At 39.2% G+C, this 71,842-nt stretch overlaps 5 protein-coding genes across 5 annotated transcripts; 1 reads left to right on the forward strand and 4 right to left on the reverse strand.

The window, feature by feature from the left end:
• Positions 1–3,089: 3,089 nt before the first annotated feature.
• On the reverse strand, positions 3,090–21,490 carry LOC149288532 (vitamin D3 hydroxylase-associated protein-like). The gene is made up of 15 exons (XM_089491690.1): positions 21,302–21,490; positions 18,489–18,602; positions 17,448–17,591; positions 15,872–16,005; positions 14,948–15,154; positions 13,299–13,339; positions 12,248–12,372; positions 11,159–11,284; positions 10,486–10,583; positions 10,298–10,397; positions 10,054–10,097; positions 7,808–7,847; positions 7,173–7,281; positions 4,377–4,522; positions 3,090–3,215 (listed from the first exon to the last, which is right to left on the reverse strand). The coding sequence occupies exons 1-15, from the start codon at positions 21,488–21,490 to the stop codon at positions 3,090–3,092; spliced, it is 1,743 nt and encodes a 580-aa protein (XP_089347816.1).
• A 3,623-nt stretch (positions 21,491–25,113) lies between these two features.
• Positions 25,114–32,759, reverse strand: LOC149288533 (5-cytosine rRNA methyltransferase NSUN4-like). Its single transcript, XM_089491734.1, has 6 exons — positions 32,670–32,759; positions 28,108–28,535; positions 27,301–27,455; positions 26,576–26,736; positions 25,938–26,062; positions 25,114–25,390 (listed from the first exon to the last, which is right to left on the reverse strand). Exons 1-6 carry the CDS (start codon positions 32,757–32,759, stop codon positions 25,114–25,116), a joined length of 1,236 nt encoding a protein of 411 aa, XP_089347860.1.
• A 2,406-nt stretch (positions 32,760–35,165) lies between these two features.
• LOC149288534 (cytochrome b-c1 complex subunit 6, mitochondrial-like) lies at positions 35,166–37,597 on the reverse strand. Its single transcript, XM_089491777.1, has 4 exons — positions 37,553–37,597; positions 36,970–37,002; positions 35,546–35,707; positions 35,166–35,198 (listed from the first exon to the last, which is right to left on the reverse strand). The coding sequence occupies exons 1-4, from the start codon at positions 37,595–37,597 to the stop codon at positions 35,166–35,168; spliced, it is 273 nt and encodes a 90-aa protein (XP_089347903.1).
• A 655-nt stretch (positions 37,598–38,252) lies between these two features.
• Positions 38,253–46,570, forward strand: LOC149288535 (leucine-rich repeat-containing protein 41-like). Its single transcript, XM_089491691.1, has 10 exons — positions 38,253–38,355; positions 39,015–39,101; positions 39,343–39,413; positions 39,903–40,959; positions 41,114–41,347; positions 42,292–42,456; positions 42,805–42,903; positions 43,033–43,155; positions 43,373–43,448; positions 46,351–46,570. Exons 1-10 carry the CDS (start codon positions 38,253–38,255, stop codon positions 46,568–46,570), a joined length of 2,235 nt encoding a protein of 744 aa, XP_089347817.1.
• A 167-nt stretch (positions 46,571–46,737) lies between these two features.
• Positions 46,738–60,580, reverse strand: LOC149288536 (DNA repair and recombination protein RAD54-like). Its single transcript, XM_089491692.1, has 19 exons — positions 60,521–60,580; positions 58,651–58,731; positions 58,227–58,346; positions 56,684–56,744; positions 56,087–56,222; positions 55,740–55,809; positions 55,191–55,479; positions 54,882–55,006; positions 53,800–53,950; positions 53,289–53,415; positions 53,113–53,187; positions 52,795–52,925; positions 52,449–52,559; positions 52,224–52,347; positions 51,983–52,061; positions 51,286–51,465; positions 51,004–51,167; positions 50,642–50,839; positions 46,738–46,900 (listed from the first exon to the last, which is right to left on the reverse strand). The coding sequence occupies exons 1-19, from the start codon at positions 60,578–60,580 to the stop codon at positions 46,738–46,740; spliced, it is 2,445 nt and encodes an 814-aa protein (XP_089347818.1).
• Positions 60,581–71,842: the final 11,262 nt, after the last annotated feature.

Genomic DNA, 71,842 nt, shown 5'->3' on the forward strand with positions numbered 1-71,842 from the left:
AAGGTCTGTGACTCCAATTGGTTTCCTGGGGTCGTCAAATCCAAGTATCCGAAACAAGATCAGGGTATCATAAAAATAGATATGGCAAAAAGAGAAGGGCAGCAGGCCATGAAATTCTTAACCCATTTAGCCTTAAGAGTACAGCACTAAATTATCACTTGTTCACAGATCAGTCTGAGTTATTAATTACTAAAAGGAAAGTTCCATGGAAACAACGTTGTTCCCCCTTTGAGCACACAGTGCTATATACAGTAATGAGATACTGCATTATCATTAAACTGGTTTTATCTCATTTTGTTCCTTAAAACGTATTTTATCCGCACACCTGGAGGCCGCCATTGTTGCCAGTAATGTGATATTTTGAGTGACTTTGCCTTGTGCAGAGAAAGTTCCCCAAAACATTACGAGTTACGGCAATGGCGGCCTCCAGGTCTACAGATAAAATACATTTTGGGGAATACATCCTTATCATCCAGTTGGACCCTCTAATTCTTTGTGGCAATGTTCCTCCTCAGGTTCTCATTAGTCAGAGAGTCCAACTGGGTGATTAAGAGTGAGCCATTCTATTGCTTGATACAGTCAGCATGATAGCACATCAGGGGGTTTGTTTAGTAGATTAGGACAAAATGAGAGAGGAAGCACACGTACAAATAGCTGCCTGAAAACACTGCAAAACTAGAACGGTCTTAAAAAAAGGAAAACAACGCAGTATTTTTGAATATAGATTTTTAATCAAACATTTCCCAAACTTTGGGCCAAACTTTGAGCTTCTTCAGACCAACCAGGCTATTAATGGAGAAGGGACAGACTGACCTACTCCTTATACACCTTGGTGTCTCCTAAAGCACTAATCCCACAATGGAACATGATCTCCGTTGAAAACAAAATTAATTGTGGCCGCATCAAACATTTTGGAACATGAGGTTACTTGGACAAAAGTACTTAAAGGGACACTGCCTCATATTTACTATAAAGTTTAAATTATATACAGATTTTATTCCCGTGATGCTAAATAACATGACAATATATGTTACCAGCACAATGACGCTTTACAACTCTGGAAAGCCTTACAAGAATAAAACTCCTCATATACAATTCCACCTTCATTTTTTTCACACAAAAAACATACCAAGAAGGGATGTGCTGACCTTGCAAATAATAATAATAATAATAATAATAATAATAACAACAATAAATAATAAATAAATGCAAAAAAAAAAAAAAAAAAAAAAAAGGGGTCACTGCGGCTGGAACTTCAAAATGCATTAGTGATGTAAAGGAGATTCAATTCTCCCAAATTTCCCAGTTGTAACAGAAAATTAGACAGGGGAATTAGGGTAGCGGCAGCCAAAAGAGAAATTGAACAATACATGTCCTATGCACAAAAATCAGAAAAAATGATGTGTTTTGGTTGAAAATAAAAAACACGGGAATAAAATTATAAAAAAAAAAAAGTAATATATATGGGTTGTTATTTTTTAACAACCCATATATAAAAAATGTTATTTTCTTGAAAGAAAAAAAAAATACTGCATTAAGTTTGCATCTAGAAACTTGTATTCTAGAATTTTGACATCCAGAAGTTACTGCAAAAGCACAGACACCACATTTGTATTTCTGATGTAGTTTATATAATCTCTCAACATTATGTCCAAAAATGCAACATTAACAAAAATATTTATTGATTTCAATATCTTATTTTTCATAACCACCATGGTGACATCATCACACTTTAATTACAACATTCACAGGTTTTCCATGATGCAATTAAACAAGAAAGATCAGCCAATGCTATGAACATTTTTTTTGGACCATACCTTAGACATATAACGATGTGACATCTTCTCCATTAGTCCAAGACCATTGTCTCTTAATGTTCTCGCTCTCTCTAGCTTCATCTTGGTCCCTTTTTCTCCCATCCATCGTACAATAAGGACAGTACCCACCAAGCCCAGAAGTAAAGTCACAAAGAACAGATCTGCTACGAATTCTGGTAGCAAGTGGCTGAGTATTTGCAGGATCATGGTGGGGAAGCAGAGAATTCGGCAGGAGCTGCAGCTTTGGAGACTCCAAAGTCTTATCTGGTATACCACTTAAGTCATCTGCACAGGAATCTGACTGTCCAAGGAGTAGTAGATAAAACCTGAACTGGATCCCCACAGGAGGGGGAATGTGTACTTTATAAAAGCAACCCATTTCAAACCTGCTTTTAAGTCTAGAATGTAGAATGCTACTTTTTGTTGTTTATTTAGAAAACACTTATATTTAACATTTAAAGGGACATTGCTCATCGAATGTTTACTTAACAGCACCGGTGCCCATAAGGCTGTGATTAACATTGTGTAATGGGCCAAGTCCTACGGTATCTGTGTTACTACTAATACTAATCTTTATGGTGGGTCTTCACAATGTCCATGAGGTCCTACCTTTCCAGCTTTTGTTAATACATTGTATATACGGAATCATGCGCTAAATTGGATGATCAGCGAAGCGTTACATATTAAATGTAGTATTATTTACAGAATAATCCCAGCCCAGCTAAAAACCTTTACACAGATTTCTTATGCTGCACAAACGGGGCGGCACTGACACTTTTTATTTCATGTTTTAATATTGGAAGGAAAGAAAAACTAAATATTTTCTTTCTTGAATATATATAACAGGACAATTTGTTTGAGCTTCAGCTGTTGAGAAACGTCAATACATTGGGACAAAAGGGTAAAGCAAAACATGTTTTATTAGGAGGACAAACGTTAACGTGAATTTTTTTACTTTAGTAGAAAGTCACATTTTGTATCGTTAAAAAATAAATGCGAATAAAAATCTAAATCAAATCACTATTTGGCGGTATGCACAGTACTATATGCAGATCTTCTCTTGCTTTTAACTATTTTAGTGCCAGAGTGGTAGGTTCACATCTTACTGCTCTGGCGGTCCACACCATTGGGTTACTAGAACAGGTAAAGGTCGGTTTTCTACAGAGGGTCTTGAAAACACCATCTTGGCTGCATGTTTATGCCGTGTTTTTTTTTTTTTTCTATTCATGCCCAGTATCACGTGGACTTTTGGGTGTCCTCGGCATTGAGGGTTCACCCTCTGAGGTTTCTCCGAGTCACAGTCTCTACTTCCTTCATCAGCCGGAGGCACTGTTCCTCTTGCCATGGTAAAGCCACGCATTGAACAGCCACGGGAAGACCTACGCCGTCTGACACAGCCTGTGAAAATATTATCCAATGATCACAGAGCTTTGTTGCAGGATTTTTGCCCCAAAAAACACCATACAACCCTGGGTCAGGTCTGGGTTAATATCCGTTTTTATTTTAAATGGAACCATAAATAAAATATTTTTTAAATTGGTTTTCATTGTATAAAATCTTGTTTTCTTTGCAGCAAGACACAAATAGTTGGAAGTGAGTCTAAGGTCCTTCTCAGATAGGAATAAGAAAGACTACTTGGGTCATGATGATCAGGACTTGTTTAAAAGGTCAGCATTTTGGGACTTCATGCCTCACAGAAGACACTGCTATGACAGCTAGATTTTATATGAAATGTGTACACCCTTCACATCATACCGTCCATGTCACAATAGAGGATGGTGGCATTTCAGAAAGAAGAACATTGAGCCCAGAAGTGTGACAATAGAAGAATGATGCAGGGGATGAGCCTAGGTGCAGTATTTCCTCTCGGCCATGACTAACACATGAGTAACTCCAACATTCAGACATCCTAACACTGTACGCTAACACACACACACTCTAAAAGAAGGTCAGACTGGGGACAACAAGGCAGCCCTGACCACCAATAACGGAGGTTTGTCCAAAGCTTGGATTTAAGGCTGCGTGCTACGTTTTTCTTCTTTTGCAGCGTGTGGCAGGGCATATCCAGTCACTCTCCTGCACACCGTAGCCGCCGGATTGGGTGTGTGTGAAATGATGTTGGGCCGGCACTTACACGCTTTCCAACACCTACACACACTCTAACATTATACACCAACACCGACCGTACACCAATACACACACACACATACACTCTCCCTCTAACACTGTACACTTACACACACTCTAACATATACCAGTAAGCACACAAAGGCTTGCATATGCCTCTCTCTTTTACTCTCTGTGTGAGCTGTCCTGCTACAACCTCAGGGTCGTTTAACGTGACGACGTTGGGCACCTATGCCATAGGGCACCATATAATGCCCCTTGTGGAGTTGGCCATGAAGTTAGTTCAAGCGTATATATTTAAAAAGACATGACTAAAGCTCCACAACGCATCTCCTACAGAGTTGGTGACACAGGATCTCTGGAGGCAGTGATCTTTGAGGAAACCTCAACATCAACACTTTAATATAACCCAACCACAAAAACACAGCTCACCTTTTTCAGCAATTTATCCCAGAAGTCCTTATAGTGCCCGCCATAGTTTTTCAAATCTTCCTCGTCTTCTTGTGTCACCGTGGTGACGGGGACTACCCCTACGGGAAAATCTACGACATTGTACAGGATGGTATAGGATACAGCGCCTAAAGGAGGAAAACAGAAAAAAAAAAAAAAGCTGGGATTACAATACAGCACCTTGAATGGCGGTTTAACCAACATAGGGCTCTATCACCATAAAAAGCTTGAGATTCATTTCGAATTTGGCAGCCAGTTGCCCAGTGGCATGTTTACCTAGGCTTTGCCCTAGGCTTGACCCCTCCTGCAGCTACCATTCTCACTTGAGACAGCTGTAATATGAAGTCATATCGCGGCACTGTGTCTTAAAGGCACACATCACCTTTTAACGCATCCTATGGAGACTGTGCCAACTCAGCACGGTCTTCTATAGTGTAAATGGTCCTGTAACTGGCCCATTGAGCAGCATCACACCCGAGAGGGCAATCTGCCCCCCCGGTTTTGCGGGAGGAGGACCGCTGTCCTAGGCCAGAATACATCATTTCAGTTGCATTCTACTAAAAAATAAAATTTACACACACAAAAAACATTTGGCTCCAATGACTATATAACTTCACAGTCTTTGGCGCCATTCTGCTATGTAACAACTTTTTCAAGGTTACCAGCAGACTCTAGCGGGAGTTACCGGTTACTCATTCTTAAAAAAAAAATGACCTTGTCGGAAGATAACTTGCAATATTTACATAAACAATGCTATCATAAGATTCTAATTAAACGGCAAGATCATTGAAATTTTAAAGTGACCCTAAACTTTTAAGTAACTTTGGCTTCTTTTACAAAATGGAATGTTATTTTCACAAAGCGCCAGGAATTTGGAGAAAACAGTCTATTACTTTAGAAGTTACAAGCTGCTTTCTCCGATCAGGTGGGACCTCTAAAGATTCGGTGTAAAATGAGTCTCACATAGCAGGGGCAATCTTACTGCTGGTCGGGTACCTCCAGCCAATCAGCTTTGAAGAAAGCAGGTGGGGGAAATATGGCCGATCTCAGTAGACGCTCAATGTCGTCTTAACATTCTAATGGCGAGTTAAAAAATAACGTTGGCTTCTACCAGAGAGGCCAATATTATTTTAAACGTTAATAGCACTGTTCTGCTCTCCGTGTTCCCCTCTCTGTGTATAATTGCGCAACTCTGCATTGCAAATACCCTGCAAGCTTCAAAAACAAGATAAATGTCAATGCCCAGGTAACGCTTCCCAAATAAATAGTTACGATGGGCTAATCAAAGACAGGACTGGGATAACACTCATTACTGAGATCCTATTAAAAAGTCCAATTACTGGTAGTTGTAGTGCAGGGCTGTGCTTAGAATTTAGAAAGCCTAAGGAAATATGAAAAGTCTTTCTGCCCTTAGGAAGAGGCAAGCAGGGCTCCTCCAGTCCCTCGTTCCTGTGGTCTCTGCAGGACTGAGCAGCGGGATGTGACATTAATTCTCCACTTCACTCAGTCCCGGAGAGACCACAAGCTTTAGAGACAGCGGTAATCATTAAGGGACCCTACTAAGTACAGGACACACGGCGGGATCTCCACTATTACGGGCGGCCCTGTCCCAGGGGCAACAAATCAACCAGCGTCCAATACAAAATCAACACATGCACTAACGTTCAAAGGTTTGGGGTCACTTAGCGGTTTTCATGGAAAACAAGGACATTTCCAGCTGTAACATAATTGCAAAAGGGTTTCTAACCATCAATTAGCCTTTTAAACTTCAACTTGGATCAACGAACCCAATGAGCCATTGGAACACAGGAGTGATGGGAGTGATAAAGGGCCATTGGAACACAGGAGTGATGGGAGTGATAAAGGGGCATTGGAACGCAGGAGTGATGGGAGTGATAAAGGGCCATTGGAACACAGGAGTGATGGGAGTGATAAAGGGCCATTGGAACACAGGAGTGATGGGAGTGATAAAGGGCCATTGGAACGCAGGAGTGATGGTAGTGATAAAGGGCCTCTGTACGCCTATGAAGATATTCCATTAAAAATCAGCTGTTTCCAGCTACAATACACATTTACAGCATTTACCCCGTCTGCGCTGGATTTCTGATCCATTTCATGCTATCTTAACGGACAAAATATGATTTTCTTTCAAAAACAAGGAAATTCCTACGTGACCCCAAACTTTTGAACGGTAGTGTACTGTATATAGATTAAATCATTATGATGGTTTTAGTACCATATAAAAATAAGATTGCTCAATGGCCAGTGGTTGTTTATTACTGCGATGTCGCAATAGCTTTCACGTTTGCTTCATTTGGGAAGATATTGGGAAAACGATGGGTAGTCCACATTCTTGAATGGGCTCCCAGTCTATATCTTCAAAGTTGGGAGTTGAAAAGTTGAAAGTGGAATTATTTATTGGGTCCAACGTAATCCATCATCTGTGCGCCGTCGATAAATGTTGTTTTTCTGGGTTTGTAACTTATCATTACTGTTTATTGTCTAAAAACTTGCATTTTACAGCAAACTTGACTTAAAAAAATCCATGTTATCTATCTTTGTAGGAAACATTCACTGTGATTCAGCATAAACCACGTATCTCCAGACGTGAAACATTTCAGCTGAATACCGAACAGCAATATAAGTTGCAGCTGCCGCGCTGGACAGTATACAGCACTGTACCGAGCAGCTGTCGGTTTGGACTGTACACATTTATACGGCAGCTAGGCGATGGGTTACATATCGGAGCAGGCGGGTGGGAAGAGTAATGCCACATACTTGACAGTTTTCCAGGGTATCCAACGGTTAAAGCAGGACCCAAAATAGGACACAGGACAGCGTCCAGCCCTAGCTTTTTCCACGTTGCTATGAATTCTTGGCGGTATTCCTAAAAAGAAAAAAAAAGAAAAGAAAAACAGACAGTAACAATGCAGCCTTTGTACCCTCGGAGGGGGCAACCTGCAGGGGACTAAACTACCCCGCGGCTTATTTATAAGGTTAGCAATGGAAATTACCAAGGTCCAGCTAAAGGAAGAAGACTGTGTCTGGAAAGGACCATAATAAAACGACAGATTTTATTCTCATTAAAAAAAGTATATAAACCGTGAGTAGGTCCTTAAAATTTCAGCCCCATAAATCAAAAATTGGCATAGATATCGTCATTTGTATTTTGCTCGCCACACAAAAAAATTACTAAGTAAAATTTGTATCAGGCTTAACTAAATCACTTATGTTTCAGGGGAAAATGATGTAAGTAGAAAGAAGGACTACATGGTCTGCTCATCATACTGTCAATGTGATCTAATGGTTTGTCTGCCAGCAATATAGTAGCCATAACGTATATGTTTCTAATTTTACACGTTGTAAGTGTTCATATACGAAATGATACAAAATTGTAAAAAATAGATATTTACCTCTACAGCTGTATGATGTTTCCAAAGGGTTTTAACAGATCTGAAAAAATACAAACCATATATATATATATATATATATATATATATATATATATATGAATTCCCATATAGGTGTAAGAGAAACCATTGTATAAAGTCAGGTTAAATAAAGGAGTATTAAAGAAATAAATGAAACAGACATCCTTCCGCCTATCCCCACAGTGAAGAGCTCTTACGTATTATATTGGTTTGGGATTTGGTATCGTGACAGGGTGAAAGCAGGAGAATGGAAAGGGTCGGTTATCGTGTGACGAATGGGTTAACACGGTTGTCCCAGTTTAAATGGATCCCAGAACGTGTCTCTGTCAGTGGGCAGACACCATCATGGGTGGAAAGTGGAAAGGACAGAGCTGGTATGAGTGACACTTATTGTTGGAGAGACACTCCGGCCATCATATGCACTTTAATGCACACAATCTGAGAGGTCCTCAGGTCCTTGGCTTTTTCCCCAGAGATGTCTGCATCTTCTGTGTCATAATAAGACTTCTGGACCTCATCCAGGAAAAAAAGGAGTGAACAATTTCTGCCCGTTTACCTGGTGGCCAGGCTTCCCGGGTCACTGCATGTTTAAATATTGAGATGCCCCTCCGCATTATCCTCGGGAGTTTTCTGGGGGCATCTGCTTGTCCGTATCCCGATCGCCCTGCCAGCATGTACAGGTATTCCCAGGGAGGTAAGATGATGCATGGACTACCTCTTTAAGCATGATGTATTCTGCATCTTGTGCTTCAACCACTGCCCTTGTTTTTTGTAGCCAGAAGGGGCAAGCTAAGGTGGGTGCAGCGGGTGCACAGCACCGAGCAACCCGATAACCATGGCACGCGGTGGATGTAACACACAGTGATTACAGCAGGTCTCCACGCAAGGTAAGAGGGAGTGGCGGAAGGGCAGCGAAAGAGCTGAATGGACAACGGGAGAGAGTGTGTGAATGTACGGTTTTAGAGTGGCGGTTGGTACATCTTGCCGTATGGTGTTAGTGTAGCCTGTCAGTGGTGATCCTATAGTTAGTGGAGCGAGGGAGAGGAGACAAGGAGTGCGGGTCTATAGCATATTAATAGGGCAAGTTTGCACCGAGGCGACAGTAACCATAGGCAAATCGCTGTGGTTAAAGTCCTGCTGAGCTGCCATCAAGGCCGGCCTGTATCAGAGCCTTTAACATTTCCTCTGTGTCTGTGAGCATTTTTTTACTTTCCAGCGGGTTGTGGACCTTGAGGGCTTTCACCGAAGCAAGAGCAGGAGCAATATGAATCCTTCTAATATCACTTACGGTGCAGCAGCAGCACTTCAGGACATATCTAGGACAGTGATGAGATCTGACAAGGTTTCACACTTAAACATACTTAATCTCTACATGCTGTCCCTTTAAGTAATGACTGGGCAACAAGTGCCACAAAAAATAAAAAACAAAAACGCACTCCTATTTAGGAGGTCTTACTAACGTTAGCTTTTTTTCTAGATTATCACGGACTGGGCAGTCAAAACAAAACAAATACACAAGTATTGTAACAAAAACAGTGTCACCATGTCCCTTCAGCCTTCACCCAGGATCCGGTTTGGAGAGAGAGGGGGTGAGAGAGAGAGAGGGGGTGAGAGAGAGAGAGGGGGTGAGAGAGAGAGAGGGGGTGAGAGAGAGAGAGGGGGTGAGAGAGAGAGAGAGGGGGTGAGAGAGAGAGAGAGAGAGAGAGAGAGGGGGTGAGAGAGAGAGAGAGAGGGGGGTGAGAGAGAGAGAGAGAGAGAGAGAGGGTGAGAGAGAGAGAGAGAGAGAGAGAGAGAGAGAGAATATATATGTCTTCCTCAGCCCTGCAACCGCTCCGATTATATCCATAACTCCCATTTGTTGACTTCATTAAATGCTGCATAGAAGCTTCACAACGGGTTATTAAAGGGTTAAAATTTCAAGAGTACCTGTACTATTTAGTTTAGGCGAATAATTTGGACCAAATGCCATTTTTATTTTATATATTTTTACCAGTATATCGAGTGACTGAATGTGTGGTTTACTGTAAAAACCAATATGTAGGTGTCCCTGGTTAAGGGGTAAGCCGTCTATAGATGCGTTGCCAAAACGTAACTATAGAAAAACTTTGTGGGTTAAAATGTGTCCCAACTCGGGGTTAATGTTAACTCATGAAACGTAATGCTTGGGGATATGGAAAAGAATAGCCTTTGCTCCACATGCAACTAAAATAAGCAAGCAAAATTCTTACCTTGTTTCCTTGGTATTCTCTAGAACTTTTGCTAATCTTGGAAACTGGAAAGAGAGGCAAAGACAAATAAATTATCCTTCTCAGTTACAAATCTGCCATTTAGCGGGACGGCATAAATCCTGCCATCCTCTTATGAGACATAATGTATATTGGAGCGTTACAGTTGTAACATTCATTACACATAGCACATGGTGGGAATAGATCACTTTGGATCTGTAGCGAATTATGGCTAGGCAACACTCACCACGGGCTTCACAATGAATGCCAGTAAGCTCTTTAGACAAGAAGGAAGTGCATATGTTGACACTTGGGTTGTCAGGTTGGGGTCAACAATGTCGCCTTTACTGGAAAGAAAGCAAACAAATTATTTATAGTGTCATGTTAGACAGTAAATTGATGAAATAACACCCCCAATGTATTAAGTCCACTTACAAGTTATCCAGAAAAGTGGAACCTCCGTCCGCTAACAAACCTTTCATGGCGAATTCAAACACAGCCTTCTCTACCGTTGGAGGGGTGAATGGCACCAGCTGGAGAAAATGCGCATGTTGTCAATAGACAGACCCCCACCATTTACCCCACTCCAATACCAATACGTGTACTTCACAGATTGTCACAATAATGTAACTGTCCACACAAAAAACAATTCTCATTCATGTTTTTCTGGGAACTGCGAAAGGTTAATTTTTTTCTCACGGATGATAAACCAGCCGAACGAGTACATTTTATTTTGCTGAATAAAGAACAATTTGAGCTATTGCGTGGATGCAGCGTCCCTGTCTTATTTGGGAAGTTGAATACCTCTGATGAGTCTAGCGATAACCAAAATTGGCAATTCTGCACCCATTTCCATATCTGCCTTAGAGAACGGCTACAAGTTACTACATGAGATTCACGCGTTACTGCGGCGAAGAGAGCGGAAGGAGGTAGTGATATCTGTAAGCGCCTAATGTATATTACAAATGTGGTCATCATGCACATTAGGTATGGGTATTAGGTATTTTAGGTTCATGGGCACGGGTGGCGAAATGAAAAGTAAAATATTTTTTACTATTTTGGAGATGCCTGTTTGAGAATTTATACAAAGATACTGCAGCAAACCCACCTTATGTCCAGCTTTTTCTAGCAGAACCTTAGTTTCCAAAACTGCACGACTCATGGAGCGAGTGGACATTGTAAAGCCATCTGTCTCATAATATCCGATGCGGAGAGGTCGGGAGCTTGAATAAACCTACAGAAAGATTACATTTTATTTATAGAATAAAAGCAGATTCCGGAGCTCTATTACAAAAGGGAGAGAAAACTAACATTACAATTCTCAATATAAAAAGTGACGATATTATTAACACACTTAAAGATATTCTAGCATAGAAACGATAAGACGGCCCTTACCTTGCAAGCTTACAATTTATTCAGGGAATGCGTTAAAAGGATTGTTTCGATAAGGATCATGGACGTTTCAGAAGCATGGATTATTGTTTTCCAAACCCTGGTGGCTGTTATTAGGAGTATTAGATTGTATGCTCCTCCGAACAGGTGAGTATTTCGCAAAAGTTTCAGATTAGAATAAATCGGGGACAGTTTGACAGAAGGAGATATGATATGGAAGCAGAGATATGGGAGTCAAGTTTTGTTAAGGGTTAACTTGATAAAGGCCATGAGTTTAGATTTAACCCTGGAGGGTATGGGGAGATAGTGGAGGAGCTGACACAGCGGGACAGCAGATGAAGAATGAGGGGATAAGAAAATGAATCAGGCAGAGGTGTTTAGAATGGGGAGAGAGGGAGACCAGTTAACAGGGGGGGGGTTTACAATAATCCAGACAGTATAGAACAAGGGAATTCATTAGTATACTGGCAGTGTGTTGTATGAGGAGGCGGCAAATTCAAAATCCTGGATGCAGACTATATGGAGGAAGTTGATAAGGTATCTTAACCCCTTAATGACAAAGCCCGTACATGTACAGGCTCAAAATGCATTGTTTTCAAAGTATTTGAAAGTTAAGTTGATTAAATAAAAGAGGAGTATTACGTAAAACATTTGGTTTCCCAGTTTGTCACCCTCATGCTCCCTCATATGCAAATGAACCTTCAAGCTAAAGTATTTACATATAAGGACATATTGTGTCTTTTTAGCCACCAATCTATACATAAATCCATTATGCGCTCAGTGAACGACATTTTTTAACCAGTACCTCCTCATTGAATGGAAGCGGTGGGACGGTGGGGTCCAGATTAAACATGTCTTCACACAGCACAGCTCTCATAAACAGCGTCAAGCTGTCCACGTCCCGAGCTATGGGTCCGATCATTGCCGTCACTGCAAATAGAAACACAGAGATCGTTTTTATACTCTTTGTATTAGTTTCCAAAACGTGCTTTAATGTTTTCTACACATATTCCAAACATTGCAGAGATGGAGGTTTCTTACTGGTGACATCTGGGCTTTCTGTCCGGGACAGCATCTGGATGGTCCTACATGTACATTCTGAACATTAAATATCCTTTGTGTTGATATAAATATGACAGGCACTACGAGATCATACTCTGACTATATGAAAATATTTCTGGCAGTGATGATTTCTGCATGAAACATGGAGTTATCGGCCTTTACAGAATCACAGTTATGCCCCGTTCCCTCTACTCCCGGTTTTCGGTGTTTCTTAACATTATTGTTTACCGAGTGATATCAGACACATCAGCGCCAGTCCTAGACCAAGTGGCACCCCAGGCGTATCGTCTTGCACCTCTCCTCATTCTTTTACACAGATAGCAATATTTTTAAACAATTAATTATTGTGTATTTATATAGTTTAATTAAAAATAACATTTTCTGTTGTGTCTGCGCATATTACTGTAAAATACTTTCCTGAAGAACACCGTGATAAACTCATATTCAACAAACATTGGGGGGAGAGAGGGACACTTGGGAGGTATGAGTATGGAATTCCCATGTAGCCAACCATCAGCAGCGGCTCATAGGTGGCAGTAACAGGACTGCTTGGCATTTTTACCCAAATAAGACTCATTGACTCATTGGTCATTATTATTCTAGCCCGCAACCCAGGAATCTGAATGTGTATGCCTTGTATTCTTTTTCGGTTGTGCGGTCTCCTTTCTGTATATATATATATATATATATATATATATATATATATATATATATATATATATATATATATATATATATATATATATATATATATATATATATATTAGAATCATATATACGATACATGATCTTACCCGATCTCTGTCCAGGGGAACTGGACACAACACCCACAGTACTGCAAGAGAAATAAACAATGTTAGGGTCTTTCTATAAACTACAGAGGGGATTTTTAAGAGCAACATAAGCACATGGTACTCCTTCGTGCGGCACAATAATATAATATAAAAGTGGAATGATCAGTATTTTTGATGTACTTGTGATTTACCAAATCTGATGCAATGATTTTGGATGTCTTTTTCGTTGCACCTATTTATTCATGGATCCCCTTCTTGGCAGGACTGTCTCAGTACAGACTAATTTGAAGCAAGACCGCTCATACTTTGGCACAATTACAGCGTTGCACATTCTTCTTTGTTTTTGCAGCCACGACACCTTCATGTAACACCCATTTTTTTTCTCAATTTCAGTGGAAAATTCAGATATTACTCTTTTAGCAAGATGAGCCACTACTTAAGCTAAAAGACCTTTGGTGCAGTTAAAAAATGAAAATTAAGAAACATTTCTGAAAAATAGCTATAGAACCAAGACTGTTCACTGTCCTGGGCAATCTTTGAATTGGCTTAGAATGTAAACTAAATCAGAGGGTGGCAAATAACTGGAACAGCCTCCCATCAGAAGTGGTAGAGGCTAATGCAGCGAGGGAATCTTTAACATGCATGGGATCACTCAAATCAAAATTGCTAGTTGCTATAAAATGCAGGACTTTTTTTTTTTTTGCGGTGCTGCCATCTAGTGGCAGGTTTAGGAATTTTGCACATTTTTCTTGGCCATAACAACACTGAAACCGACAATATCTAATGGGACAATAAGATTACCAATAGGTAAGGAAGGTTTATAATCTATTTCAACAGAACAGTTAAAGAAAAAAAAATGATGGATTGAATATTTTAGAATCCAACCACCCGGCTTTAATTTCAGATAACGGTTCACAAGGGTTCTGGGAGCTAAAATAATCTATAATGTTGTTTATAGAAATAGCCACATACATGAATTAAAATGCTCCTTATCCTCCTGCTCCCAGGATCTGTATACGTATTCCTCTACATGATGCTATATTTCCTCTATTGTTAAGCTGCTGATTTTTGATTGGTTTCTGCAGCCTTTGGAAGGCTAGGGAGAAAGAAGAGAACTTCTGGACAGGTAATTGATAACACAAAGCCTTTCTTCACCCTTGGATTTTTTCCATGCAGGAGATGTATTCTGCTGGACGCATCTTCTACCACATTAGATACAGCGCTGTGGAATACGATGGCGCTATATAAAACAAGCTCTGGGTCGGCAGGCGATTCAAAAAGTGTGGGGGGGGGGCATTGGGGCAAAATGTATGTCCATGGAGGAGATGTTCTTTTACCCCCTGAAGGTCAAATATTTTTAATTTCCTTTTAGTTAAAACATTTTGAAGCACTTAGAATCCTGCGTGGGAAATTGGAGTGTTCTTTTGATTGAGATATCTTTTAAGCATTGAAATTAAGTTCCACTTCATCTTCACTAGTAGAAAAAGAATTAGCCAGTTTTTCATAAATGAAAATAAAAGTGATTAGTACATAATTCATTAAAAAGCAAAATCAAATAAATTCAGAGTCATCGATCTAGGTCTTTGCAAAATACGAGAAGGGGTAAAACGATAGAACGAGATTTAGAATGTCATTGTTACAGGACCCACCTGAGTCTGTTGCCGGTGGGTTTAAAGCCACAAAGGCCGCAGAAAGCTGATGGAAACCGGATACTCCCACCAATGTCTGATCCAACACCCAGGATGGACCCTCCTGCTGCGATCAGGGCTCCCTCCCCACCCGAGGACCCTCCTGGGGTCTTTTTGTGGTTGAGAGGATTTAAAGTCCGGCCATAGATAGGGTTACTGCAGTCATAACTGTAATTATTATTTTTTGGGGGAAAAAAGAAATAAAAAACGATGAACACAAAGAACATTAAATCATTTCAACTATGAAAAACAAATTGAAGAATAACTATTAAATATAGGTTTTGTATACAAAAATGTAGTTTAGTTGAGGAAAGGTGAGTCTTCAGACCTGTAAGCAGTCGTATTTTGAGTGACTTTCCCTACTCACACCCCGCACTGAGCTGATTTATGGCAATGCTAATGAAGTCCTTCCTTTCCATATGACTAATGAGCCAGAGGATCCCCCAAGCAGTAAAAGTGAAAACTAGATTAGTTTTAAAATAGAAAAAAACACCATTTATTTTTAATGTGCGGATAGTAATAAAAAAAAAAAATGAACAGGTGCATTACTTACATTTAAGTTAAATTCTACACTTTTATATGGAAAAAAAAAAAATCTCACTGTACTTTTTGGGGTTTGTTTTCAGAATTCTGTAGATGGAGGTAGTTAGATTAAAAAAAAAAAAAAAATGTTTTATTTTTACAAAAAGGTAAAGAACATATAACAATTACAGACAATACTCATACAACATAATTAAAGGTTGATAACAATACAAAAAATATAAACGTAACAAATTTACAATTTTTTTTAAATAAAAATAATAAATAAATAAATAATAAAAAAAAAACACACTTCACTGGAAGCTATTCCGGCCATCACCCAAATATCATAGCGGGGGAACTCACTTTAGCATTGATTGCGGAATGTTTGTTTTCACAAACGGTACGGCCCCTTTCCTTTTTAGAATTTGTACAATCACGCTGTCTGTACATGCCGGCCGGTTCAAGTGATTGATCAAACCCAAAGTGGAATCGTGTCCCTGGAAACAAACAGAAATATACATTCATGTATGAAAGTACTTATTATTGTGCTCAGGATGACTAATTCTCTTCTTTTATGACGATCAGCCAACGAGTATGTATTAGGAGTGGTGGGTGGAATTCATTTTAATAAAACGTACACCCAAACTAATTCAGGGGTGTTATTTCTCTGTTGTATATGGCTACTATATAGCCGTATACAATAGACAGAGTAATCCACCTTTGCATGAGTAATTACTTTGCCATATTCACGGTTTCTGAGGATTATTTTGAATAACTCTGGAATTAAGGCAAAGTCAATTACTAGAAATGTATACAATTCTAGAGGCTGCAAAAGATGGATCCTTACCGAGTCTCATTGACAAAGTAAAATGTTATAATCCACCGGTAACGGCTATCAATACAGGGTGCAGGAAATGCCTGGGCTGGGGAACCATCCACTAAACAGGTTTAACCGAACTTGTTATTTACAAAATAACCTTTTGGATATTCCTATATTTGAAAGAAATGACTTAATATTGACGGAAATAATCAGAGGCTACAATTCGCCTATTAGCACTGATAAATCAGTTAATACACTTTTTAAAAATGGGTCATCAATTATCCACCTAAAGGTTTATCACTATATTCCTCCATTTATGAGAGATGTTGGTGGTTTCCAACTCCTTTTAACAAAAAGAGTTCTTTTGGATTCATCCATTGGACACGTTGGCCTATGTTCTGTTTCTAATGTGAATTTTGTTTTTTTGCCTCAAGAAGCTCTAAAACTATCCATATGTTTGAACTGAATTGGATCCGTTGTAAAGGAACGAGTTACATTTTGGATACGCAGGAACAATGCCATCTAGTGGCTGGAAGTCCCCTTAAAGGGACAGTTTAATGTCACCGACAGCCCTGCTAAAGTATAATGCATATTAAAGTACTCTGGGTGTATTTTAATACGCATTCTTCAAAAACCAAAAAATGTTTAGAACGCACAAAGGTTTCTATGCATTAAAGTGCATATGATGGCTGGATACTTAATACTTTCAACATATATCCGGTAATTCACCGCTAGTGGATACAGCACTTTGTAGTTCACATGAACCAGTCACCTGGTTTTGAGTTCGAATTCTATACGTATGTATTAATGCTTACGTAATTAGTATTATTGCACGTTCACCGAGTTTGAGCACTGTTATTATAAAGCAGGTTTCTTTTATTTTATTTTTAGATTTGATAATATATTTGTACAATCATGGTGATTCCCAGCGATAGGAGTTGTAGTACAGTCTCCAGTCCCTCTTGCACATATGAGGCTCCTGGTATGGGTAAGCACACCTAAAACATAGTCCTGGGAGCGCTCTCTCTGATTTACGAACGTACGTACGTTTCTGTGTCTCTCTAAAGGGAGCCCCAGAACCGGACATACTGTTGGGTAAACACACTTTTTCACGCTTACCTTGCAATTAAAGTTGTCTTTTAAGCTGATGGGGACACCATAAAGAAGGTCTTTTGATTCTCGCTGTTTGAGCTCCGCCAGTTGAGCTTCACACTCTGGTAGGAAATCGGTCACACAGTTCAGCTGCTCGGTCACTGCCAGGGCCTGAGGATTAACAAGAACATTTTACAGGTTATTCTTTTTTTTCTAGAAGTAGTTTTCATTTGCTGTAAATATTGGAGAGGTTACATGTGGTTGATGAACAAGTCAAAGTCACTGCTCCTATGGTATGCAGTATAGCATTTTGATTTTAACTTGTAAACAGCGTTATATGTTTATTATGTACACAGAACTCTAGACTGCAAGCTTGCGAGCAGGACCCTCTTTACCTAATGTTTCGGCTCGTCTTAGTCAGACAGTCCTAAATTTGAATGATCGGACTGTAGGAAGCGCTGTGTAAAATGTTGGAGCTTTATAAATAAATAATAATAAATTATTTAATAATTAAATAAAGTCTAATTTTTTTTTATTATTTAATAATAATAATAATAATAAAAAGACGCACACTAAAAATAAAAGAACAAAAAAAAGATGCAAAATCTGAGATCCCACACGTAACAGGACGACGACGATCCATGAGGTGCACAAAATAAAACAACGTCAGAATAAATCATATTATATTTTATTAAGCCAATGTTTTGAATATAATGGCCTTCTCATCGGGGCAAAAAATAAACATGTTTGTCTATGTTATTTTTGCCCAGATGAAGATCATTCTGTTCCAAACATTGGCTTGATGAAGGCCATCATGGCTGAAACGTCGGCTGTGATTGATTTCCCTATTTTAGAGTTTAGGATTTTAAGATTTTATATTGCAATTAATGTATTATTGCAACCTATTGCAATATCCAACGCTACGGTTCATTCATTACTATAACCTGATCACAATCGGGGGTCATCACTTTTTATTGGCCACTCCTTGGTTTTTGTTCTTTAAAGCAAGCAGATACCCGCAATACAAAAACCCGTCTTGTCTTCTTGAGCCTCCTTATCCTCACTAACCTTTCCCATGTAGCAATGAAGAACCATCTCGGGAGAGAGCGAGCCATCCTTAAGCTTCTGGGACAGTTCGGCCAACGAGAGAGACAAAATCTCCTCGGGATCTGGAACAGGGTGCTGTGCAGGCGAAAACACACAGTTATCCTTAGGCAGGCGAATACATCATCAGAAACATCAAACATCAATACAGGTGAAAGAATAAATGACGTTCGTTTATACAGATTATTGTATCAAACTTTTAACCAATGGAGATATCTGGTCTTCCCAACTGGCCCATTTACAGTATGGAAGAGCATGCCAAGAAGCCACAGCCAACATAGGATGGATTAATAGGCGCTTTGTGCCACTGAGCACTGGGGTATTACTTGACCAAGGAAAGGGTGACTGGGATAGCTGCTCTGAGTCAGGCCTAGGGCAGTTCCTGGGGTAATTATGCCAACGGATGACAGCATCAGTATCCCTGGTGCTATATTTTCGCTATTGAATTTGACATCCCAAGTGCATTATCTTACATTTATCAACATGAAACCGCAGCTGCCGCACTCTCGACCATTATTCTAATTTACTTAAATCACTTGCCGTTAGGCTCATTCCACCAGGAATGTCCACCCCGTTGGAGATCTTTGTATCTTCTGAGAAAACCCATACCTTACCAGTAAGATCTTTTATCACATGGGGTCCAGGTACTGGTCCCTGACTCCCCTGGGCCCTTCTGAAATTTCTTATCAAATTGCCCTAGCTAGTATTTTACTGACAAACCCTTAAAAAAAAATGTCCATTAAGGCCTCATCAAGACACGGAAAATGTAGCTTTTGTATCTATTCCGAAGTATAACGCTTGTCACCTTGGTTGTGTTTGTGACTCATGTCTGCTACAAGGAATATATACATGAATATAAAATGGCTAGTGCATGGGCATAACACCCCTTAATGACAAAGCCTGTACATGTACGGGCTCAAAATGCATTGTTTTCAATGGGTTTAGGGACCGCCCATTGTCCTTAAGGGGTTAAACAAGGGCATGCGCGAAGCGATTATACCGGTAACACGTTGCTTAACAGGACACCACACTTCCTGATTACAAGTTTATGTATTACAAACCTGGGCGAGGGCGCAAATTACTTCACTGATCTGTTTTAAAATGAACATTTCATCTCCCCGCGTTGTATTAAAAAGCATCAACTAAGTTTCTTCTGCGTAATACACAGTTAATGCGATGAGATGAAACTAAATTCCTCGTTTAGTCAATAAACCCCACAACTGAACAAATCCTTAAAAACATAAAATCCCATCGCATCATATGATTCATCGGGGGGGGGGGGGCAGGCTGCACGTTCAATGACCTAAACTGCCCCATGAGCAGCAGCCAGAGCGATAGGGCATTGGGCATTTGACTGGTTTTCTCCGGGCTTGGACATAATAGGACTTGGCCCTCTACCCTAATGGGCAGTGATGAATCCTGGCAGTGGGTTCAGGGGGGAGCAGACCCTCTGCTGCCAAACCAGGGGGCAGATTTGCCCCCCGTATCCCACTGCTCAATGGACCAGTTCCCAACAGGCTCACCTACACTTTGGTCATAACTGGGATCTCTGGGTTTGGCCCCCGCTCCCTACCCATTTCCCCTTTAAACGAGGGTGTTTACTGTGATGTCAGCCGGACCGCCAATCGACGTCAGCAGGCAGTCCTGGCCAAGTCCTGCAAGGGTTGGCTCCGGGTAGCCGGGGCCCACAAGCTCCCAGGTATGAATATGGAGGATCTGCTGCCTATTAATGCGGTGCAGACACCGGCGAGCAGAGGGCGGCTGGGTCGGGCCTACGGGAGCAGATACAGTAAATACGTTCTTCACAATACTGTCAACCCCTATATTACATCATATATCCCAGACATAACACCTAGCCCTGAATATGATGTCATAAACTTGTTACCACCGGATAAGTTTGCCATTTTGTTTCCTGGGGGGAAAAAATTCTGTTCATGCAAACATATCGATAACGTTTTTAGCGGCCATAAGAATTTTTTGCTGGCCTGTAAATTCCGCTACGGACACGAAGCCAGGGTTTCTTTTTCTCTGTGAAGGTATGCGACTCGTTGCCATACTTGAACTTTGTACAGGAGACTAACAGCGATAAAATCTCTCAACAATGGCTAAGAATCACTCTGTGCCTGGAGCCAAGAAACCAGAAATCTCTTTACGGATAATAAATTGTTGGTGCGCTGCCAGAAATTCATATACATTTAGCTGAACGAATGTGTCTGCTGGGTGGCTGTTCCCCTTATCTACTACCTTCTAAGTAAAGTAAAACTCCATTACATTACATTTAAGCCTCTGTTTTTTTTAACCTTTATCCTGCAAGCCATTCACCAGCCTCAGTAGCCCTTCTGCAAACTCTCTAGTCAATATAATTCTGGAGACGGGGTCCCCAGAATTACCCCCAATACTCTGGGTAAAGGACAGAACCTCCTCCCTCTTCCTGCCACTAATACCCCTCCCTGTACACCTTGCGAGCACTGAAGGGTTAAAGGTTACCACTTTATAATGGCCAAAGGGTTAACTATCCTCTCACCTCAATCACTTAATTTCAAGGAACAGAAATTAATGGCAGGTAACCTACAGCGAGATACCCCTGGCTGAGTTTGATGGGAGTTGTAGCCCGCTGCCAAGGACAAAAGTAGCCAATTAACAGGCCCAGAGTAATTTGTTGGGTGGAATCTAGTTTTTAGCACAACTCCCATCCCCCTCAGTCTGTCATGTCTGGTGTGATGGGAGTTGGAGTGGCACTGCCCGATTACAGCAAAGTGTGGCGTGGCATGTCTGACCTCAGCGGATAAGCGGATCACAGCCTCCTCCATGCTGCCTAGGGCTCTGTCCCTTCTTTCCCGGGCATTGTCAATCCTCTTTTGGATCCTGCGTGTCTTAACCCATCGGAAGAGGAGTAGTAGGGAGGCAGCCGAGCAGCCCAGCAGGGCGCACAGGGAGCGGAGGTCGGGGCGATCCGCAGGCAGCATGTCTCACAGCGACAACCCGTGACAGCCTGATTCACAACACAAAGACAGCCCGCCCCCCGCATGCAGCCCCGCCTCCTACCCGGCACCACTCACAGGAGGGTTAAACGCTAGCCCTCTGGACTATACCATATACCACCCAGGGAAAGAGGGGCACCTACACACACCCGTAATACCCCATAAGTTCAGTTCTGTCACCTAGGAGGAAGCAGCAGCTTTCAGTCAGTACTTGGGGGCACCAGTTAGTATCCATGCGTGTTGGCCCGAGTAACAGCATTAGTGTCTCTGCGAGTCTTTAAAGTAAATGTGTTTGTGTCTCTTGTACAGCCGGAGCACTATGCCCTCCCGTAAGGTCGGTGACACTGAGTCGCTTCTCGGCTCGATCGACAGAAGGGAAGCTTGGCCCTCTAGCCTAAGACAGGTCGCAGACCCCGCGTCTGTCAGCGCCCGAACACCGTGTAGCACTCTGGGCCCCGAATACCCCGGGGTTTTGGCGCGTTGGTAACAGCGCTGGGCACTTCCTGGCAGTTTTATGTATAATTAGCCCTCAGGACCGAATGGGGTTTCATTGCGGCCCCTACTTTGGCACCTGATCTCTTTTTTTGCTTTGCAGCTCTGAGCTACATTTCGGGCTTCAAAATAAATTCAAATAATAATTCTTATGGTCGCTGTGACATTTCTTATGTGGAGAATTCTCTCAATGCTTTCTCCCTTTTCTGTCCGTCTCTTCTCTCCCTTAGTGGTGGTGGATCATATATACTTTCTTGCACGGCTCGCTCTCATAGCCACTAAATCAGCCCATTGTACTGTCTCCCAATTCTCAATAGTGATTAGTGATGTCCGGATCATGAACGAATCGTTCATTTGATCCGGTTCTTTTTAGTGATCCGGATGAGTCGGTTCACTAGACTGAACGATTCGTTTGTAGCGGTTCAGTCTGTGAATCATGCAGCTGTAACCTGATCCTAGAGCTGTGAGTCATCTGCAGAGCACTCTGGGGTCAGGTTACAGCTCATTAATTCACACAGGAACGATGACTCATAGAGTCAGAGAGTCGTTCAAAGAGTCGAATGATCCGAAGAGTCGAATGATCCGAAGAGTCGAATGAACCGAAGAGTCGAATGAACCGAAGAGTCGAATGAACCGAAGAGTCGAATGATTCGAATCTTACAGGGATCCGGATCTTACAAGGATCCGAATCTTACAGAGATTCGAATCATTCAGAGAATATCACTGATACCATACTTTTATAAATAAATACATTAATAATGTTCACACTGCCCCCAGGATTTAGATTCCCCTGAGTTTGCCCCCCTTTACCTATAACTGCACCTACAGTTAACTTTATTAAATTAATTAAATTAACCCTCAGTCATCAGCATAAAATTAACCCTTATACCCCATCAACCATAACTGCCCCTGAAATTAACCGCAAAGATCCCATTAACCATAACGGCCCCTGAAATTAACCCTAAAGACCCCATTAACCATAACGGCCCCTGAAATTAACACTAAATACTCCATTAACCATAACTGCCCCTAAATTAATTGCATGTACTCCAGATAAATTACCTAATAAATTGGTATGGTTGATGGGGTCTTTAGTGTTAATTTGGGGGCAGTTATGCTTAATGGGGTGTTTAGGGATAATTTGGGGGAAGTTATGCTTAATGGGTCTTTAGTGTTAATTTAGGGGCAGTTATGCTTAATGAGGTGTTTAGGGTTAATTTGGGGTAGTTATGCTTAATGGGGTCTTTAGTGTTAATTTAGGGGCAGTTATGCTTAATGAGGTGTTTAGGGTTAATTTGGGGGCAGTTATGCTTAATGGGGTCTTTAGTGTTAATTTAGGGGCATTTATGCTTAATGAGGTGTTTAGGGTTAATTTGGGGGCAGTTATGCTTAATGGGGTCTTTAGTGTTAATTTGGGGGCAGTTATGCTTAATGGGGTCTTTAGTGTTAATTTGGGGGCAGTTGTGCTTAATGGGGTCTTTAGTGTTAATTTGGGGGCAGTTATGCTTAATGGGGTGTTTAGGGTTAATTTGGGGGCAGTTATGCTTAATGGGGTGTTTAGGGTTAATTTGGGGGCAGTTATGCTTAACGGGGTGTTTAGGGTTAATTTAGGGGCAGTTATGCTTAATGGGGTGTTTAGGGTTAATTTGGGGGCAGTTATGGTTAATGGGGTGTTAAGGGTTAATTTTAGGGGCAGTCATGGTTGATGGGGTGTTAAGGGTTAATTTAATGGTGAGGGTTAATTTAATTAATTTAATAAAGTTAGCTTAAGGTGCAGTTGCAGGTAAAGGGGAATGTAAATCCTGGGGGCAGTGATTATTAATGTATTATTTATAACAGTATGGTGACATTCTCTGAATGATTAGAATGCCAATGAAGGCAGAGAGTCGTTCAAAGATCCGGATCTTACAATGATCCGGATCTTACAATGATCCGGATCTTACAGTGGAAAACAGTAACTCCGTGCAGACACACTGAGTGATCCGAAGATCCGGATCATGAATCGGATCATTTCAGTGAACGAATCGAAATGATCCGATTCACTTTAATGATCCGAACTTCCCATCACTAATTCTCAAGCGCCTGTCTCTCTCTGACCTCAACCGTTTTAACAATCTATACATCCACCCCCTCCTCCACTTCAAATAGAAACCTCTGTGACCTTAACCTGCTTCTACCCGTCCATCATGTCTACCTCTTCTTGTGCTGATGTTTCCACAGCAATGTAGTCATACACTGGCCTGGGTCCTAGGGGAGGCTAATCCTGCTGTTGTGGGCCAACTCGCCACCTCCGAGCTCAGCTATAGCACTCCGCATGAGCTCTCCTACTGCTGAGCATCTGCAGAAGAGATCGGGTTTACCAGAGCCGTCACTACGCTACAAATTCCCAATGCCCAATTCATACACCTCCCTCTCAATGAACCCAAAAATCTAGTTTTAGTAATCTCGGCACCCTCTAACAAACCTAAACATCTGTTTCCCATTACCAACACTTGTCAAGCTTAACCCATCTCTTCAACCTCTAGCTTTCCACTGTGATGTTATCCTCCCTTGAACAGTCTTTATTTCTCATTTTAAAGAAACTAGAGCCTTTAACAATACTCTAGCCCTATATCTCCATTCTTATGCCCAAATACTCTCCCACAACCATCATCATCTTTGGTCTTCTAACGCGCTGCATCTCTCTTCAAACAGCATCAATTCTTCCCACTCTCATCTTTAGGGTTTTACTCGTGTTGGACACTGAAACCCCACTTGTTCACAGAAGCATGCAATCCGTCCTCATATACCCACCCTGCGTTCTGAAAGGAATCATGTTCTCCCACCTTCAAGGTCTCCACGCCACTCTTGCTATAATCAACTAAAGCTTACCCCAAAAAGTTTGTCGCCTATTTTTACATACTTTTCTAGAATGACCCATATGAGTTAAGCCACCGGTGTAAGTACTTAGAATGTACACATTCACATAGAATATACCATCAATTCACTACTATAAATGTTATTTTTACAGATTCGTGGAAATTGTTTGGTTTACAATATAGTCGCAACAAAATAGCGTTTGAAGAGAAAACATCTTTTGTATGTTAATGATGCGTTCATTGTCTCTGATCCTTTGGTTATCTTAACCGCTTCAGCTTGCAGAAGTACATGGGCCCAAAGTTTGCAGTAAGATGGGGGAGAACCAATTCTCCGATCCTGCAGTCCTTATAAAAGTTATACGTATTCTCGAAAAGCACTCTGAAGCTGCTGAGGTCCTGGGGCTCGGCCAGAATTCTGTGTTCGGAGGCTGCGAGCTCCAGCGCTCTCTCCACGACACATTCGTTCTGCAGCTGGGACAGAGAACAAGTGGCGTAGACAACCTCACCTCCGATCTTCAGCGCCTGCAGGCCGGCTCTGGAACAGGGAGAAAGTGGAGGTATTCATACTACGGCATGTAGGAGAGCAATATCGCATCATCCAGTACGGTGTCATAAGCACAATGACCGCGCCAGTCACTCATTACATAGCAATATAACTATATTCACTTTTAAGAAGGGGGGGGCTTTTGCAATAACCCAAGACAGATTAGGTCTTCACCTGATAAGTCAGATTTTAAATATTGCTGTTAATTCTATGTAATATGATTTAATCCATTTTTCAGGGCTGAAGAGGGCAGCCACTTAAAGCAAAAGAACTCTACTCCATGAAGGCTGAGTTATATAATGATCTAAATAGTACAGTAAGACTGCAGGGTTTCGCTACTACGAGCTATAAATGAGACATACAGATTTAAGAATAAATTGGGGAGAAAACCTTTTGATTTAGTACAGGGTAAGACCGTTTCCTACACAGTATGAAAGGTGAATGCATTGATATGTTTCTATGTTATCTTATATTGTGTGTACTGCTTGATCATCACATTGTCTTTTGGAACTGTAGGAAGATCACTTGAGACACTTACACCAGGAGCTCCACCTGTAGCATTGGAAGCATTTGGCGCTCTTTTGTCCTCATCCGGTGGAAGATGTTATTCTCCTCTTCAAGAAGGGAATGGCGGTCTGTGGTACAAGGGGCATCTACCAGCACCTACACCATACACGGGGGCAGAATGAACCATGAGTAAAAAGGGACTTGGAAGGCCCATTTAACTGCAGGGAATACATTAAAATTTAAGAAAGTACAGGAGCAGTAATGTAAAGAAATGTTTACTTTACTGTGAAGGCAGTAGATAAGTGGAACAGCCTCCCAGCATAAGTGGTAGAGGCTAATACAGTGAGGGAATACGGCTATCCTTAATATAAGACAAGACCAATGACTGATTAAGGTTTGGATTTACATCAGAAAAAACAGGCAGACGTTGATGGTTCTTTTGGGTTCTTTCCAAATTATATGCTCCTATGGGGTTTTTTTTTCTATTTAAGTATCAAAAAAGAGTTTCTGAACACTATAAAAACATACACAAAGTTTTTGCATCTGATGACAGTATTTTAAGTTAGAGGTTCACCTGAATCTATGACAAAGCATTATATATTTATAGGCCCCCCAACCGTGCATCATTTAATTCTGATAAAGGAACATCCAGTAACATCAGAAGCTCACCCGGTCATATGTTCTTTCCGCCAGTTCTCCCCACGCCCTTCCGTCATAAGAGGTGACACGTACTTTGTCTTCTGTTCTTAGTTCCTTAGGAATATAGGACATTAAGACCCTGCGAAGACGGTTACTGCGGGATAAAGACGAATCATTGGCAGCCAGGTGTCCTGAAAGAGAAAGCAAACTATGAGATCAGGGTCTCCCAGCTTTCCCATATCTGTATTTTTATGTCCAAAGGGTTAAATTAGACTTCCAATCTGAAAGTATTTTTTTTTTTTTTCCTTTTAAATCATGTTGCATCAGTTTAAGCCTTTAATCACACTCGGCTATCAGATGGGGGTATAAGGCATTTAAAGGAGAGATAGCAAATGAAGAAAGTCCACATTGTTAAATATATCATGATAACGCAAAGTGCAAAGTATCTTAGAGTGCAAATAAAACTAGTTTAATCAGCCTTTATAATGTATATGATCTGTGAATTTAAGACCAGTCTTGATGGGAAATCATAACATATTTGGAACCATTACATGTTATATATTTTACTCAAAAAACTATGGAATACATTATCATAATTAACCATGTGAGTATCCATAAGATATGGTACACCGACCACAGTGATCACACATCACATACTAACAGATAGGTCAGTAAGGAAGTAGAAAAGGGAACCATACAAGATAAAGTAATAAAATAAATGATAGCCTTAGTGCTTATTACAACGTGTTACGTACTGCATTTTCCGGTTAGCAGAAGAGCCAGAGTCTTCCCTCCTGGGGCGGCACACAAGTCCAAAACATTATTATCAGGCTGCACATCGAGAGCTAAAACAGGCAGGAGCGAGGCAGCGTCCATCAGATAGTACTCCAGATAGCCAAAGCAGTCTGGCCTACAAAAAAAAGAAAGAATTCCAGTTTTCACATAGTTATATATTAGTTATGTGTATGCGTCCAAGCTGTGTTATTTTAGACCATCCCTACTACTGCCTTACGGTAACCAATAGAATATCTCAATTTTAATCACCCAGGTGGACCCTCTGACTAATGAAAGCCTACAGAAAAAAAAAAAGATCTCATTAGATAAGCAAAAATGTATCAACAATACAATAATCAGCTCAGTGTGGTGTTTGAGGACAGAACAGTAACCGAAATATCATGACTGCCTGCAGTGGCAGCCTCCACGTCTACAGATAAAGGTTTTATTGGAACACAATGAAATACAAATCTTTTTCCCCTTAAAATTGTGTATAATTTTTTTGACAATCTTTAAAGAATTATAAACCAAAAAATGCCAAATTTGCATAATCCACAGAATGTTTATGTAACTACATTTTATTGTTTTAATAAATTAATTTCGCTTTCATTCGACATATAGCCTTTGTGTATTACATGACGTTATTTAGTGTACAGAATTTCAAAACGTGGAAAAGTGATGGATCCACTTCAAGGAGGAGTCAGAAATAGTCTGAAGGATCACAAAAGTGTTCTTTTTTTTTAAAGTTAATTAATGATGGATCCTAAAGAATGGACATAATACTACACCTGGCTGACGGGAAGCGACTGATGTCACCTCTGGGAAACACAAAGCCTGCGAGTCCAGAGCTGTGCAGTGACGGCAGCGCTGCCTTTGCTTTTTCCATCAGATGATACCGCGGGTCGAACTGCGAAATGCCAGAATCCAAGAGGGACTCGTTTGCTTCCTTGATTTCTCTGGTGTCCTTACAGCCATCTAACTGCAACTCTGCCACAGCACTTTCAGCCTCAAAGAGAATGTCCTTGGCACTTAAGGCTGCGAGATTTTGCATTACGTTCTGCCTTTGGGAAAAGTTATTGACAAGCGCTCCATACTTCTGTTCTGAGAGAAGACTGATGCGAATTGAAGGCCATAGATCCCCAAACTGAGCACCATAATTCATGTCAAAGTACTGCAGCGCTAGTCTTGCGCATGGTATTGTCGGAAGGGTGGTTGCCTAGAAAAATAAAATGCAAAGAAGGAAAAGTATCTTTAAAATTACATGTTTCTGCTCCAAAAACAAAAGTCACTAAAACATGGCAGCTACAAAATACGCAGCCCTGTGTAAGTGCAGTTTTTAGTGACCCCAATTACAAGCGAAAAGTGAGATATGTTTAAATTAAAACTGGAACACACACAGGCTGTGATCATAAACTAGGACTTTACCGTTCACAGTTTATTTGTGTTTCTGGGTATTTAATCAGCAGCAAAACTCTAAACAAGGAGTGATCACCAGGGCCAGATGAGTGAATACAGGGGGCCCTGGCTACTATTTACGCTCACATAGCATCCAGCCAGACATACCCAGCTGTTAGCCACACAACGCAGCAAGATGAGCAGCCCAGGAATCGCAATCACTAAAGCAACCAATAGGCTGTCCCTGCTGACTGCTCCTCATTTTTTTTTTTTTATTTTTTTTTTTTTATTGCAACAATATAATATAAAACAGATATCAAAATAAGTATAATATAATACAGATATCAAATTATATTATAATCTAATAATACAGATATAAGAAGAATCACAAGTATTAACCCCTTAACGTCCATTGCCGGGTCAGGCACGTCATGCAAAACGGTCACTTAACGACCTATGACGTGCCTGACACGTCATCAGACTTAAACAAGCTTAGAAAGTGATCAATGATCACTTTCTAAGCTTAAACGGTGTTGCTGTAATGCCTCGATGTCGAGGCATTCAGCAACACCGAGATCGGCATGATGGGCCATGTCTGGCCCCTCCCCGGGGCGTCAACAGCCGCCATACATTGTATGGCGGCGGACGCCCGTTTTAAAAGCATTTAGGAGGCGATCAACGATCACCTCCTAAACTTCAATGGTGTCGCTGGAATGCCTCGATCAGGAGGCATCCAGCGACACCAAACACCTCTTGATGGACTGTGACCGCTCCGGAGAGCGGTCACAGCCGTAGCTGCACGCAGTCTTCACCATCCGCAAGATGGCGGCGGTCCGGGAAAAAAAAAATAAAGTTGAAAAAGTTCGCTAGACAGTCTCCTGACCTTCTAGAGAACTCTGGCTCCACTTGCTGGTTGAATACAGGTACTGCATTCAACCATACAAGTCAATGGAGGCCAGCTTTCTAATCACTATGTGATTAGTAAAATATTTAAAAAAAAAAAGAAAAAAAATTAAAAAAAAAAAAAAAGAAAAAAAGAAAAAGCTTAAAAAAAACATGGTAACATTTAAAAATTATTATGCTTTAGAGGAACTATCCAGTTCCAGCAAAATGTAAAAAAAAAAGTCCAAAAAGAGTAAAATAAATAAAATAAAAAAATAAAGTTTATTATTATGAGCAAGTGCTAAAATTAGCGCTGTATCTTCCCAAAAATCCTGACGTGGAAAAATTTAAATAAAAGCATTTCAAATACCCAAGGGGTGTCTAATTTAAAAAAATGAATGGTTTGATGGGGTAAATTGGAGTGGCCGGGCTCAAAGATAGGGCATAGGCACAGACTGACCGAAATGGGGGGAAAAAAAGCGCACTTCCAAAATGTGGCATTTTAACCTCAAACACCAGACAAACCCATACATGTGGGGTATGAATGAACTCGGGAGATGTTCCTGAACACATATTAGGGTGTTGTTTGATAGTGACGTATACCTGGAGCTATAAATTTATACCCAAAGTACAATTTGTGTGAAAAAAAAAATAAAAAAAAATACTACCACAAAGTGTGGCAAAGGCTGGTGGTAGAATCTGATGCATGGAAAGGGTTAAATACTACCATTTTAAGTACCTTGGGGTGTCTAGTTTTCAAAAATATATGGTTTTATGAGGTAAATTGTAGTGGCCAGGCTCAAAGATAGGGCATAGGCACAGACTGACCAAAATAGGGGGAAAAAAGCGCACTTCCCAAATGTGGCCTTTTAACCCCAAACAGCAGTCAAACCCATGCATGGGTGGTATCACTGTACTCGAGAGATGTTATTGAACACATATTAGGGTGTTGTTTGATAGTGACGTATACCTGGAGCTATAAATGTATACCCAAAGTACAATTTGTGTAAAAAAAAATACCAAAAAAATACTAACACAAAGTGTGGCAAAGGCCGGTGGTAGAATCTTATGCATGGAAAGGGTTAAAATACTAGCATTTGAAATACCTTGGGGTGTCTAGTTTTCAAAAATATATGATTTGATGGGGTAAATTGCATTGGCCGGCTTCAAAGATACCCGAAATGGCACATGGGGGGAAGAATTACCAGATTTGGAAAAAATGGTTTTGAAATAGCAAAACGCTACCTGTACTTAATGCTCCATAACGTGCAGAAAAAAGCAAAAAAACATAAAAACATTGGGTATTTCTAAACTCAGGACAAATAGTAGAATATATTTAGTAGGTTTTTTCATTAGCTTTTTTGGATGAGTAAAAGATTTTTGGGGTAAAAGTCAGAAAATGTGGGGGTTTTTTACATTTTTCATCATATTTTATTATTTTTTTTATGGGAAATTAGATAATATGATTAAAACAATGGTATCTGAAGAAAGCCCTTCTTGTCCTGAAAAAAACAACATATAATTTGTGTGGGTTCACTAAATGAGTGAAGAGAAAATTACATCTAAACACGAACACCGCAAAAGTATTAAAACAGCCTCGGTCCCAATGGTACAATAGGTAAAACACAGCCTGGTCCTTAAGGGGTTAAAGTATTACATATAAAGTGATTAGATCACCTAAGGTTTATCTATAAACTTTACATGTTATCTGTAGATTAGCCCTGGTGTCATATCAATTACAACAATTGTAAGCCGGGATATTCAACACTTTATCCCCAGGCTTACCACAAAACAGAAGAAGAAAAAAGAAAAAAAAAAAAAAAAAAAAAAAGAATCAATCATGCCACACACGTACCTAATTATATGAGCTCCCATGTATTATTTATTTTTAATTTATGCTACCATGGTTATTTGGATATTTATCAGTCCAGGGCCTCCAAATTGTATTAAATTTATGTAGTTTCTGATGTGCTAGAAAATATCCATGTTCCATTAAACATTGGTATTTTATTTGGTTAAGCACACTCTCTATGTTTATTATTGATGTTTGTAACCATTTTCTTGCTATACTAATTTTCATAGCCAATAAGCACTGAACTACTAAGATTCTTTGATTAAAGGAAATATTAGCTAAGTCCAAATGTAAAAGTGCTTTTTCCGGAGATGGACAAATGGTTAGTTTAACAAGGTCAGATATTAATTCAAAAATTTCTCGCCATGATTGTGTGATTTTATTACAATCCCACCATATGTGTCTAAATGACTGCTCCTCATTTATCATCACGCTGTCCAATGCAGGTCACTCTCCCCGGGGTGATACCTCTCCTATTTACTACACAACACATCCCAGCCCCACAATAATGACAAGAAACCCTAGTAGACTGTTGTGCGTGGATCAGAAAAGTTTAAATCACATTCACTAGAAAGCCCAAGTGTAACACGAGTCCTTAATTCGCGCAGATACCTTTTATCGGGAAAACATAGAAAAAATATATAAAACTGCATAAGCTTTCAGGGACCTCAGAGGTCTTTACTTCAAATGGCAGATATCAGCTTCAACCAAAGTCTGAATTTTCTGATGAGTTAAAACATTGATTATAAGCTCTAAAGCCCATTACTGCCAGGAACTCTATGTAAAAGTACCATAAGGCTGGCAGCTCACGGCCGGGTTCTCAACTCCTCATGTGTCTGTATATACGAATGTATATTTGTTACGTGTGTTTTAACTGCCCCATTTGAACTGTACAGCGCTGAGCATACTAAATAGAAGGTAATAATAATAGTAAATATGTTCATTTTTCCTATCAAGCATAGCAGATGCACTGATTAATTACTGAAGTGATAAATTCAGAAGCAAAGATCTGGGGCTTAAATGTAGTGATTTCCAAATAACAGCCACAAATAATCATTTAAACACCAGGGGACAAGCAGCATAATGTAAAAAAAGATTGCCATTACTACATGTGTGATATAAACCCCTGCCGCTCCTATCTAACCTGATTTTAGGGGAGACATTATCTATAATTCGTCCTCCCTGCCCTCCATGAGCACATTCCCTCCCAAACCGCATTACCCATTTCTTCTTGAATTTATATCTACGGAAGGTCAGAACATGTGTATCCAGCCTCCTAAGCAACAGTCCCGCACACATGGAAGCTGCCATCTTGTTGTGCGTCACCAATAGCAGTCCGCGCAGACACTTCACCCCGGCTTTTGGGTTCCGCCGCGGAAGGGAGTGTAGGTATTAATGCAGAAGCACAGTAGCCGCGACACGTTATGTCTTTATTTGGGTAGATATGATTGACAGCTCAGTGTCTTCTGTTATATTGTCTGTTCTCCAAAAATGTAGCAATGTGTCCATCATGTGAAATCCAAGATGATATACCTTTGGTGACATAATTTGACTGCATGCCATGTGCTACAATCCCTTTTTTAACTAGAATTATTTATTGATGATTTGTATAGCGCCTTCGTATTCCGCAGCGATGTACTCTGTACTACTTAAGGGCAGTGTGATAATTAATAAAAATGTTTGAGCAGGGCCCTCCTCACCTGTTGTTTCTGTAAAGCTAATTGTTATGTTATATACTGTTATGTCATGTCCTTTTTACCCATTGTACAGCGCTGTGGAATATGAAGGCGCTATATAAATCAATAAATAATAATAAACAGTGGTGGTTGGTTGGTAAAAATTACCAACAAAGTGAAGAATGGAAATGTAGTAGTTTGTGGATTATAACAAGTGTATTCTAAAAAAAATTCAGATCATCGATGAAAAGGGGGCTGAAATTGGAAAGTATTTTTTTAAGAACACGCAAAAGTTTTTCTGGGGGAGGTCAGAATACATCGTTAGTGAAACGCCTTACAGGACATTTCACTATGTAACCGGGCATTATATTGGGCTAACCAAGCTCTTGCCGATGGAGAAACCCGTTGCTATTTAATGAATAAATACCAATGTGTATACATCCCACAGCTGGTTTACAAACTATGGCATATCATATGCTGTACACTTCATTCTATTCACTAAGTTTGCAACTACCTTTACTGCTATGCACTAAGCAGGAGCAGCTCAGACCTTCTCGTAGGAGAAATTCACTCTTCATGATGATATGAGGGAGTTAATACAGTCAACTACTGTGAACCAGGTTATGGGATTTAGCCCATGGAATCTGGAGCATGCATATCTAAGCTTATTGTGACATTTTTCAGCATGGGTGCCTAATTGCATGAAATAAGCATGTGTCTTTTACCTCAACTTGGCAACTACCACCTAGAGTCAAGCCTTAGACCACATAAACTGTGTGGTGCGGTGCAGACCCTCAGTCACTAATCACAATGACCAATGAGAATTGTGCAAATGTCCCAGCCAAGAATGTAGTGAAACCCCTACAAATACACTGCACCCCTTTTACAAGCAGGAGGGATTAAGCTCATTTATATTTTGAGTGTAGGGTTTTGCATGTAGGGCTGTCCTCATTTCCCTGAATGAGTTTTTTAAATCCCCCATGTACAGGGACTTGTGATTTTGTTGACCCTGCACATTTAGCCCCCTCTGTACCATAGGAGTGCGGCTGCTAGACTGGAGCTCTTCAGCTTCTAAGTGGCAGGCTATTTAGGGATCCTGACTGTTTTCGTTCAAGAAGATTATATAACTGTTCAATTTGTCTGTTCAGCCCAAACTACATTGTGTGTCACATCAGTAAGCCGTTACTGGCAGTGCAATACCTTCAGTTTATGGCCAAATATGTTTGTGCTCATTTAAAAAAGGGTAGAAGAGAGAAGCTCATTGGAAGTATAACTGCAGATGATAAAGATAGCGTTTCCAAGACAGGTGCTCTGATTTTGTGGCATCTTACAAGCATCAAGGTGAGACATCCCATTGTACAGCGCTATGGAATACGATGGCACTATATAACATGATAGAAAATAATCTCTATGCTGGACTTTCATACTAGTTGAAACGCACTGAATATCACTTATAGTACAGACTGATCTGCTTTACGCTCACCACATTCTACCTAATTAAGACAATTTGACTTGGAGCCGGGTCAAAGCCTTTGGCCCTCCTGCTTATACGACCCCAGATCAGTCAGCTGTGTATGAAGGATGATTTGAATTATAGTCCAATGGCTAGGAGGCCACCAATGAAAGCCCTGGCATTGTTTAACAGCAGTGGGATATCTACAGGAACAGATATATCTCAAGTTTGACTACAGCTAATTAATCAGCTGATCACACTGATGTCTTCCAATGTTATACATGAAAACATACATCAGAAATACATATAGAATTAGACCATGTTAGAGCGAGTAAACAGAGAAGAGAAGAAATAATGTTTAATTCCACATAGAATATATTTATTAACACGAGCAATCACAGCAGATTTCCATACTGTATTTTAGATATCCATGCCAGGAGATACTTTCCACTGTCTGTAAGATAATGGTATTGGCAACAGGCTCAAGGAGTTATAATCCATTAGCATGAGGAGTCACAAAAGCCTAACATCAGACTTTATACAGATGGATGTCGATGAGACAATGATTTCCTTAGAAAGAAAAATCTCCTACTTCACGTGCTTGAATAATTTGTGGGCCACCTGAAAACAAAAAACCAAAAGTTTAGTATCCAGAAAAACACAGAGTACCAAATTTATAGCCAATTATATTATATCTACCTCAATAAAGGGACTGTACCATGGCATTTTTTTAAATTTAGCATTGATCAGTCAGTCTCACATCCTGAATATTCCCCCCCCCCCTCGCAGAAATGAGACTAATACAAACAGACTATTTCTAAGACCCATTCTCTGTACCCAAGCTGGCAGATAGTTTCACAAAATAAGAATGACCCATTTAAGCTTATTGTTTCCAAATGATGTATAGAATAGATATAAAGCAGCGGATTGTTTGCTGCTCCTTTATTAACAAAGGGCATTGCACTCACACAGTGGTCCCTGGCATGTAGGAAGTCAAAGAGTTCTTCAGTGCACTCCTCTTCCGTGTGCGAGCGGGAGTTGACCCGAGTCTCACACAGCTCTAATCTTTCTCGAGATTTCACACATTTCTCGGATTGCTCACATTGCTCCCTCACCGCTGTTAAGGGATCCTGTAGGAAAATGGGACAAACATCGAATCAATGATTACAAACTCACCTTTACAGGGAATGATGTAACTAGTCTCTAGAACTGTATGGAGTTCGAGCTGTGCCGGTTTATAAGTATACTCTTAATACAATATGTACATTTTTTTCTTATCTAACTTGTTAAAGGGGAAATCATGGAAAATGAATATATTTTGGCAAATTAAAGAAAAGGCTGCACATGGTAATTTAGCACTGAAGAAAACGTTTTATTTTATTTTGTTCCAATAGTAACTTTTACCGGCAGACCTGGAAGCTGCCATTGTTGTCAGTCTCATGATAAGTTAGGTGACTTTCCCTGCTCGCCACACCGAGATAATTTTTATGGCAACCCTTATATATTAGTGTTTAGCCTATGAGGTCTATTCCTCCATAAACTTTCAGCTCAGTGTCAGTCTCTGGAACATTAAGACTGAGCCATTCTACTGTTTATCACAAAGCAGTGCGATGAAGAGTTTGATTTGTAGATTGGTCTAAAATAACACAGCTAGATCTCATACAAAATTACTAATACACAGCTGTCTGAAACATTATGCAAAATTAATTATGAAAATCAGCACAATATTTTTGATGGAATTCTACAACGGCTGGAGTTTAAACATTCGGGGGAAAACCTACATTGCAATGACACCCGGAATGTTCTTTTACTTAACTGCCAATCATCTATGGTTTTCTTATTAAGAATAACCACTTTATTCTTAAATATATGGCTAAACAAACAGACAAAAAGCATATATGTCAAAATATATTGCTTATGTAACCAGTGGATGCACAAGGAATTTTCAAAGCAGCGTGTAAGGTGCAGAATGGCAACAATGGTGCAATCACCAAGGTAACCAATTACTCCTTCCTTATTACTTTGTATGGCTCTATTTAACACAACTCTCATTGTTTTCCTGCTATGGAATTTGCAATGGGGTTTATAGGAACATGATTGAGTGCAAAGGTCACCTTGACCACGACCGACATAAAACTAAAAAATACTGTAACAAAAGAAAGTTACAGATTTCCACCCGTATCAATAAAATACCTAGAGAAGTACCTATACACAGGAAATAAAAACCATACCCTTTTCATGGGGCTGATTACAGCAGACAGCATTACCCAACTCCTCACCTGTTGTCTCTGTAAGTCAATTTGTTATGTTACATACTACTTGTTATGTCCTGTCTACCCATTGTACAGCGCTACAGAATTTGATTTTCAACTAGTAAGAACTCCCGCCTTACCACTAATTCCACTTCCTCCTCCTCTTCTTCCTCCTGTAACAAATAATGCAATATAAGTGAATTAAATGTACATTATATATGTATAAATCTGTCAGATTAAAAAAAACAAAACAAATGGATATAAAATAACACAAAATTGCTTTATCCACATAATAACAAAAAAAATGTTCTATATCATACATGGTGGTGGATTATGCTCTATGGCCTTTAAAAAGAATTGTCTCTGACACTTGTGCCCCTGTCAGGCCAGAATGTCTGCCCCAAGGGTAACAATATAATCCGAGAAAAAGGAAACCCGAAGGATGACGGGAAGTCCTCTACGATGCTATTTACTGATATTATATATATGGCCAGTGTTCATTCTGAGGCTGTAAGGGTTAATAAAGAATTTCCCTCCATTATGAAGATATTCCAATAGAATAAATATTGCGCTCTGTTCTCGCGCGTGAGATTAATAAAACCCGCATGAGTCTCCTCCATGACGCAGAAGATGCCCCCCGGCATGAGGGCCGCCCCCCCGTCCCGTACATACAGCGAAATACCCCCAGAGGATTAAGACTCCTCTTTACTGTCTGCCCCTCACCTCCTCGGGCTCGCCAGCAAACACTTTCTCCAGCTCCAGCACCATCTCTGCGGATAGAAGGACAAGAAGGGGTCAGTAGCCGGAAACACGTCACCAACGCGGCTCCACAACCCGGAAGTGGTGTAAAATTAATGGAGAGGGAGGGCCCGGAAGCGTTAGTACCCGGCGAGCTTTCACTATACTAGCGGAATACACCGTGATGCATTGTGGGACAGTGGGAGAATAAAAACAAAACATGCGGGGCAATCAGCGCATTCAGCTGGCTTCTATGGTGATTGCGCCATATTTAGAACTACACTTTAACACTGCTTTCTAGAATATAGAACAACAGTAATAAAATCCATCGTGTTTGGAAACATACATGCACGTAATATGACAGACTATATAATATATATATATATATAATGTTGGATCGTAAAATATACACACTTGTTTGCGTGTATATGTCTGAATATGCAGGCATTTCTTATGAATGAGGCGTGTGATGACCTTCCCAATATGGCTACCGAAAGTCACTGTCGTCTCTTCCACGTGACCAAACATTCCGTTGACCTTCCCAAGATGGCTCCCCTCTACCCACCCTGACCAGTAGCTCCCTTTACTGGCTTTGCAGTTTTAGTCCCTCTTGACTTGTCCGTCGCTCTTGGTTTCGGTTCTCCTCTGGGATGAGCAGATGCTGATGATCAGGGGAACCCAGGCCATGGAGAAAGCGGTGGAAGATGCTAGAGGGACGCCCACCTTGTTTAAGCTCTGTGCCAGGGCTGTGACTGCCAACATGGACAGATTGGAGCAAGATGTGTGGGGTAAGACCTGGTTCCAGCGGCATAAACTATTTCCATGGAAACAGCCTCTTAAACTGTCAATTTGGTGAATTTAAATGTTGTCAGAGGAGCCAGGGAAGTTAAACTGATGCCACAGATGCCAGTGTGAGTGCGGGCATCCCTGGATCAGAGGAGCCCGGTATACAGGGTTTCAAAATAATGAAGTAACTAAGTGAGGGGGAAAAAAAAAGGCAATGGCTGTTACGCTTTAATAATCAATGTGTGTGCGTTAAAACGCCATCAGATACTTGCTAAGACAAAGCATTTCCTACACACCTGGACAGGTATATTTTAATTTGGGGGGGGGGGCGACCCCCCCAAAAAGAAATAAGCTTGTCCGAATGCTCATAGGTAAAACAATTTTAGTAACCTGAACTATGTGCAGTTCTTGTTTACTTCATGCAAGAGAACAATCCGTCTCCAGAAGTAAACAGCAGGTCCGTATATATTTTATGCCTCCTTAAATTATAGTAACGTTAAATTGTACAGCGCTGCGGAATGTGATGGTGCTATATAAAACAATAAATAATACTAAACGTTAACATGTGAGCGCTAGCAGTTCATAGCGGATGCTACCGTCAGCCGTGAACCTGATTCAGAAACTTTAGGATTCTTTTTTTATTATTTTTATTTCTTTCTAGATTTGCCAGCGGTGATCCTACAAGGAATTTTGCCTCTGCTGAATATTTACTATCTGGAAAGAATAGAGCAAGCAGCAGTCAAGAAAGGTGAGTATGGATCAAGCAACATGATTCATGTATAATATCTGATCACTTCAGGTTTAATCGATGTACTGACTCTGCACAAACCTACTGGTGCCTGACCAGTGCCACCAGTTGTTAGCGGGGTTTGTTAAATGATTGTGTTGAAATGCGTTCGGTTGATCTCTCTTATCTCTACATGAAGTAAATAATGTTTTGTAATCTCTGCTGACATTTATATTGGATTTGCTTGCTGTTTGTTACATAGGCCTTTCCACTCAATCTATATGGTGCAAGCACTGGAACGATATCATGAAAAGCAAGCCACCAAGATTTGGGGTGAGTTTTGTGTTTACGAGTGCGGGACATGGCTGTGTGGAGCACTTTGGTTTCTTGTTGTTCCGTTATGCTTGTTTTCTACGTACCTGGATCTCACTGCAGAGGTTATTCAATCCGTCTTAACTATTTGCTGCTTGTCTAATTTACCACATTATTGCAAATGGAACACATGGTGATCAAGGCCACCCTTGGGCAGGGGCAAGCTGGGCTCCCAACCCAGACCCCCCCACACTTAGGAGTACCCTCCTCCCTCCCGTTTATAGTCTCTCCAGATTTCATGGAAGTGGATATAAAATTACAAACTGTATATGAACGCATAAAGACTAAAAGTTAATACAGTGAGGTAATGTCAGCATGCATGGCATAGACATATAGCCTAAGGTTTGTATCTTTACAGCAGAAATAATGGACCCAATTGGCCCTTATCTTCTATGTTTCTAAGAGTTAGTGTTGCAGCTTTGTTGACTATGTTGATGTATTTTGTTACAGACTGTAACTTGCTGGAGGAAAAAGTTCATGGAAGCCTTTTTTCACAATGTGCTCCGTGGAATTTTGGATGTTTCTTCTGATAGGCGTCTGAACGACAAGAGATTTTCACCTTTGGTTCATAGCTCCCGGCATGTGTCGGAACTTACCATCAGCAATAAGCAGCATGGAGTGTCACAGCTAACACCAGCAGTACTGGAATGTCTCTCCAAGTCCGTGGAAACCTTAAAATTCCTTCACCTCCGCTCTTCCGACCCCGCCACCCTGAACTCACTGAAGTTGCTTCTTCATCGTCTCATCCACCATGGACAAGTGAACAAGTTGTCTCTGCTTTCCTGGCCTGCCCCTGACAACAGCCTGTTGGAAATGATTTTATGTATCAGTGCTGGATTTTGGCAGGAACATAAGGACTATGCCTGTGTGTTCTGTTCAAAGAACCCACATAAAAATACAAGTAATACTGTCAATGAAGCCAAGTTTGGGGCAGATCTTGCTCCGAGTGTCTCAAGTGTCCATTCCAGGGATAGTGTAGAAGGGGAAGTAGGCAGTCAAAGTGCCTTGTTGAGCCTGCAGCCTCTTAACATTAGCCAAAATGTTTCCACAGACCCCTATATCACCAACTCTGAAGTCACTCTTGACCCAGTGACTCGCAGATCACAAGGAGCTGAGTCAAGAAATGTAATGGGTCACAATTCTAAGCTGCCTTTGGCTGCCTCTGGCGGCAAAGTAGCGTATACCTCAAGGAAAAATCCCAAATCCGGGTCGGATTTACAGGGCAGCCTCAAATCCGATCCAGATGATTTATATGACTTTATTTTCAGCGTTCCAAAAGGGGAGGGTAATGATTTAGACAAAAATCCTGGAAACAAGGAAAGCGTCAAGAGGAAGCCCTTGGAAGAAAAAATAATTGGAATGCCGTTTCTTGAAGGTGCATATCGTTTTCGGAGTGTCAGAGCTCTCAATTTGCACAATATTCCCCTTACTATGAACTCCTGTCGTTCCCTGTGCCAGCTTCTCCGGTCCTGGGTGTCGTTGGAGAGACTGACGATGGCTTACAATGGTATGGTCTTCCTAATAATATTTAAGGACAGTGGCTGGAGGTTTTCTATGCTCCTGACCTTTTTTTTTTTTTTTTCTTTGCAGCAAAATGAAGTTTTTTTCCCCCCACTAGGGATTGGTATTCTGGTCATGTACTTATTTTCTGTTCCTTTTAGATCTCGGTGTCAATATCTTCCTGGTGGTAGAAGCCCTCTCTGCTCTGTCGAGGTGTCCAGGCTGCCGTCTCAGTGTGTTCTCCATGAGTGACTTCACTGCTTATGTTCCTACTTTGCATCTGGCCCACACGATACTCACCACCTTCCCCTCACTCCAGCTTTTGTCTCTAAGTTTTGACCTTGAAAACCACAGTGAGAATGAACCGCCTGTGGATTGCCAATTTGAATTTAAAGGTAGGTGAAAAATGCCAAATGATCATCTACATAAAGACACCCAGAGGCCCTTCTTTTAGATGAAGTGTTACAAAGTTTAACCCCTTTGTGTCCTTTATAACAAGTTAATGCATCTTAAACACCGTGTTGATGATGACCTTATGACAAGTTACAAGGTTTGATGGACGGTGTGCTCTGTACTGTAAAAAAGAAAAAATGGTTCTGCACTCAACTCCCAGGAAGCTGGGTGCTAGCAGGGAAAAAAGGGACAGCATAAACCCTCTTGAAGCATACAAACAAAGAAAAGGAATCCCAGCACTCCAAACAGCTTCCAGTCTCTAGGACACTTTATTTAACGAGAACAAACAAAAGCAAGCAAAAGCTTTTGTTTGTTCTCGCTAAATAAAAGGGATTCCTTTTCTTTGTTGGTGTGCTCTGTACTCACCGCCTCTCGTCGTTTCCTGAGTCCAGGACACTGCCTTACAATTAAGTCGCCACACCTCATATTACTTTTGAAACATTGACTTTGTACCACATAATCAGCGTGACTGAGACAGAGAGTGACAGACAATGTTCTAGATTGTTAAAAAATATAATTCATTAAAAAAGAACCCTTCCCATCCCTTCCTGATCACGGTAATAAACCATGACCGTTGTTTTACTTTTTGGGGCTAATTTTTTTTGCTTTAAAATTTTATTTACCCTATTTTAAATCCAACACCCCTACTTTGGAAGGGCATATATATATATATATATATATATATATATATATATATATATATATATATATATATATATATATATATATATATATATATATATATTAGTTTTTTGGTGTGGCTGTTTTAGTCTAAAACTGTTTATATACTGACAAAGCTGTAATTTTGTTGGGATAAAGGTTGTTAGTTCAGTTAGAAATTAACTTTCCCAAATGATCACATAGCTATATGTTTCTGTATTTGCAGAAAACCTTCTGAAGCAGTTAGAGATAAGGTTTCCCCAGGACCCCCTGCATTCTGAACGTCTAATATCCATACTGGAAGCCTCTACCTCTCTCACGGAGCTGTCTCTGGACAACGCTACATTTCCAAGCCAGGATGTTCTTAGACGTGTACTACGAACACTCACAGGTAACACTTATCCAATGTTCTCCTCGCCGATGAAACCATGTATAGAGTTAATGGACTGTATTGGAATATAAAATCTGGTACCATATAGAAGAGATTGTCTTTAGCGCATGGATGCCAGACCCATGATCTATAGTGCCTTGAGTGCTAATCCTGAAAGCCCACCATTTGGTTACGGTACTTTAGGAGCGATATTTAGTTCCTAGCTATACAATACCTGCCAAAATCATAGAAACCTAGAATTCGACTGCAGATAAAAACTATTTTGCCCATCAGTCTAACGCTACGCAATCATATGTTGTTCTGTCACCTTCTGTGCTTCTCATAGCCTTGTTTTCTGGGCACTTTCAGAACGTAACACATCTCTGAGGAGGCTAAACTTACATGATATGAAGCTAACCGATACGCACGGTGAACTCGTGCACTTACTAAAGAATTCCAGCCTTGAAGGTACAGTAAGTGTTTGACATCACGCAGGGCTGCTCTTCATTGTACATACGTAGGACGACTTATTCTTTTTCTGAATCTGTTACGTCCGATCGTGGCTAGACATGAACCGAAAGACTTGGTATGTTGCAGAGGTCAAGCTATCGTTCTGTCGGCTGTTTGAAAGAGGCACCGAAGAATTCTTCACTCAGTTTGTCGCTGCACTCAAGAAAAACCCATGTTTAAAGGTCTTGAACATCTGTGGAAATCGTCTAGGTACTGGAGTTTGTTCTTCTACTGTATTTTTATGGTTTATGGGACTGTAACCCATCAAAGTTTTGATACATGGAATGTATGGGAATGGGGGGGGGGGGAAATAGAGGTACAAAAGATGTGATGTATAAAAATGATCCAAGATAATGTGAATGTGTTTGCTTGACTTGTAAAAACAATAATCTTTTTTTTCTTCTTCTATGTACTTTACTGTTTATAGGAAATGATGGATTGATTATAATGGCAGATATGTATGCCCCAGATTCATTGTCTTCAATTCGCTACTTGGATATCAGGTACAGATCTTGATATAAAATGTATAATATATCTACGGAGTAATCTAATCGGATATCAGGTACAGGAAAATGATTATATTTGTTTTCGAAAGAAAATATATAGACAGGTTATCTGAAATAAAAGGAAAGATGAACGAATTACAACTAGAAGAAACCAACAAAAATTTTCACTATTTAAAGTGACAGTATTATTATAGAGGAAGTAGGGCAGATAATCTACTCACCAGTAGAGTTAATAGAAGGAAAAAAAATAACTGGATATTTGAAATTAGAGGAGGTCAACAGCTTCATCTAACACCAGAATATATAGGCCAAGCTTTTAATAATTACCATCTGAGTCTGTACAATCTGCCAAAGGCTAAAACAGATATAAAAGATATAAATGAGTAGTTAAGATATATGAAAATCCCTAAACTCACCTCATATTTGCCTATAACTGAAAAGGAGGTCATAGAAGCAATACATAAATTAAAAATTTGGGAAGCACCAGGACCAGATGGCTTCGGCAACCTGTTTCTCATATTAACAGTCATTATTATTAACATTTAACAAATGTAAACGTTTAAAAGAGAGCTTTTAAGAGCTAATATACCAATATAAGAACAAGGTAAGGCTTAAGATTATATAGGGAGCTATAGACATATGTCTTTATTAAATACCAACTTAAAACACAGTGATTTATTTTAGCAAATTAATAACTATAAAGTAGGATTTATTCCGACCAGACCTTCAACTAATAACAGAATTATAGATAGATTATGGAAGGAAAAATAAGACCCCATTACTGGCCCTGTTATTAGATGCCAAGAAGGCCTTTGACAGAGTCGGTCGTTTTTTTTATTTTTATTTATTAGAGATGGCCTTAAGGACCTTCGGTTTTGATGGATGGATGCTTAAAGTTATTATGACATATGCAGTCTCATCTGCTAGAACCATAGGCCAAGGAATAACTTTAGAAGGTTCAATGTTTACAATAGCACCAGACAAGGGTGTCCATTGTCTCCTCTGATATATGTTACTGCTATAGATGCAGAGACAATATTAGAATATCAGGTTTACAGAGTAAAATTTAGAGATCAAAAACTCCTAGAGTTATTAAAAGAAATATTCGGTAAAATCTCCAGTTACAAGCTGATCTCTAAATGAACTTTAAATATTCATATGAATTCATTTAGAATCCCTAAAAGCCAAGTTTGATTTTATGTAAATAAATTTAATTATTTAGGTTTTAAAGAAACATCTAATCCATATAATATAATAAAAGGAAATTTCTTACCTCTCCTCAAATCAACTAATAAGATATTGAAAGACCCTAAAATCAGGAAATCTCATGGTGGGGTAGAATTAATATATTAAAATCCTTCCGAAATGGTTATATCCAGTTAAGATGATTCCCTAAAGAGTCCCTTTAACATGAGACACTCTTCCTTTATTAATTTCCTTTGAAAAGGGAAAAAAACAAGATTAAGTTTAGAGATACTTTCAAGAAAAGTAAATAAAGGTGGGTTTCCCGATATCAAGAAATACAATAATTTTAGTGTGCTTTCCCATCCGATTAATACACAAAACAATAAGAATTCAACATAGAATTGGTACTTCCTGGAGTTAGAATCTACAATGGAGAAAAAAAGTTTTACAGGTAAAGCTGTAAAGAGGAAATTAAAGACCCAACTAGGCTTAGAGAATAAAAAAATAGGAACTCTAATGCTAAACAGATTTCTTCAGTTTCCGGGACTGGATAAAAAAAGTTTACTTCTGATTTACTGAATAATAATCTTTCTGAAATATTTCACTAGATGAAAGATATAGAATTGCCTGTCTTTTAAATGCTGTCTTTTGTTAACTAAATAAAAAAGGTTAATATTAATAATGTTTACTCGACCAACATAAAAAGCACTGTAGTTGTTTTAGTCCTTTGGATCCTCAGAGGTCTTTTTTTCCCATCTGAAAGAGAGACTTATGAAGCTTATGTGACTCTACATCTTTTTCTGTGTTGATCGGATAGAAGGGATAACTTTCATCTGTAGACTTCATCTTCTCTTGGGTTAATAGGAATGCTTTATTGGTAAGGGATCTCGGTAGCTTGGAGGAGACAAAAGAGATGTATGATTAGAACTTTTTAAATACATTAAGACCAAGTTGCGGTCTGTAGGGTTTATGTCTACATCAGGAGGAAGCGGTAGATTAGACGGGGCAAATGGTTCTTAACTAAAGTCAACTTCAAAGCCTTTCAGTTCATCCTATGGATACATTTGGGTCTTTTTTGTGGCCCTGTCCTTCATTATACATTATTCAGAACCCCTACAGTAACTCTATAGCTTTATAATAGCAAGCACTTACAATCCCCTCTGACCTGACACCTTGCTGGATCATCTGTCTGCGTCAAGTGACAGATACTCCAAATATCTAATGCATCTGTTACAAGAAATAGTATAGCAAGCGGATATTCATACATTTTACGCACGTCTTCGATGCAGGAGTATTTAGATATGTGTTCCTTTTAATTTTTTTCTTTACCTAGCTTAGACCGAATGACAGCGTTGTGTATATTTTTCTTTGAAAACACACTTTTCCTGCATCACACTTGTCATACCACATCGTTATAAGCAAATCCTATGACTCTTATCAGGTCGTTAGAAGCCGTAGAGCGGGAATGCGGTTTCTAGTCCTGAAGGCTACGGAGTCTCCAGCAGGTGGCGCTCAAGTGCATTTGCTTGCGATGTAAAGTTATTTCTCTAGTCTACGGGCGTTTGCTCTCCATTTGTATATGAAATCCAGAATTAAATTGCATGCTTTTTTAATAAAATACACACACTGGAGATAAAACACATGAAGACTTGATAGTTTGGCTATTTCCTATATTTTAATTGACATTTCTTTAAAATGTTTTTGTCATTTCCAGCTCCAATTGCATCAAGCCTGATGGACTGCTCCAGTTTGCAAAGAAAATGAAAAGATTTGGGAAAACCGATCTAAGGCACCTATGCATCTCCCAGAATTTGCTGGATCGGGATCCGATGATGGCTCGGGAAGCCCTACAGTCCTTGGAGGGAATGTGTTGTGTAGTCAGTGACGCCTGGGAGTCCACGCAGTCGTTCGCCGACCACATCAGCGTCATGTGACGCGGCACTTTTAGTTTCCCCTTGTCTCAGATAAGTACATGTTGTAAAGATTGCATGTTGTATATGCAAAAGGCTGTGTATAGAGTTAAGGGAAACATTCTTCTTCTATTTGAAATCAAAGCTCCAAGCTGACAGTCCTTTGCGCATGTTTCCATAATTGATAATGCCTACCGAGTTCTTTCCTGCTTACATGTTCGGTAGGCGCCGATGTGAATGCATGCATCCTCTGTTGCCCTTGGAAGACTAAATCCAGACACCAAAGTTTGTGCAAAGCACAGAACTTTTATTCGGATAAAGCCACTTGGATAATCCAAAATTATTCCGTATTTCCTTAAAAAAAAAATTTGTTAAATTATATACTATATTTTTTGGGGTCTTTTGCCAGAACTTTTCAGATATGCAAGCTATCCGCAGTCTGCCCGGCTATCCAGTGCTGTTCATCTTCATTCAGAGCAAATAGTTGAGATATTGTTTTCAGGCAGGCGGGGGCCATACAGTTAACATTGAGGGCTACCGGGTGAACAGCCCCGTGCCAGAGAATTGTTGAGCACAGGGGGCACATTGGGTGCACTCAGGAGTGTCTGGAGGACCAGAAAACCTTCTTAACATTGTCTGGTTACCACTGACATTGATACCATCAAAATATGTGCAGCTGATGTTTAATGAAAACTCATATATATATATATTTATTGTAGGTCTTTAAGATTACGTTTCTGACTTATCTTATGGAAATATTGAAAATGGTATATGGTGTTTTAAATGACAGTAAATCCATTTGGTTTTGCGTTACAAAGAGATGCGTATCGGTCGACTATTATGTAGTGATATACGGAAGACACTGATCCAAGGGCATAGAAATACACAATGTTTTTTGTGTATGTAAACCTCCTTCAGATGAGAGGCCATATTCAAGAATATCTACCTTTAATCACAGAATTGTCTGAAAGTCAACCAAGAGCTTTTTAACACCTCTAGAAACTTCAAATCCGACCTGTAACCAGCCCTGAAGTGCATGCGCAGCCTTAACGCCGATCAAAGAACTTACACCATCTGTATTCATATGGGTCTGCTGTCTTTAAAGGGAAAACCACACCTAAAAGAAATTTTGTTCCAGGTCCAGCAAAGTAAACTCATTCATAGCATAACATTCTTATTAATTGCTGATTTTTGTGGAAGGCCAGATACCCATCCAAGCTTTTCAGCAGATGGTACTTTGATAAAGCTCCATAACTTAAATGGACTTTCATTAAATCTGTTTTATCTGTTACACAGGCAGTTCGTTCAGCACAAATATATAGTTATTATTATTTTATATAGCGCCATCAAATTCCATAGCGCTGTACAATGGGAAGACAGGACATAACAGGTAGTATGTAACATAACAAATTGACTTACAGAGACAACAGGTGAGGAGGGCCCGGCTCAAACAAGCTTACAATTATTCCCATCAACCCCTGCAAATTGTCTGGGGGAGGAATTTCAGGATTTTCCTCCCCGCAATAATCCGGGTCATCATACGGAGACAGCAGCGCTTCCATAAGAATTTCTTTAATATAGTAATATAGCTTAAAGCATGAAACGCTAGATCCAGTTCGTATACCTAGTTCAAAAGCACATCAGAGTTGAGAGATAGCACTTAAAAGACTTTAATGGGATTTTAAAGATACTTATTTATATAGCACTGGTGGTGCCGATAGCACAGTAGAAACGGGTTATAATTTCTATTTAATAATCTATAAACAGAAGAATTTGAACAGTATGAGAGCTTGTAAAGCAATCTAAAGAAAATATTTCCACTTACCCGTGAGACTTTCATCAAAACCAATATTTTTCATTATTTTACTTTTTTATTTTTTTTTTTACAAAGATTTAAAAAGCTATTACATGAGCGCTCAATCATCAGGACAGATCAGTGGCATCCCGGGGTATATCATCCTCTCAGCAAAAGAGTGGAAATGCAATTACAGATAAGCCATTGTAAGATCCCGGATACACCTGATACGGCGAGATGTTAGTAGGGGTAAAAGAGCTGTTTTTGTTTTATTACATACGATCTGGCTGGGGCCAATTAAAACAATGTAATATATTAGAACCTTTGGTGTTTGGAATCACACTGGGCATCTAGAAAATGAACTATAGTGCATGGATATTATAAAAAGATCAAACATATAGTGTGTGTGTGTATATAACATCCTAGTAAGTAATTTCACCCATTGATCGTAGGGTTTCACAACTGATTAAGACACATCTTTATACAGAATCAAAGAGAGCAAACTGTCCTTTCTCTGTGATTCAGAAACAAGTCCAGAATTTCTCGAGCAGCATTAATAACCAGCACGTGCCAAGGAAAACTAATATACCTCTCCATTTGATTACAGACTGTATCTTCTTTGTATGCTGTTGTAAATATTTTTAAAGTGACTTGCTTGAATGTTGTTTAAAATTGGATAAAGTACACTAATAAAGTTGATTATCAAACTTGAAATTTTGTTTTTGTATGGGTTAAAAGAAAGCGTCAATGAGCGAGGGCTGAACAGAATATTGAACCTAAGAAAAGCATGAAGTCATTAAAAGTAACGATGGTGCAAAATAGTTTTTTTGCGACCTTTCATAACCTTGCATTTATTCATGTTAAATCCTCCGTAATATGTTTACATGAATGGATGATGTATTAGTTGCTTCTGTCATTACTAGGGTGGCATTGAATACAACAAGCAGGTCTTGACAAATTACATTTATAGTCAGATCTAAAATGTGTATTTTGCCAAGAAAAAAAATACCGGTAAATAAGAGATTCGCAATAATATTGGCATGGGTCGAGCCCTGAAAACGTAACCAACTGGAGAGTACACGGTCCTCATTCCAGTGGTTCCTTCATGGCCTGTATTCTTAAGATCATGAAATATCAGGAAGGAAATACACAGTCATAGATAAGGACACTCCACTGGGATACATTACTATTATTTTTATAGGGAGAAAGACATATTATGAACAGTTCAAACTGTATAGAATACAGACTTATGATAATTGGATACTTTTTGATCCATGCTAAATATGTTTCTTATACCTTTTTATGTAATAATTGAGAAAATACACATGGGTTAAATCAATCTAAAAGTAAAATGTAAGGATATTTAAAGTAAACAATTGTAAAATACAGACTTTTACTTTAATCTCAATGCCCCATAGTCATCAGCAATGTGTCAGTTTACTCCACAGGGAACACCAATTATATATATACACACACACACACACCGGTATATATTTTACATACAAAAACCAAATGTTTTATATACACAAATTATGCACATTTTTCTCTACACCTTGTAAAGTAAGCATATTAAAACATATGCAGGAATTTAAAGATTACATTAACAGTCTAGATGAATGATGCACAGAGTTTATGGGGCCAAAATACACTTTTTTTTCTTTTTACATCTAACCCCTAGTAACTTTGGATGACATCATGATGTGGAAGATGTTCCTAGAAGGGCCCTGTTCTGTCAAAAAGCAGACATTTATTTTATTTTTACAATCCAACTCTTGGATTGAGGCGGTCCAGTTCTCTGCACCTTTTCAATAGATCATCATATTATAGATCATCAAACAAGCTGCCAATGCTGTAGAATAAACAATACAGAATTACAGCAATATTCAGTTAAGGGTGAACACAGTTCCATTCCATGAGAGCAAGATTTAAGATGAAAATATGTCAGATTGCATAATGGATGGCAGCATTGTGTCACGTGATTGTACCTTGCTATTTTAATGATCATCTCAGTTTCAACCTAATATTTATGTTGTATACGTGAACAGGCTGCTGTGGAATACAGGGCACAAAAAGGCTTCACAACGGCAGGTTCCTCAGATAGATGTTAGACTCATCTTTGTATTTTCTGAAAATCCACACGATACAAGTTGTTCAACGTGCGATTGTAGAATTTACATTATTTCTTGGATCCAGCTGCAAGGTCATGTTCTACTACCCTTCACATAAATAGGTCCCTTAAAATAATTTAACATAGTACTACTAAAGGGAAAAGCTCATGCTTATGTCTGTTACTAAATCACAGGACTCCCCTCTGCTCTTCGTGGGAACGATGATGAAAGGCAAACGAGACAGCAGCATCCCAAGCGGCCACCAGTACGGGGTCCTGCAGCCCTCGCTTGTCAGCACAGTGATTCCATTGTGAGAGGTCCGATGTGCAGTCTGTACCATCTGGTGGAGGCCTAACCTGACGGCCATTCACACACCGACGGCACTTGAATCTGCAAAGAATTATAGGATACATCATTAAAAAAACATTTTAGATACATTAGAAGAAAAAACAGACCCTGGAAGCCAAAGTTGGTCACACCATGACTCCAGACAAAGAATAAGCCCGACATTTCTCCCCATTGGGGTCAATGTTTAATCTTGGCCGAGCGCTTACTTGTCATGAGTATCACTGACTGTCTCCTCATTCAAGGTGAAGAGTTCCTTCAGCTCGCCAATGGAGAAGTGCCTCTCCACATCTTGCTCCTCATCCACAACACAGCTGCTCAAGGCCTTCTTGTGAGCTTGACGCTGAAAAATCTTCTCTTCTATTGTGCCAGTCTGCAAGGAATGGAAGGAAAAAACGATGCATCTCATCTACAAGCAAAAACAGCCAACTATGGCTTTCAATACCCAATCATGCTGAACTGATAAGGAAAATGAATGTGGTAGAAAATACCGAGAGGAGCCTGTAGATGAAGCAGGTCTTTTTCTGGCCATCTCTCCAAACACGAGCCATTGCCTGCTCGTCATTGGCTGGGTTCCAGTCTGGATCAAACATCACCAGCCTGTTTGCACCAATCAGGTTCAGGCCACAACCTCCAGCTTTACTACTCAACATAAAGACAAATTCTGGGCTCTAGAAAAACCAAACAGATGTTACAGAAACAGTCATTCTTCTCCTACCTCAGGAAAACGTAGAAATCACACTATCATCTCTAACGTGAGCTTAAGTCGGTCTTTTAGATTGCAGGGTTAATGTCATGTAGTGGGGGGGGGGGGGGGGGGGAAGCTTTTGTCCTTAAGGGATAAATGAATGAATATGTGAAGAAGGATTTATAATGAATAAATAGAAGGCATACTTTGTAAGAACACATTGCTGAATGCTGGGATGCGTGACGCATGCACTTATGGCTGTGGTATACACAAGGAACATAATTTGATTCTACTCCACTCAATCTGTCCCAAAATATCACAACATGTATGTTTTTATTGGAATTTAACATACATTATTTACTATTATAATGATCATCATAATAATACAGCTTCCAGACATTCATTGGTGCATAAAAACTACTTTCAGCACAGATACACCTCCCCCCCTGGCATATAGCCTGACATATGCCATCCCCATGTAATCAATGCAGGGCACTTACTGAAGGGTTGTTAAAGCGTTCCACTATTTTCGCTCTCTTCTTTATTGACATGGTGCCATCTAAGCGCAAGTAAAGATACCTTATAAAAAGATTAGTGGAGGAAAAAAATGATTAGCATTTTAAGCAAGATATGAGCACCATGAGCTGTGTTATACATATACGCCAAATAGTCAGTTAATTTGTCTATCCAATAAAGAAAAACTAAGGCTGCCAACAGAAGATTCAGCCACAGAAATCCTACCTTCTGGTCCTGCAAAGCTTCTCAAATAAATCCAGCGTTTGAGTGTAATTTGACACTAGGACCACTTTGTCACTGCTCGTACTTCTTGTGACTGCCAGAATATAATCCAAAACCAGCATTTTTCCTAAGAAAAAAAATCCAGATCTTAGTAAGGCATCTATTAAAGTCAAGGTCTGTAATTATTTTTTTAAATAAATAAATGAATTCAAACAAAAATCTTCACACCTGATAACTGTGGTTCTAATGATTTAGCATTGTATCCTGGAGGGAATAAATCGACAGCTCCCTGGAATCCTTCCTCCTCTTCGACACATTTGTCATAGATCAAGACCGGATCTGCGCAAAAGGAAGATTACAAATTGAGTTGTATCTATGCTTTTCCATTTCAACCATTTTGTCAATAAAAGAGATAAAAAAATATTAAACATCATGGTGCCCAGTCGGCCTTTGGATGTTCGAATATGAGCTAATGAGTGTTGATCCTTTCACAGCCATGTGCCATTTCATACAGCAGAGAATACAATGATGTCCCTCTTATAATTATGAACACTTAGATATACAAGATACTTACGGTTACACAGCTTTTTTAATGAGGTAATTGATGACAATGAAGAGACACTAATTTTCCCCTCGTTCAGCTCTTCTGCAGGCTTAGCTTGTTTTAAGAACAGTTTGTACAGTTCAGACTGCAACGGCGTCAATCTTGGGTGGAAAAAACATGCATATAATCATATTTATTGTTGACATGGCCCTTTGTGGGAAAACATTTTGAAATGGAAACCCATCAGTGTGGTTCTGCTAAAGTATATGTTTTCATCTAAGTTATCAATGAATGCAGAAAAGAAGCTGATATTCCCTCAGCAAGGTTTCTTTTCAGTAAGACACCTACCTGCAGCAGATCACCTGCTCAATCTTCACAGGGAGGTACTTGGACAGAATGTCCGACGTTCTTCTGATCAGACACCTGGAGTAAGTACAGTAATTATTATGTATACACAGCCACTGAACTGATCCGCCAATAAAGTTTTTACTTTTATTTCAGGGGGAAAAAAAAAAATCACCCACCTGTTCACAACGCTGATCAATTCTTTGAGTTTCTCTTCTCCTTTCTGTCTATCAGCATCGCTGGCATCGGCATCTCTTCCCTTTAAGATGGGAACTTCAAAACGTTTCTTAAACTCTTGAGCTGTCCCTGTGTCGCAGCGTTAGAATAGTCAACATGTAAGTAGAAATGTAAGCAGGTATTACAAAAGATTAAGGTAAGCAACTTGGCTGCATTTACCAGTATGTCTGCTAAATTCAAACTGAAGTCTGCTGTTAGAGTTAAAGCCGTTTGTGACCAGGGGCGTAGGGGACACGTCACAAAAGACTCCTATAGGACCTGGATGTATTCCCTACGTCATGGATTGTTGGGTTTAGTTTTACATAGTAGGAGTCACTTACACAGTACTTTGGTGAATATCACAGTCTCTGACATCTATGCTACTGGGCAGAAGTCAGAAACGTCTTTCTGCACCATGATGAATGTGTATCTGTCATATTTCAGTAAACCGAGAGGTTTAGAATATGCTCATACCTAAAATTCCAGCACTGACAAAATGCACAAGGCTAAAGTACTCAAGAAGGTCGTTCTGAATGGGTGTTCCAGAGATGAGGACACGTCGTGCTGTTTTCAGGCTGTTTAGAGCTTGGTATGTTTGGTTCTCAGAGTTCTTCAATCTGTGACCCTACACACACAAAAATAGACATTTTTATTCTATGAATCACAGAGGAAAGGGTTATGTGCCACTTAAATTTACCTGAAGCTAAAAAAACCAAACATAGCGTAAGTGTCACTTGGTATCTCCTACATGAAAAATAACTGGGGAACGTCAAAAGGGTCAAATGCATATGGGGAGCTCAAAAAACAGTTCCATAATTGCAAAATATAATGTTTTCATATTAACCCTTCATATGTGCTCTAGCTCTGCAATCTGTGCCCAGTCTACTAGACAGACACATAGTTGGACAAATGTAAGTCTATGTAGGAAGGGACTCAATAGCACTGGATGCAAGACTATAATTTTATGCTTGAGATTAAAAATATTTGCATGGTAGCTCCCTTTCCAGTATTCATCAGAATAGACACCTCCACTTCCCAACTATAAGGCATAGAAAATAAAACGTCATATTATTTGAAAACAATGCTCTAAATCCTATTCACTTTTTAAATGCGTAAAGTGTAATTCTAGATTTATGTGAATATTGGTGTTCACATCTGAGGCACATGTTCTACAGCGCATGTAATTAAAAACATACCAAGGATTAAAAACGTATCACAATGTTTGAGGAGCTTGGATGGGAGATTTGCAGCAGAGCAGGGTTTATGAAACTGTTATTCAAAACAAATGCAAGTGAAAGGCACGCTTGTACTCAAAGTTAGAACTGTGTGTGTGTGTGTGTGTGTGTGTGTGTGTGTGTGTGTATATATAATATATACACTTTTTTACACATGCATGCCTTTTTATACTTTAATTATACTTTTTAAAAATCCTAAAGGTTTTCTGTTTCAATGAAAATAGCCACATGTCTATACTATTCATTGCTGCCTGTTGATACGTATACTTTTACTTAAAAATCAGACACCTGCATCAAAACTAAAAGGTACTCTGAGCTCACCTCATCACAGATGACAAGTCCCACGCTGCCTTTGTGCAGGACCTCAGCATGGAGGCGGAATGTCTCATAGGAGATGATAAGGATTGGGGAGGGAACCCGTACCCCATGCTGGTTCATGAAGCCAGCTATAAACAATAGAAAAGTGCTTTAATAAACAGCATTCCAAGATAAATACACAATCCGTAGAATAGTGGGCTAAGCAAAATGTGTTACATTAACAGTAGAAGAGATTAGTATTAGTAGATTAAATGCTGTACAGTATATATTCACAAATAGAGAATAATTCCAGTACAGGTCTACCTTACATACCCAGCTTCTGGTCTATTTCTTCTTTGGAACCTCCATCTATTGCTAGAGGTTGAATAGCTCCTCCTAACCATTTTCCCACTTCGTTATACCAGTTTCTAACTAAGCTGGATGGGCAGACCACCACAGATTTCTCAATTTCTGGTTTGGCATCTGGGCTCTGCCGTAGTAAGGTCCACATGAGAGAGATGCACTGGAGGGTCTTTCCCAAACCCATCTCATCTGCCATGATACAGCCGTGACTTCCAGGGATACGCCTGCCTGTGACACATTCCCATAGAAACTTCACGCCCTAAAGAAGAACAGTCACCGTGGATAAATAGCTCTTAAATACCAAATTAAACTCAATCACACATTGTCTATGAGCTCTCAGCCGTTATGTCCTACCGAGGATACAACATACAGACGGGCAAGCCACCTGTGCCATGAGATGAGCCAAGCCAGAACCCAGCATCACTCAATGATCAGGCACTTTGGTTATTTTCCTCTTGCATTATTACAGATAAGCAGATAATAAGGGTGTTCAAATTCAAAGTTTTAAAAATGCAATACCTCTCTCTGATGTGGCCTTAAAACCTTTCCCAAAACAGGGTCAACCACCACGTGGACTGGGATTTTCTCCCTGTGAATTGGAACAGAAAGTCAAACCTGTAATTCCTCTATGCACAACTCAGTGCCATGGGACAGATATTCTGCATTTTAGTCATACAAATGTATATACTATTTGTGCCAGACTTGTTTCAGTTGCTAAATTAATCTATTGAATGAGTTGAATTAAAAAAAAAAAAATTGTTTGTTTTTTAAAGAAATTGCTATTTTAAGCGAATCTAATCATCAAACAAATCTCCAAAATAACACACAAGAGTCGTCTAGCAGTACACTAAGCGGAAATAACCTACTTGTCTACTTTGAGTAGATCGTGGGCACTCAGTGGAGGAGGCTCGTATAAAACTAACGAATTTTCCTCAAAAGGGTCATGCAGTGCCCTCCTTACACCAGCTTTTTTGATGCCCAAAACACGTAAGCCCAGGCCTCCTAAGGGAAGAAAAAGTAAACGGCGGGTGTGAATCCCAAAATCAACACAATCACATTTTTACACTCAAAATCCCATTATGAAAAGTTCCTTTTTTATTGCTTTAGCTAGTAAAGAACTATTTGCTAGATATAGGAAGCGGAAGACAAAACAATGGACGGTAGTAGGTTGTAAAGTAACATAAGAGTTGATGAATCAGCTGTCTTATGGCAGTAAAAAATAAACATAAGAATAAAATAAAAGGATATGCAGGGAAGATATATAAAAAAAATACTGTGACTAATGCTAGAAAAAAATTATATTATTGTAAAAACACTATTTTACGTCTAGTATACGTCAAACTATTTGACGCAAGTGCAAGGTACAAGGTAAAGTATGTTGTAACTTTTCAATGCTTTCTACAATCATCCGGCTCTGTGATGCTTAGCATGTTGGAAAACAAAATATTTAAAAAAAATCTCACCTTTGTAATTTGGAATAGGTACTTTGAACGGCTTTGATAGTATACTACGTATAAACGCCTCCTAAAAATACAGAAAGTCAAAGTGACATTAAAAGCAATCTATAAAACATTAAAGCAACCTAAATAACAGAAACTATAAGGGATGCAGAACTGTTTAGTGATTATAAAACAATAATAATCAGCTTTCATATTATTATTATAGTTCAGCTTTAATGTCAGGCAGCTGACTGTCAGGCAGCTTAATCACCATTGTTTTCTCCTCTTTTAATTATTTAAACTGGGCACCAGTGACACTGCTGATTGTTATATATTATGCTCAGCATATTGGCTTATAGACCCCATAAAAAAAGGGAGCATGCAATAATCTTATGCGCTGGATAAATCCCGCTTAACAGCTGCATGGAGATAGCACATTATAAATGGCCCGGGGCCATCCCTCATTAACCAGATGGTGTAAATCTACAAAGTCTGCCCAAATACAGAAAAGAAGCGGAACAGTGATTATCTCTTCAGATCTGTATTTCATGACAATATTAAACAGCAATGGTATTAAAGGGCATCGCTCAACTCTCGTAGCACATATTGTTTCAGAAATGTTATTCTGAAAACATCTGTTCAATAAAAGTAGAAGTAGAGACGGGATAGACATATAGACACAGTCAGGAGAACTACAATTTACAAAGGCCCACAATAAATAATGGTTTGCAGGTTACTTTTGTGCTACAGTAAAGGATCAGAGAGATACTATGGATGGGGTGCAGAAGGCATGGTGGTATATGGTAGGATATCAAAGGTTAATATAGGATCAGAATGGCAGCTAAAGAGTCTTAAAAGGTAAGAAGGATGACTTTGGAATTGATAAAGCGGTTTTATAGGAAGCCAAGAGATCAGTTTCCCTGTAGAAGTTGTTACAGTAGTCTGGATGGGAAATGGTTCGCGCACGCATATATTTTCTGGTTGTAGAGTGAGAAAGATACAAGGATGGATTCTGCAATATGTTGAAGAAATAAGTGCAAAGTTTAAGTTACTTCCTTAATGTGGTAAGTGAAAGAGATGAATCAAGAATTACTAGACAATGTGTAGTTATCACCAGGAAATAGCAGAACCATCCACAGTAAAACTAAACCCAGCAACAGACAGCTGCAAGGCCGTTTCTGATAAACGTGAAGGTGTGGACACACAAATGTGAATGTTACCCACACAGAGATGGTAGTTGAAGCTAAAGGATTTTATTAGTCGCCTTGAGGAGACAATAAACAGAAGACATACGACATAAGGGAAAATAAAGACTATAAACCATGCGCGAGCCAGACTATGGATGCCAAGTTAACATAGAACCTGGGAGAAAAGTTTAATGTACAGAGGGCAAAGGATGAGACGAGGCAAATGCTCTCTGGATGTCACCGTATGGTGGTCGTTTAATACATCAGTATAGACAGTTTCTGTGGAGAACGTAAGGTTTAAATCAGACTACACTGGGTCCCAGAGGTTGTGAATTAACACACCTCCTCTACTTATTCATTTATAAAACACAAACACTTACATGTTGCCTGCTGTCAAGACACACCGGTCGGTTGGTAAGCGGTGTCAAAGGTTTCCGATACGGTGAGATCCAACATTCTGGACCGTCCTTACTGCTGTTTGAACGTTTCTTTTTTGGGACCTTAAAAAGATCATTCAACATGTCAGGAACGGAATCAATGTAAAGTAACATCATAATTGAGTTTGCCAATCAAGTGCATATATTTAAATATCATATACTTCATCTACTTCATATACTACATCACTAAATTATCTGACGCATGATGGATTGCAAGCTTTTGGGACCATCTAGGTCTCTTCTTCAGGCATTTTACGTCAAGTTAACCAATAAAGGTATCATCTTAACCAAATTTGCATTCTCTCTTTCTACGACTAACACGGTATCATTATATACCTCTATCACAAGAAGAAAAATAATTACTTACTTTATCTTCATGCCATTCTTCATCTTCAGATGAGCTGCCCTGCTTTCTCTTTGCCAACTGACTGGGAGCCAGACTCTTCCTCTAAACAAAACACACAAAAAATACTAGTATGACCCTTAAAAACGTATCCGATCATTAACATCAAGGTGATCAAAACACAGATCAACCTAATGAACGTACTAGAAGGTGTATTTAAATGGCCAACTCCATTGATCAGCTCTTTGAACTATATTGATGCAATGAAAATCAATAATATTAATAACTATAAATAGTAGTAATACCTCACTGCCTCAGTATTGATGAATAAACTAATTAAACATCTAATTTAGCACAAAGCGTGATAATAATGAACTTCATATCCTGTACCTGCCTTACAATAAATGCATTCATGGACTTTATTATGTGCTCCTTCATTAGCTATTTAATGAAATCAATAACATTTTATTAGATGGTACTCTGTATTATGAGCATTTTAATAGAAAATACTAATAGCAGCCATAAACAAGGACTCCACATGCTAACAACTGTTGCGTAGAAGCACATGAAGGACATTACAAATACGTCAAATGTAAAGCTTATATAATGATTTGAGGGGAAAAAATGATCCAACAACGTGAACACGTTTGAAATACCACTAAGACATTACTTGCTTACCATGATAAAGCAAACCGACTACATGAGCCACTCGGCAGAAACATTAAGATGTCACAGGTTACCCCATTCTTGGTACACCTTAGCCTTCCACATTTAATTCTCCCGGGCCCAGCTCACTAGAACAGTATGGAAACGGGCAGCAGTAAGAGACGCGGGACGCGATGCATGCTGGGAGATGTAGTTCTTTTTGATTGAATAATCCAAATCTAGAAGCGACGAGACAGGAAATCGTACTGTGATTCCCAGAGATCCTTTGCGCCTCAGAGCTGATTACAGGCAGGCTCCGCCCCACTGGTTGCCGAGGTACCATTTCTGCCTCTGTACCGTGATATTAGCGGGACGAGGGTGACGTTTTGAACATTAGCGCAATATGGTGACAGCACTGGAGGGCTCCCGCCTAGTTCTCCAAATTTAGCATTTTTGCACCAAAGTTGATGTTTATAAATATTAGTATTCTTGCAAAGCCTGTATTTTATAACAAGCTTGCAAGCCGGGCCCGCTTTACTTAATGTATGGGTTTCTCTTAGTCTGTCGGTTCTAGTTATTGTCAGACCCTCTCTGTCAGACTGTAACAAGTGCTGCGTAAACTGTTGGTGCTATATAAATAAAATAAGTAATGACCTAGTTGTGTGCTTATTATTTATTAATTTATATAGTATTTTAATTATTACCGCGTACGATGGGTGAACAGGGCATGGCGAGTATACCTGGGAACTGGAAATGGCAGGGTTTTTGCCCAAATGTTAAGGGGCAGATTCTCCTGGTCGCACAGTTTGGAACCGGCTCCCTCCTATTCTATGCTGCTGGGATCATATTATAGCTAATTTCTTAAGGTTAATCTCTTAAGGAAACACCTCAATTTGTGGAAATGCACAGCAAAATGCATTGGACTTCACGTTTGTGAGGTGGAATATAATTCCCATGAACTCAGCAGAGAAGTTGACTCTCCTGGTTCCATAAATCCTTCCTTATGTCTCCCTTGCCAATTATCCTTCCCCCAAAACCGAAATGATTTAACAAATCAGAAAGTCCATCTTAATCTCTTTGCGACGAAGGACGTAATAGTACATCCCCAAATCCTGCCAGTTGGTCACAGAGAAGGTAGTATTATGTCCTGTTGCTGTGGATAGACTTCCTTCTCTCCCCCCTCAAGTTGGGACCAAAAAAGCGAAGTTATGCATCCTGAGACCACCCAAAATGAGCACTTTCACATTACGGAGATTCCCTGCTTGTGATTATACTTGTTTTGTGACTGGCCTTGGTAGATAAGGCCCATTCGGTCCATTTAGTCTGCCCATTTTTCCTGATGTAGTCACTCAGACCATAATCCGTTCTTGGTCTTGTCTTGGGTTCAGGATAGCTTTACCTATCCCATGCATGTTTAAATCCCCTCATTGTATTGGTCTCTACCACTTCTAATGGGAGCCTGTTCCATTTATCTACTTTAAGATGTAGAGGTGGTTTATTTACCAGACTCTGCCTTTAAGACCTGATTTTGGTGCAAACCGTAGGTCGTCATTGGGCAGAACTTGAGGAAAGGCTATATTTTTAGCCTTTTTCCTTTTCATACCACTTTCTGTTCAAGTGTTTGAATTTATTAAGTACTTACGAGTTAAATGCTCATAGTATTAAGATTATACCATTGAGGAAATTTCCTGGTAACCTGTGAAAAGTGTATTTATTTTAGTTCAGAAATGATCATCTTTAAGTGTAATTTTTACTGCAGATATATTTAGCACATCCTGACTAATGGAAATTTTGGACATTGATGTAAATTATAGGTTTGATTGTTTATTTTTTGACAACGTCTCCAAACGATCAGATCCATTTTTCTTTTATGGGTACGAAGCATGCTAACTTAAAAGTAGAGTAGCCTCGTTTTAAGCGTAGAGTTAAACTGTTATGCAATCCGCTCTCCATGGGGTGCCAGCGGACAGTTATACAAAGCGATAAGTAGCTATTCATCTAATCCAAGGAAAATACACTTATCTGCTACCTTTTCACACAGCACCAGGTGATTCTTTCTTCTATCGTCAATGTTGCTTTCAAAATGCAGATGTTCTTCTGAAGCACTAGCAATCAGGGGTGATTTACAGTGTTTGATGTTATTCTGCAGTAAAATAGAGAATGTATGTCTTCATCGGTAAAGACCTGGCACTTGACAGGCTCTTGTCTTGATGGAAAATTAAAGATGTGATTTCAAGGCTGTTTTCTACTAACTGTAGGAAGTTTCAGCTTCATATTTTACATAAATAGACAATAATCCGTTCCATTTAAGGGAGAGACAGCTGGGGTCCTGGAAGTTTTTGTGACTGTAAATCTTTTCTTCTACAGTGGCCCAGTAAGCCGTATCACCTTTGACTAACGACTGCATAAACAGACATACACTGTGTGGGGGATATGGTTTACAGGTATTAGGAAGCGAATTTGGAGTCAAATGTGTTTTCACACACTTGCCACTGACACATACAGAGTAGTAGCACCACCGGTCAGGCTGCTGAAGGCTTGAGGATGGCTCAAACCAACTGACCAGCTCCAAATGTGTTGTCATTTGCTATACATGACTGGCCAGAGCGTAACCAGAGATACCCCCGGTATACATTGATGGTTATAGTGGGCTATCACAAAGTCTGACCTTGCTGGGAGGATTAATAAAGGTACATTTTTGGATCATCTGAAAATCAGATGCCATTCTCAGATTTAATTGCATGGGCCAAAGCTGTCACTATACTGCCCCAAACATATCTAATATATCACCATATTTTGCATGGACTCTTTCAAGAAAGTTATATAGAGGGTGTCATTAAAAAAGCTTGGGGCCTAATGTGTTGTGTTAAGGATGCTTTGTGGCTTGCTAGGAACTTACTGATCTAGCAAAACCGTTAACTGATATATTTAACGAATCATTGGTAACGGGAGTTGTCCCTGGGGATTGGAAAGTAGCGAAAGTTGTGCCCATTCACAAAAAAGGCAGTAGGGAGGAGTCGGGCAACTACAGGCCAGTTAGTCTTACATCTGTAGTGGGGAAATTAATGGAAACAATGTTAAAGGAAAGGATTGTTGAACATCTGAAGTCACATGGGTTTCAAGATCAAAAGCAACATAAATTATTTTATAAAAATTTTGGAAAAAACCTTAAAAATAAAACAGGGCCCGTTAATATGGATGGGAGATTTTAATTGTGTGTTGGATCCCCATCTAGATAAAAGATCGCTTAAAGGCGTAAATATAGAACGAAGCATTATCTCGCAAGCACATAGGTTTCAATCTTTATTAAATAAACATACCTTATATGATATTTGGCGTATACAACACACAACTGAAAGACATTTCACCTGTTTTTCTAAAACCCACTGTGCTTACTCTCGAATAGATTTAATCGTGGGAGACATTGGGCTGATATGAAAAGTTAAAAAAACTAAAATCCATGAAATCACGTGGTCAGCATATTTTGGTAACGATGGATATAGAAGACTCTGTGATTAAATCACAACTTAATAAGGAAAAATGCAGATATTGAATACATAAAAGAAACAACTCAACTTTTTTTTTAAGAAAATGATGTAGAAAATATGTCTGCATCTAATTTATGGTGCCCATATAAAGCAGTAATAAGGGGACATTTTGTTAAGTTAGCTGCACAAAAAAAAAAATGCAGAAGCGAAATTGTCTGATCTGTACAAAACCTTATTTCAGTTAAATAAATCTAATAAACAGAGCCCTTCCAAATTAACTGCCGAGAAAATTGACGCAATAAAGACCAAGATAAACATAAGTCTCATGGAACAGACCAACAAAATGCTGATGGCACTAAATTCAAAAAGATATTATAAAGGAAACAAAGCAGATAAGATGCTTACGAACTTGCTAAAAAAGAATTATTTCTAAAATAATATATAAAGGTAGAACCCTTATGGACCCGAAGGAAATAGGCCAAGTATTTAATGAATCTTACAAAAACCTGTATAACCTAGCGGATAATGCAACAGATACAGATATTCAAGATTATTTTCTAAAGAGATCTTTTCCTAAGGTTTCCGAAGAAATCCTGACAGGCTTAAATGGCAAAATTACCTTGGAGGAGGTCCAAAACAGAATCCGAGAGTTGAAACAAAAAAAATCCCCTGGTCCTGATGGTTTTGATTCAAGTTTTTATAAGTTATATATGGAGGAACTTTCCCCCTATTTGGTAAGAATATTTAACGAAAGTATAGATAGAGGAGCCCTCCCAGAAGAACTCTTAAAAGGGAATTTAACACCAATATTAAAACCTAATAAAAACCCAGAAGAGATAACCAGTTATAGACCGATATCTCTCCTTAATACAGATGCTAAAATATACGCAGCAGTGCTCGCTCATAGATTGAACGTAGTACTCCCGCATCTAATTCACACAGACCAAGTAGGCTTGATTAAGAATCGGTCTGCTACCAACCATATAAGAGCAATTGCTGGTATTTTTGAGGAAAACACAAAAAAATAAAAAAATAAAAATTGGTTTTCTTTTCAGAATGGTACGCGACAGGGCTGCCCACTTTCCCCTCTGTTATATGTTCTATCTCTAGAACCTCTTGCTAGAGATATTAGGGCTGACCAGAACGTGAAGGGATGTGGAAAAGAGGGAAGGCCAAAAATTAAACTATATGCAGACGATGTTCTACTGACAGTCCGGGACCGGGTGAAGTTTGTAAAACATATTATTAAATGGATCGAGCAATATAGTGGGGTCTCGAATTACAAGTTAAACATCGATAAATTAGTTGCTCTACCTTTTAACCTTGATTGTATGCAAAGACAATATATTGAGATGCTGGGGTTTAAGTGGGTCAGAGATAGTTTCTCCTATTTGGGATTAAAAATTAACCCTATACCTAAATCCTGGATGGAGATTAATCTCCTCCCCCTAATTAGAGATATGAGCCTTTCCTTTAAAAAGTGGAGAGGACTATATGTCTCATGGTGGGGGAGAATAAATGTGGTAAATGCATACGCTTTGTCTACATTTATTTATATTTTTAGGATGATCCCTTACATGGTCCCGGCGAGTTGGTTAGAACTAATTCAACGATTGATTAATACATTTATATGGGGAAATAAAAAAGCAAGGTTGAAACTCCAAGATATTACTAAAAACAGAAATCAAGGTGGATTGGGAGTTCCCCTGATAAGAGAATATGCTCAGGCGGCTTTATTTGTGCAGGCTATTTTAACACAAGCAAATAGCGCAACGCAGGAAACTTGGTACAAAGGGGAACTTTTGAGCAATAACTCACATGGGGATTTACAATATCTGTTCTGGATCTCCTCCAGGAAAGCTATTGAGCTGACTGCAACAGGAACTAGTTTAGCATTACAGTTTATAGTAAGAAATTGGCATTGGATAAAATCGAAATTGGGATTAGAGGGACTGATACTAACTAGTCTTTCTACTTCCTATTTGGAATATGCGATTGAAAACTTAAACTTATCTATGTTGAAACAGTTAGGTATAAATAAGATACAAGATCTAATTGAGAGAGATACGTTAAAAACTTTCCACCAATTACAAATTGAATTTAATCTCCCAATAGGAGAATGTTTTAAATATTTAAGGGTAAAAAGTTTCTTCCAAAAAAACCTGTGGCAGAATTGGAATATTCAAAATTATAATTCATTTAAACAACTAGCAGAAGTAGAGCAACATAAGAAGTTACTAACAAAATCATTAAAACTGATTAAGCTATGTAGAACTGAAAACATCTGCCACGCATTAACAAAATGGGAAAAAGACTTAGATATTACAATAAACATTGAAGATTGGACTAAAGCATTAAACATAACATATGATACCATACACTGTTTAAATTTAAATGAGCTCCAATTTAAACTCATGAATCGTTGGTATTTAGTCCCCTCTGTTCTGGCAAAAATGTTCCCCAACAACCTTCCAAACTGTTGGAGATGTGGTGCAGAAAAAAGAAGATATGCTCCACATTTGGTGGAACTGTAATCCTATTAAAAAACTGGCAGAGGATCTCATATAGTCTAGTAAATGAATTTGGATCAGATTGGGAATTAACTCCTGAAAGGGCTCTACTGCACTTAAATTTACCTAACAATGAAAGAAAAGATATCCAATTCCTGGTACATCTATTGACTGCTATAAAAATAGTGATCGCCAGAAATTCGCGTTCTGCAGCGATAATCCCATGGGCCAAGATAAAAGCTCAACTAATATATCAATTTAACATGGAAAAAGGAATTTTGACACAAATTTATTGGAATATTAACACTCACAGTCTCTGGGAGGACAGAATAAAATTTGTGGTTGAAGATAATCTAGACCCCTGAAAGAAGAGTAATTCCCGTTAGAAATGTAAAATTACATTTGTAGAACTTGGATAAGAAATTAGTAAAATACAATGGAATCGAATTGAATTCGGTTTTTTTTTTTGGTTTTGTTTCTGTATTTGCTTTTTGTTATGTTATGTTTGTTATATATGTTATGTATGTCAAAAAAAAAAAAAATCATATTCATTTTAATAGAACTCATGTTTTTGTTATACATGTAAGGTGTGAAACATCTGCTTTACTCGTTTAATAAACATTGTTTAACATACATCAACCAACTTTAAGATTAAAAAAATAGGGATATTGCAGATGGTCTTGATGGAAAGGTATGTTTATTTGCTGACGATACAAAAATTTGCAACAGGGTTGATGTTCCTGGAGGAAGAAGCCAAATGGCAAATGATCTAGGTAAACTGGAAAAATGGTCAGAGCTGTGGCAATTGGCATTTAATGTAGATAAATGCAAAGTAATGCACCTGGGGCATAAAAACCCAAGGGCAGAGTATAGAATATTTGATACTGTCCTAACCTCAACGTGTGAGGAAAGGGATTTAGGGGTAATTATTTCTGAGGATTTAAAGGTAGGCAGACAATGCAGTAGAGCAGCAGGTAATGCTAGAAGAATGCTTGGTTGTATAGCAAGAGGTATTAGTAGTAGAAAGAGGGAAGAGCTCATGCCGTTGTACAGATCACTGGTGTGGTGAGACCTCACCTGGAGTATTGTGTACAGCACTGGAGACCGGATCTCCAGAAGGATATAGAAATGTTGAAGAATGGCTACTAAAATGGTTTATGGATTACAAGATAAACCTTACCAGGACAGGTTAAAGGATCTTAACCTATATAGCCTGGAAAAAAGATGTGACAGGGGGGATATGATAGAAACATTTAAATACTTAAAGGGAATCAGTAAAAGTCATTTAAACAAGCATGGGATAAGCATAAGGCCAAGCTAGATATAGGATAAGGGCAGGTACTAAAGGAAAGTACTCAGAGGTTGGGCAGACTGGATGGGCCTACTGGTTCTTATCTGACGTCACTTTCTATGTTTCTATGTTTAGTAAAGAGTCCAAGACTGTCGTAGGCTGATCCTCAGCTTGCCCGAAGTCTAATCTGACGGTATTGAGGAGGATGAGTAACCCCAACCCTCTCTCTTCTTGTTGGCCATCAGCCCTTGGTCATAATGACTATTATGTTTCCACGTCCATGCATGATTGATTGTCTCATGTGTATTGTGTCCGTTACGGACTGTACACAAATCTATATCTGTGTATTCTTGATGACGTTGCTGATGTATGTATTCTGTGATATTGTCAGCTTCAATGAAGCTGTACATAGTTGAAATACTCAGGCTCATATATTTCTACCCTTATGCTGTGCTCAAAGGCTGTGTTGAAAACAACTGTAATATACAAATGAGTGAGCCCAGGGGTAAGGAATCAAAAATGTACATACCGTATGTCCTTGCGTGCATATCTTAGGCATGTTGGAATAACTGATAAAAATACTAGCAGTGGCACTGATCTTAAATCAGAATTCCATCACTCAGTTTTTGTATTATTATGAAACTGAACCACACAATGACAAAACACTTTGGTTGATATATTTTAAAAATGGCAATGTTGTGAAATGAGATCTAGAAAGAATATCCCATGCATTATGCTATAGCCATACTTTGTATTAGCAGTCTATGTACGTGCCTAATAAGCCTTACAGCTGATAAGTAGAACATTGTCAGTTTCCATGGCTTACTGATGAGCATTAAACATTTTTCTGTATTGCTATGTGAATCTACATAACCCACACTATGAAATCACTAATGTATACAATGCAAAAATAATTTTACTTAGTGATGATTCTACTGGTTTGGAAAGGCAAAAGTAATTAGCTTGCGAGTTAATGGCCTAACTGCAAGACATATTATTTAACATGCATTGTTTAATCTATGTGTCACAGGCACATATTGACAGGAAACAAGTCAATCCATATTAGTATTTTATGAACTCTATTTACATGCAAAGTAATCTGCCATGCCATACAGAACAAGTTTGAGATGCTCACCACAAACGGACAGCTGCTTCATAACGTGGCATACAGTCTATTTGGAAAATGTCAAGTTTTAGCTCTCTTGTGCCATTGCAAAAGAAAAATCTCGACCAACATATCTGACCCTGCCATAAGAGCAGTCCAGAACTGAAATTAAATTTCCTCTGCACAACAACTCCAGACATATTTATTGGCCTTGAGTTCATCTCAAACATGTTTTGTATGGCATTTTGCTCTTCACGGCTCTCTTGGGGCCCATCCTAAGTGAAGAGTCCAGACATGGACCACCTTGCTCTCATGTGCCTAGAGGAATACCAACTGGACCACACTAACATGGGCCATGAAGGTCACAATGCACATCTAGAGATGTTGGTTCCCTTCTGCAGAGGGAATTTGCCTCGGATTTCGGTTTTGGGGCTGCTCTTGTGGGAGGACCAGACTGGTATGTCGATGGAGATTTTTTTCCGTGTAATGGCACAAGAGAGCTAAAAGTTGAGATGCTCCCAACAGGAGAAGTAACATAAGACAAGCTATTGAGCAACTGTCCGTCTTCAATGAGTTCATCTAAAACTTGTTTGTTTGGCAGTAATCTGTCATGCGCTACATATAAAAGTCACATCTTCTGTACATTTTAATCTCCCCTGTTGGGGCTCAACATGCTTAGTAACGGCAAGAATGCCAGACACGCATACCAATAACGTGAAAAATATGTGCATGTGCCATCTTAAAAAACACAACCAACAAAATATGTATTTTTTAATTTGCATAGGTTGGTATGTACTGATATATTGCTGAATTATGGAAGCAAAACAACTGAAAAACCATTGAGAAAGCTGATGGGGTTAAATTCTGGAACATTTTGAAAAATTATGTGGCATTCTTTAATCTTTTCTGTTCCGCTGAGCAGAAAAAAAATCCCCAACCTCAGCAAAGGAAACAGTTCAACTAGCAGGGCTTGTATCACAAAATAAGGCTCACTTCAAAAAGCACAGAGCGTATTCGTTTTTTCAGCACGAGATAAAGTAATTGGCGCTTCAGAGCAGCCAACTCCTTGTACCCTCTGAAAAGGTCATGACTACAGAGCCAGGGGGGAAAAAAGATTGAGACATTAGAATAGATCTCTGAACAAGCAATATTACTGAAATAGGTTATTTTCCCACGAGAAAAACCTCCTAACCCAGATAGTCCCTTTATAAAGTCGCGTTTTTTGCTATTGCTGATGAGACCGCTATTTACAGAATAAGTTCAAAGTACCCTTGAAAATAACCAGCAACCCAGGACTGGCTTAAAAGTGACTTTTTGTATTTGTGTATAAAGTAATACAGGCACAGTGTTGTAGTATATATAAATTATATTTTTTTCCCAGTAGCTTTGCCTCCATCTGATTATAGTCACCAACTAGTAGACTGAGGATGCTATGATGTCATAGGCTAGCACCGTCAGTGGTACCTGGTGAGACATGCTGAGCCTGAGCTCAATTTGCCCAATCTGGCAGATGGGGGTCCCTAGATGACTGAAAATACATACTATTCTCTGCTAAAGTGATGCTTACCTCCAGTTCCACTTCTGTCTCAGGTCTGGCTAGCCCTCCTCTTACAGTATGGAGATGACCTAGGCTTAAGACCACCCGACTTAAGACCACCTAGGTTTCACCTCATCCATTGTGCCATTCAACATAATCTTTGTACATATCAGGAATGGTCACTGATATCACTTTTCAAAAACAGGAAACATTTTCATTACCATCGAGGGCACAAAAAATGGTAACAACCAAAAAGTTAAAATAAACAGTACATTAGTATCAATATACCCGAGCTTAAGTGTGACAACAAAAATAGGGAAGTCACCTTTGTGCATCAGCCCACTGTGTGTATGTATGTGTGTGTGTATGTATGTGTGTGTGTGTGTGTATGTATGTGTGTGTGTGTATGTGTATGTATGTGTGTGTGTGTGTGGCATTACGTATTCATAAAGAATCTTTGGGTTGAGAACATCTACAATCATATTTTAAATCCCCAGCAGGATGAAGTGAAATGTGTTCCCTTTTCTTCAAGCTTGAAAGTACTACTTAATGTTATTTTTCAGCCTGAATGCCCTAGAAAGATGGATTACCTTTACAGTCTGGGAAGTGTAATGGATCAGTATGAATTAGTTACATGGAGGTAACCAATGTTCTTACAGCAGAGCTAAGCTTTTCAGGAGTCACATGGCTGTTAATAGAGCTTGATACTCTTGTATCTGGTACAACACCAAATATAAAAGATATAAGGATGAGTTAATGGGACATCTCACTGATTGTATAAATGGTCATTCTTGGGAAGTTTCCCCAGCAGGAGGGGCCGCGTTGGTCTACATAACTTATGCTTAAGTCAACAACATGATATTTGATAAATCTCACAATGCATCGTGCAAGGCCAGACCAGACGTACTTGCAGGAGAAACATACCAGAGTTTGCCCTTTATCAGTGAAGTCGATGACATGTAATGAATCATTTCCCCTCAACTCACTACAACAAACCAACAAAGGGATCAGGTGTATTTATCAACACAACGTAAGTGTGTCGGGGTGAGGGCTGTTAAAACTACTAGGCAGTTTAAATATAAAAGCAATAAATCTAATAATCACTTTTTCATATATAAAAACAATTCCATAAACAAATGATGACAGCTACACACAATGACAGTCAATATCATCTAAATATCAATGTGTATATTTTTATGGAATGAATAGTTTTTTATATATGAAAAAGCGATTATTAAATTTGTTGCTTTTATATTCCAACTGCCTAGTAGTTTTAACTGCGCTCATCCCGACACACTTACTTTGTACATTCTTCTTTTTGAGACTAGGGAAGAGCTCATTGGAGTTGTTAGCAGCTTTTCTACATTCTATGCTTTTCTGATCTCCTTTTCTCCAGGCGCACACTTATACAGAGTTCCACATGTGCAGATTGTCAGATATTTTATGATAGAAAACATGTATTCCATATATTCTGTACTTTACATGAACACAAAATGGAGTCAGAGCCATTTTATTTTACTTAATCATGTAGTGATGATTTCTTTTTGTCCTTGTTCCCTCTATAATAGAGAACAAAGGAGTATTCATGTATAATGATGTTTCAGCGTATATATGATACAATTAATGTTATCTTCCATGAGAAAGTTAAGGAGTAGACGCTGCATATCTTTAGAAATGTAACTTGGAATGGGGGATACGTGGTAAGACTACCAAGGCCTGAGTTACTATCTAGGAGGTAACACCTGGCGATTAGGGTAACCAAGGATAAATTCCAAACACATATTTAATGGTTTTAAATTAATTCTTAGACCAGAGCGTCTCTCACAGGTAAATTAAGAAATTACAACGGTGTAAATATGAGTAGAAATCCTAATTTTAATGGGTAAAACCCACCGTTATGATTGGAGAATTCCAATCAAGAGGTGGAGGCTATGATAATAAGCTCTGTTTTTAAGCTTATGTCTTGGATAATTAAGAAAAGAACGGACCTTAAAAAAAAAATCGCACCCTGAAACAGACAGACCCGGACGGACTTATTCACCAAATTTACCCCAGAGAATTGGAATCTTAAGATTCTGGCACCATATTTCACTCTTGGAGTTACTTTGAGTTCTAACCTATATACCTTTTAGAAAGTTATATTCTTTTCCACTTAATTTCTTGCAAATGAACCTGGATTAACTTCTACAAGTACCAGTTGGACAACAGCAACAAGTGGTGGTAATTATAATTGTTTTATTATTCTGAATAGAGATGAATTTTGTCTTCTTCGTATAGAATTCCCTGTTTCTGGGAAGTACTATATTGCATTATTGTATATGGCGGCTTGTGAGACTGCAGCTTATAACCCGTGATAATAACAATAATGAAAAGGTATTTTTACCTATAGATGAAGTTTGACATCATTTGCATCTATTAGGAATTTCACTAATACTCGTAGACATTATTAAATTAGTTTTTAATTTGTCATATTAGTTAAACTAATATAAGAGAAATAGTGATATCTTTATTACTGCTCTGATTATTATCAATTTTTGGTTGCTGAGTGGACTGGAAATTAATTGTGTGTTAGACTCCTATAGTACTAATTCATATTGATAACTATCGATAATATATTGTATTTAAATTGATTCAATTTTG

The sequence above is a fragment of the Sceloporus occidentalis genome, unplaced genomic scaffold (genome assembly GCF_023333645.1).
Source record: "Sceloporus occidentalis isolate IW3139 unplaced genomic scaffold, rSceOcc1.0.p SCAF_51, whole genome shotgun sequence".
Lineage (NCBI taxonomy): Eukaryota > Metazoa > Chordata > Lepidosauria > Squamata > Phrynosomatidae > Sceloporus > Sceloporus occidentalis.

Bases quoted from the DNA above. Each gene is read 5' to 3' on its own strand.
- LOC149288532 (XM_089491690.1), bottom strand. From the start codon at position 21,490: ATGCTGCCTGCGGATCGCCCCGACCTCCGCTCCCTGTGCGCCCTGCTG. The intron at 17,592-18,488 runs GTTAGTGAGGAT...GTTAATCCTCAG, and splicing joins TTCATTGCTACATGGGAAAG to GCCCTGGCAGTGACCGAGCA. The intron at 4,523-7,172 runs GTATGTGGCATT...TTCCTCCTTTAG, and splicing joins ATACCCTGGAAAACTGTCAA to GCGCTGTATCCTATACCATC.
- LOC149288534 (XM_089491777.1), bottom strand. From the start codon at position 37,597: ATGGTGCTGGAGCTGGAGAAAGTGTTTGCTGGCGAGCCCGAGGAG. The intron at 37,003-37,552 runs GTGAGGGGCAGA...TATTTGTTACAG, and splicing joins TTGCTGGCGAGCCCGAGGAG to GAGGAAGAAGAGGAGGAGGA. The intron at 35,708-36,969 runs GTAAGGCGGGAG...ATTTTCCTACAG, and splicing joins AGGAGGAAGTGGAATTAGTG to GATCCCTTAACAGCGGTGAG.
- LOC149288533 (XM_089491734.1), bottom strand. From the start codon at position 32,759: ATGGCAGCTTCCATGTGTGCGGGACTGTTGCTTAGGAGGCTGGATACA. The intron at 28,536-32,669 runs GTAATGCGGTTT...TTATTTTTCTAG, and splicing joins ATAAATTCAAGAAGAAATGG to GCAACCACCCTTCCGACAAT. The intron at 27,456-28,107 runs GTGTAGTATTAT...TTTTTTTTGTAG, and splicing joins AGTCGCTTCCCGTCAGCCAG to GCCAGACTGCTTTGGCTATC.
- LOC149288536 (XM_089491692.1), bottom strand. From the start codon at position 60,580: ATGGGCCTTATCTACCAAGGCCAGTCACAAAACAAGTATAATCACAAG. The intron at 53,951-54,881 runs GTGAGCTCAGAG...TTGTGTGTGTAG, and splicing joins GACTTGTCATCTGTGATGAG to GGTCACAGATTGAAGAACTC. The intron at 52,560-52,794 runs GTAAGTATCTTG...CCTTTTGCGCAG, and splicing joins ATTAAAAAAGCTGTGTAACC to ATCCGGTCTTGATCTATGAC.
- LOC149288535 (XM_089491691.1), top strand. From the start codon at position 38,253: ATGGAGAAAGCGGTGGAAGATGCTAGAGGGACGCCCACCTTGTTTAAG. The intron at 38,356-39,014 runs GTAAGACCTGGT...ATTTCTTTCTAG, and splicing joins ATTGGAGCAAGATGTGTGGG to ATTTGCCAGCGGTGATCCTA. The intron at 43,156-43,372 runs GTACTGGAGTTT...TACTGTTTATAG, and splicing joins CATCTGTGGAAATCGTCTAG to GAAATGATGGATTGATTATA.